At 39.6% G+C, this 72,089-nt stretch overlaps 2 protein-coding genes across 3 annotated transcripts; one reads left to right on the top strand and one right to left on the bottom strand.

The window, feature by feature from the left end:
• The first annotated feature begins 10,306 nt into the window (after positions 1-10,306).
• LOC148852087 (uncharacterized) lies at positions 10,307-10,940 on the top strand. Its single transcript, XM_088946003.1, has one exon. It carries the CDS (start codon positions 10,327-10,329, stop codon positions 10,774-10,776), a length of 450 nt encoding a protein of 149 aa, XP_088802129.1. The 5' UTR covers positions 10,307-10,326; the 3' UTR covers positions 10,777-10,940.
• Positions 10,941-39,858: 28,918 nt separating this feature from the next.
• LOC148852086 (DNA ligase) lies at positions 39,859-64,432 on the bottom strand. Of its 2 annotated transcripts, none has more exons than XM_088946001.1 (9): positions 64,162-64,432; positions 59,364-59,469; positions 43,138-43,445; positions 42,918-43,023; positions 42,468-42,830; positions 42,296-42,375; positions 42,085-42,209; positions 41,088-41,315; positions 39,859-40,168 (listed from the first exon to the last, which is right to left on the bottom strand). In XM_088946001.1, exons 1-9 carry the CDS (start codon positions 64,281-64,283, stop codon positions 40,146-40,148), a joined length of 1,461 nt encoding a protein of 486 aa, XP_088802127.1. In that variant the 5' UTR covers positions 64,284-64,432; the 3' UTR covers positions 39,859-40,145. The 2 variants fall into 2 exon arrangements, with proteins under 2 accessions (XP_088802127.1, XP_088802128.1); XM_088946002.1 differs by having other exon boundaries at positions 42,296-42,372; positions 64,162-64,403.
• Between the last annotated feature and the right edge of the window lie 7,657 nt (positions 64,433-72,089).

The following is a 72,089-nucleotide window of genomic DNA, read 5'->3' as shown; positions in this document are numbered from 1 at the left end:
AACCCACTATATTGGTGTTAGGCTGAGGGAGAACGAGCTGTCACGTCCCATTGTGTAGAAGAGATCTATGTTCCTCCTCCATTGCAAATCACCATTGACGATGAACAAGTGCTTTGGAAGTGCTAGTAGGTTCACATATAAGTTCAGGAAGGGGATAAATGGTAGCTGAAATAAAGTTGCTTATGTTTGAAAATGTCATTTTTGGCACGTGTGATCATGGGGTGGGTGTTGGTGGTTGTGGGTTGAATGTGTTGAATGGGTAAAGGTGAGGAGGGAGCTATAGATGTGGGTGAGATATTAGGTGAGGATGCATCAGATGGTTGCTCAGGTATAGGATGTGAGGTATTGCAAGGAGAAGCGGTGGAGACTGGCAAATGATCTGAAGTAGGCATACCTAGTTCAGGTGGTGGTGGTAGAGATTGCGACAGTGGTGGGAGCCCAAGTGGAGAAGAGGTGGTAGCAAATGTAGCTGTCTGAACAGGCACAATTGACTAATGAGCAAAAGGAAATGTCAATTCATCAAAAACTACATGTCTGGAGATGAATGTGCGCCCAATGGCCAAGTGAAAACATTTGTACCCATGATATCGTAGGCTGTAGCCCATAAAGATGCAAGGCACAGATCTGAAGTTAAATTTGTGTGCATTGTAAGGTCTTATACAAGGATAGCATGCACAATCAAATACTTAGAGAGAGAGAAGTTCTGGATTGCAATGAAATAGTAATTCCCATCGTGATTTGTAGCCCAAAGTAGGGGTGGGTAAACGATTGTAGAGAGACAGCAGTCTCGAAAGCATCCTGGGCATATAAGCATGAGCAAGAAGTGTAAGGCCCATATCCCCAATAGAATGATGACAACGCTCCACCCAGTTTCATTTTGTTCAGAAGTGTTGGGTAGTAGGTACGATGTATAATGCCATGGTGCTTTAAAAATTCTTCAATGGCCACAAATCAAATTCACCACCACCATCGGTCTGGATAGCCTTCCAACATTTTTTTTAGCCATCGGTTTAAACGAAATAAAGGCATTCAACACATCTGATTTGGTAAATAATGGATAAATCTACGTGAATTTATTATACCCGTCCACAAATGCTACATAATATTTAATTATAACTAAGGTTCAAAGTATTGAAAACACAAGGTGTATCGGGAAGGTAATTGTAAGATACGCTTTGGAAATGTATAGATATGGACTAAAAATCAAGATACGCATGGATACACTAAAAAATTTAAAAAATCTTTAAAAAATATGAATAATAAAAATGAGTTTTATGTGATTATAACTAATTTATTTAAACATAAAAATTTATTATTTAATGATTTATATGAAGTATTGGGATAAAATTAGTAACCATTGAAAAATAATAGAAGAACTAAAATGTATGTATATACATACTAATATTTATTAGTTAAATTTTTTTTGAAGTCATTTATTAGTTGATATTTATTATATAGATTTAGATGATATTTATTATGTATACAAGTTAATATATTCCTTAATTTTTAATAAATAAATTTAACCTGTATCCATCTTATTATTATATAAATATTAATAATCAAATTTATAGCATTTGTTGGGAAACATCCACCAAGGCAAGAAAGAGTACTTTAAGTATAAAAAAACATGTTCTAATAATTAATTAAGGTTGGCATAATGGTTAATTAATTAGTGTTGCAAGCAAATGACTCGGGTTCTAAACTTCTTACCTTTGGTTTGTGATTTTTAACAAGTTATTTGATTTAAATAACTTGTTATTTAAGTCATACCTGAAACGGACCAATATAAGGCCGTACCTGTATTGGTTCGATACGAACAAAAAAATATGAAACCATATAATTAGACATATTCCGTATATCGGAACTCTTTCAAAATGATATGTATCAGCCCGATACGTTACAAAATTTAAAACCTTGATTATAACCAATCATAGAAACAAGTGGGGCTGGACCCCAGACATGAGCAAAAACAATAGACAACGGAGCATTAACACTAGTGGTCCTAGTCTAAAATGGCAATTTGTGGCTCTATTCAAACTAGCAGGAAGAGCAGAATGTCAAAGACTTATTGGAGGAAACCGGTAACTTATTAACAGACACAACATGGCATACTATCCTTGGGGAAGGATGACCAAGCCAATGATGCCACGTGTCTATAGAACACCTCTCTCCTACAAAAGCTACTGCCTACCCAACATCTCTTGGATCAAGTTGATAAAGAGTGAATTAGCATAGAACTCAAAATAAACATCATTAGTGATGGTGGGAACATGTAAAACATTTTTAAGAATAAGTGGACGTGAAATAGAAAATAATATAGAATGTCAAGTATGAAGAATTGGCAAACCTGCCCCATTACTAATTTTAACTTAATTTGTGCCGTCGTATTCAGAATGGAGTTTCAGATGATTAAGATCTGCAGTTAGATGATTTATGGCTCCAGAATCTGGGTATCACAAGTTGTCATATCCAGAAGCAGAAGAGGAGTCGGCCATCTATGCTGCTTTAGAGCCGTCTGTTTTCTTGAACCACAGTGTGATTCCTGCATTTGCAAATTTGGCAAGGCCCATATGAGCATTGGTCATTGCTGTTATTGTGCTAAGGTGAAGACCTGTATTCACCTAATCGCCTTTGATAAACCATCCTGTTTGGGTTGGTGATAGCTATCCTTGTAGGGTGTGCCTCTATTGTTCTGAGATCCTTGATTGGGTTGGTTATATTATATCTAGGCCGATTACTAGTTTGTCCTTGACAACCATGTTGGCATTAAAGTTCATGGTTTCAAGCCCTGATCTGATTTATTGAAGTCTCATTTCATGATTGAGAAGCATGGTTTGAAGGTCTTCAAAGTCAAACTCATATGAACGGGTGCATACGGATGTAATAAAGATTTCATAATCTAGGCCCAAGCCCAAAAGAATTCTTAGGCATAAATCATGCATCAGAAGTAGGTGAGCCTATAACAACAAGACTATCAACTAAACTTTTGGCTTTGTTGAGATAACCATGCATAGTCGTTGTACCTTTTTTGAGATTTTGCAATTCCATGTTGACTTGCATTAACCGAACTCGTGATTTTGAGGCAAAAAAGAGGCTCCAATGTCTTCCAGAGAGTTGTTGAAGATGTACATCCAACTACTTGACCGAGGACTCCTTCGGTTACTGTAGATAATAACCAATTAAAGAGTAGGGGTGGATGTGAATTGAGTTTTTCACGAGCTATTCAAGTAAGGCTCGTGAAAAGCTCAGCTTGGCTCGGTCCAGACCGAGCTTCGAATCGAATTCAAGCTGGACTATCAAGCTCGTTTACTAATCGAGCCAAACTCAAATATTATGTAATTCCGTTGGTTAGGCTCGCGAGCCTATTCGAACCCTGTATATATATAATTTTTATATTTATATATAATATTTGTATATAGTTATATAATTTGTATTTAAATTTATTGGTGTACACACTATTGTGGTCCCTATTGTATTTTATATTTTCTTACTTTATCTAATGCCCGTGATGGGAGGGAAAGAAAAAACCCTCAATTGAATCTTGAAGACTTGAACTTCCGAACTCAAACTGGTTTGAGACGAAATTGCCGAACACGAAACTGCAAGTCTGCAACTATGAGAGACGAGTAGAGAGAAAGTACAAGTGTGCAACAAGTGAAGACGCCGCCGCCAAAGAGGACTAATTACCTACTGTCTGTGACTCTACGACTTCAGGTCTTCTTCTTCTTCTTCTTCTTTTTCTTCTTCTTCTTCTTTCAGATTTTCTTATGGCTTCTATAGGGACTTTGTGATTTTGGTTCGTCTTGCAAGTTGCATCCACGCCACTAAAAAAGGTATTTGAAATCTAGAATTTTTAGTTGAAGAATAATAACATTCATTTTGATTTTTTACAGGTCATTTTTTAATTAGAAATGATGATAATTCTGATTTTCTACAAGAATAATAACATTCATTCAGATTTGAGCTCGAATTCGAGCTCAGGTAGGTTCAAATTCGAGCTTGGATAGGCTCGGATTCGAGCTTGAATTCGAGCTCAAGTAGGCTCGGTTCATTTCAAGCTCGAACCGAACCGAGCTCGAATATAAATGTTTTTTTTTAGTCGAATTTGAACTAATATTTCTAATTCGAATCGAGCTTGAGCCCGAATTCGAGCTTGATGTTTTATTGTCGAGCTGATCTCGAATAGTCAAATATTCAACTCGGCTCAGCTCGTATTCACCCCTATTGAAGAGAAGGGCATCCTATTGTTCCCAAGCAATGTAACTAGGATTGATCTCATAATATGCTTCTAATGAATCTTGAGAGGTTGTTGTTGTGTACATTTGTGGGCATGGGTTTGTTCCATTAACGAACTTAAGTAACCCGCTTCCTTTCAGAGTGGAAAACTTGAGAATGCCACACAAGATAGTTGCATTTGTCTAGCTTGATAGTGACTAGATGCGTCAGATTCAAATTTGAAATTCCAAGGAATTGAGGTTGTACATTTAATGTTGAGGTTGAAGACATGTTGCTGCTAGTTGACATTGTAGCATATGAGAGACCGTCGTGGGCTTTGATACCAAGGTTCAAAGTATCTATACGCTCGATATGTCAGTAGGGGCGTATCGGGTGTTTTGATACTTGTTTTTTTACTTGTTTTTTTTTTTCAAAATTAGTTTAGGGGAATCGGTCTAAGACCCCTCCATCCCTTGAACCAGTTGGACATTCGATACATCCAATGTAAGAGCGCATCGGAAGGGCCCCGGAACAATACGTATCAATCAATACAGGCCGATACATAACGATACTTCGAACCTTGTCTGATACCATATAAAATCAACTAGATGCCCCAAAGAACCTTGTCTGATACCATATAAAATCAACTAGATGCCCCAAATTTTGGGATTTCCTCCACACCATTAACCGAGTGTGAGGATCTCTTTATATATAGAGAGAGAGAGAGTTTGAAAGTATTACAACTCTTGTAAGTACAACTAAGTGATAATGATTAGAAGATAATGATAAGACTAGAGAGAAAACATGCAAATTGAAACTAAATTTCTAAAGAGACCCAAATACAGAGAGCCAATACAAAATAGAAAGTGTGACGTGGCCTAATAAAAGGAAGGGAAACGTAGGAAACCTATACGACATTTCCCTGTCTTGCTTTACTTTTTCCTTCAAACAAAACAGTCTTAGAGAAAGTTTCTAAAACAAGCAATAGGTGTGAGAAGGATTCCTTTATTTGTATCTTGTCGAAAACCTATTGATGCTACATAACCCATCGGATTTACCTTTAAAATATAACAACTTTCCAAGTGGAAAGCTTGTAACCATTTGTCCTGCACAGACAAATCATGCTCATCAACACCATTAAACCATGGATGGTACTGCTGTTGTCCATAGCTTTGCAATTTGAATGGTCCACGAGGCCCTGCTTGTTCCCTTTTGTTTGATGTTGGAGAGGAGGATCCGAAGCATAGGTCGAGTATTTTAGTGGAAACTCACACTTAGATACTGTTGATCTGTGAAGAGTTGAACCATATTTTGAATACAAAGTAGCACCTCTGAGACTAGCTGAACAAGTGGAATCCTTTATTTTAGAAACATGGTGGTCAGAATTGGTAGACGGTGCCATGCATTTTGCTAGTGGCGATTTGACAATTGGTCGGGACTATTTCTTGTCTACTACACGCCTATTAGTTGTTCTTTTCTTTCTTTGGTTTCTGTTTTTTTTTTTTTTTTCTTTCCTTGTAAAGGGTTTTGATTTTTAGGGTTGTAGATAAGGCTAAGCTGCTTATTAGTCATATCTTTATTTCTATCGACCATTTAATAAAATTTTATGAAGACCATATACCCAATGAAACACAATTTTTAATGGTTTACTACCCTTTCAATTCTGTTTGGTAAGAGTTGATTTTAGAAGAATTATAATACGAATTGGGAAGGCAAAATACTTTCAAGTGCCAAAATACTTTCAATTCTGTTTGGGGCTCAAATCTATTATCTATGGGACACTACAGCTGCTTATTAAGAATACCTACCATGTTATTCATGGGCAGATGTTCCTAATACATGATGATGGTACTCTATGGATAGGGATGTGGGAACAACTTGTGAATAGTAGATCCCGAGTGATTTGTTTGCAAGTGAAGTAGGATAAAAGATGATGAGGTATCTAATTTTTACAAGAGAAAATTGAGGTAAGAGGAAGGTGCAAATTTTGCACCCATTTTTGAGATACGAAATTTATATTACTAACAAATGCAATTCTAACAAAAGTACAAATCTTATATCAGATAGGAGTGTAAATCATAGTTACAAACAAACAGAGGCAAAAATGAACAAGATGCAAAATTTATATCTGGTTTACATTTGCATTGCGACCAAACGCAATCCAAGTGTATCTAGCTTGGTGTTGTTGTCCCAGTACATTTGGCCCATACCCTTCTAATTTGATTCTTCCTTCTACTTGTGTGACTTATCTATCGCTCATAAATCTCCATCTCATACTGACCGATGAGAATACATCTTAATTCAAACCAAAACTAAACTTTAGTCAGATTTAAACATGTTTTAAAAATTTCTTATTTACCTTATGTACATGAAGTTGGCTTTTTGGTACTTCAATACTATCAAATCACATTTCTTATTTAAATCATTTTTATTTTTATGCTTGTCAATTTAGATTTTCAGCAATATAATCCTAAGAAGCGGTCTTCCTGGCTCCATCACAATAACACAAGAGAAAGAAATATAAATTCTTTTTCTTATTTGATAAAATATTAAGTAATCTAAAATTGGGTTTTTGCTAAAGATAAGAACAATTTTGCTATGAACTCACTGCACTATCCTTGGCCTGGGAGATTGAATTAACAACTTTTTTTTTTTCTTTTATAGTTTTCTGAATTTTCATGCCCAAACATGGCCCAGTCTTAAGAAGTCAGCTTAACCCAATCCAAACCTCAAGATTTGTATATTGAAATCAGGTTAAACCTGAACCAATCCAACCAAACCACACTAACACATAGGATACCCAACAGAATTTATAAATAAATAAATAAATAAATGGTTGCAGAAAGGGGGTTGGTAAGATGATTAGATGACAGAGCAGGTCTACAAGAGAGGATGGTGGTGAAGTTGACGGCTCAATGATGACCGACTGGGAGAGAAAACGATACTAGAGATCAGGGAGGGTGGCCTGGTGTAGCAGGGATTCGAGTTAATGAAGGCTAGAAGGAGGAGGAGAGAGAGAGGGAGATAGCTTCGACAATGACCAGAGATGAAGAAGATGGCGAAGATGATGACTACTGTGGGATGACAGAGAAACGAAAGCAGAAATTTTAGGGGTTCCCATCACAGATATTCAATCCATGGAGGAAGATCTTCAATGGAATGATATTTGGGAAGGGGGAGAGAGAGAGAGAGAGAGAGAGAGAGAGAGCAGGGCGTTCACACTTTTATCTGATTTGTTCATTACAGTCCAATTAACAATAGACAATTAACAAGAGAAAGTGATAAAATAAAGTCATCTCCTTCTCACTCAACCTATAGTGAACTCTCCTAGAAAAACAAAGAATACAAAGGAGGTTTGGAATGCTTGGTTCAGATTATCATTTTGCTTTCTCCTATTAATTCTTTCTTGCTGCAAAAGAATTTCTAGATGAAAACAGAACAGCCAGGAATGGTGGAGAGTAGCCAAAGAGCAGGTCCAATGAGAAAGTCACCAAATTTTCTCTAAAAACTAAAGCAGGAAGCACCAAATTTTCTCACATGGGTCTTCAGACTCTATGCACATGTATGGTGAAGCATAGGGCAAGAAAAAGAATGCAGGATACCTAGGTTTGCTGCTAAGACTACTTTGGACTATCCAAAGACCCTCTAACTGAGAAACACACATCACACCACCTCACACATACATAGACTAGATGTCTAGATGCTGGGACTCACTATCTCTGTTTCAGTCATCATTGTCTTCCCTCCATTTGTTAACATTTGGAGAAGTTTTGGAGCAATCAGTTGGAGAAGCATTCCATCATGAACACCTCACCCCACAATGTATATTCTATGGGCATGAATATCTGGTGTGGTTTGCCCATCAACCATCCTTTCATCCTTTCTCATGGAGCTTCCACTTCTCCTACCTGATACAACAGCCAGTCTCATCACCTTTATTCTTTTGAAGCATTTTCTCAAAACCCTAACCTTGGTGAGAGACACTGAGGGGGACCAACGGGCAACCTGTTCAACAACAGTCATTGTCACTTGACTGCTAATGTCTGGCACCAGCATAGAAACCCCTTTCCACGCTGTTACCTCTCAACCCTTTACACGTGTCATGCTTTCGAATTTCCGAGAAGCCCAGACCAGCAGGGTCAATTGGTATAAGACATCTGCCCTGGCTCTTTGACACGTGTAATAAGAAAGCAGAAAAATTAATAAAATGACATCTCAGAAAATAAAAGAACAGTTGCTTTTTCAGATGTGGCATTAGTTTTGCGAAAATCGATCTGCTCCTCAAACGGACCTCACATGCACACCCAATCATGTATTGGGAATATCGTCACAATTTTGTGAGATTACATCAGCGCCCCACATACACATGTCAGTATGCATTGGAGAGATCTCCCGTATTTATCATTGAGAAATATTCCCAATACACGATTGGAATATGATGTAGAGTGTGGGGTGCAGATGTAAACTCTAATTTTATTTCAAAAAACAATCCCAGTCTTATTTTGCTGTTCACCTTTGACAACCTATGTCCAGGAGCTCTCCACATGACATATCTTGTGCACAGGATGTTGCCAGCGTTTTATAGGCAAAAGGTCCAAACTCTGTTTTTGTCCCTTATACTGTATCACGAGGTTTATATAGACTAATGTGTCACACAAGGAGAGACCTGTGGGAAGCAAGGCTCTGCAAACAAGGTCAATTCTTTCAAATTGAAAAACCCCCTCCCCTCTCAGCCTTGTGAGCATCATCTCAAATTAGGGTTTTTCTTATGTACTTTTATCCCAGGGAAACTCTTTCTTTGGACACATCAAACAGCTAGGTCTGGTACTAGAAATTTGCCGCAATGGCAAAACTCAATACAAAAGAATTGAGTGAAAAAATAAAGGCCATGTGGTTGCCAATGACTAAAAGTCATGGCCCTAAGCTAGTCCCCACTGGTTCAGATTCTCCAGCACTAGCCGATAATAAAGGCCATCTCCATGTCCCCTTTTATTCTCCTTTTAGAGGAAAAAAACGATTCTTCTCATTCGTTTTCAAATTCAACTTAAAAGAGGAAAAAGAAAACCTTGTAAATCATGGAGATTGGAGACGTTATGACTATGTTTTCGGTGGAAATCTGAATCAGATATGAATTTTATATGCACTTCAGTTTTGTATCATTTCTTTATAATTATAATTTGCACTCCTTAGTAAAATGTGTACATTGTGAATCATTTTTACTTACTGATAATGCAAATTTTGCATCTTAAAAACTGTTGCAAAATTTGCACCACCTTCCTAGTTCCTCTTATATTAATTCTCTCTTATTTAATGCCATGACCACATCCACATGGTGGAGGCCACATTTTACCTCTTAGGCCCAAGTCATTTTTCAGTAATTAAATGCATTTGGGTAAGTAAATTTTAAAAATTTCTTTTATTTCCTAGACAAATAAGATTATGATCATTTTAGTCTTAAATAGTCATAATTAAAATAAATAATTATGTCTATTGACAATTTTTCCTCCAAGTAAGAAAGTGATATACAGGGAACATAAAATTTTTTTAAATACTACTGAAAAAGGAATATGAAAACCAAACTTTCCTCGAAATCCGTAAAACAACTGACCCTTAGGCTTTTCTTCCCGTTTTCCTTTTTTTTTTATTATTATTATTGTTTTGTAATACACAATAGGGGAGGCACTCCCCAAACCCTTAGACTCACCCCCAACTTACCTGCGTGAAGACTGGACTTAATCCCACGTCTCTGACCAACCAGAAGCAAAGTTAAATCAGAATTTACAGTACTCAATCTATTCATTTATATGAAATTTGCACCGCAAACAAATGGAAACTACTGAACTCAATTTTTCTCCATCCAGTTAAAAAACCAAGAAAAACAGGACCATTATTGGGATGCTTGACGATGAATCAGTGGGTTCAGTTGTGGGCCGAGCTGTCTACAGGCTCCAGGCTCCAGCAAGTTCAGTTGTTTGTACTCAAAATTTCTCTTCCTTCCATCTTCCAGGAAATGACCCAACTACCCAAACACTTCAGTACGAGCCCCACCACCGCATTCATTAATACTAGCAAAGCAGCAGAGAGCTTACACATGACCCTCCAGAGACAAACATGGAAGCTCTCCTTTCCCAATTCACCCTCCTAACAAACCAGGCGTTGCAGGACAAGAACTTCGACCCTGCAACAATCGACGAGCTTATGAAATTCTTCGAAATCGAGGCCTACAACTCATGGGCTGCACTGGAAATCGAACAGAATAAAGCCGTCGAAGAAGCCGAGGCCTCCTTGAGAGACGTCGAGGACTACCTCGACTCCATCCTGGACGGCGCCATGGATGACTTCCGACGCTTCGAAGAGGAAATGGACAAGGCGGCAAAGGCTGAACTGGAGAGCCTGGTTCAAGAGGCGAAGACTGCAAAGAAGATGGGAAAATTGATCGAGAGTGCAGCCACAATCGCTTCCAAGAAGTACATAGAAGCTGCACTCTCTTCCGCCACTGCTTCAATGAAATCAGCATTCAAAGGGGTCTCCTTTGCTCCTTCTAAGGTTCATCCCTCTTAAGAGCCCCTTCTCTGTGTCATGACTCATGAAAAGAGCACCAGCTCTAAATAAATCTGTCTGCAGTTTTAATTGTTTTTGTTGCTGGTGCTATTAATGCCAGTTTGGGTATTCTGGAATTATTGTAAGTATTTAGTTTTCAATTCTAGATAAGCAGATTTCATGAATTTCTGGGTCGATTGAGTTAGAGATGTTGTTAATCTGATAAGGGCGGTTCTCTGTTTTTGTGGTTCGTATTTTCTGTGTTCTCTTTGGTTGGCAAGCAAGGACAAAACCCTTCTGGTTTAGATGTTTCTAGCCGTCCGATCCCATTGACTATGCGTTAGATTTTTAATACATGAACAGCGAATAATCAATTTGCATAACGTTGAAACTTTTTCTACATAAATTTCTGAAAATATGCATTTGAAACCACACAGCATCAATTCTCTTTATGTCTAGACTCTCTGCAACTCTTTGAAGCTCGATTCATAGACACCCTTTTGTAGCTCTCCACCAGCCATCTCTGTACTCTATTTTGCTTATATCCCCAAGACACCCTGTATTGGCACACGAGTGCCCTGTCTAAACCATTCAATAAAAGGGATTGAAACTTGAAACAGTTTTTTTTTTTTTTTCTCTGGGTTTTGTTTCTCCAAAGGTTTCAACTGGCTGCAGAGTGAAGATAAGCAAGTTAAAAAAAAAAAAAAAAAAAAGAAAAGCTTCATTTCTTAGTGGCATTTCTGAACATCTCCTGAAGTTTTGTAAATGTAATCAGTTCCCTTGAACTTTTTACATAGTTGCAAGTGACCTGTCTACTACAATTTTCTAAAAAATGACATTAAAATGTCTAAATATCCATGCAAATTACTTTTAACAAAAATGTTTACATTTCAAGTTTTCTGTTCTTATGAATTACTATCCCAAACCCTTTTAATATCTTTTCTGAAATTGATTTATTTTTCAAATTTGCCCTTCATATCAATCATTCAAAAGTAAAGTTTCAACTTTAAATTTGTTTTTTATGAAGGTTGTATTATTCTTTTTCTCATAAAAACCATTTTCAATAATAATTATCTATTTTGAATATTTTTATGCCCATTTTTAAAAAATTTTAATAGAGATGGTCTACTTACAACTGTATTAGAAAATCCGGGGAGATGATTGCCATTATTTAACTTTAGGGGAAATTTCAGCAATAATTAAAAACTTCGGGGAAGTTTCAGAAATTTATCCTAAAATAAAAATAAAAATTAGTGACCACATCCACCCATTTAATGGTTTCACATTCAATTTTCTTGTATTTTGTAGATAGTTTTACAAGGAAGAAAACCTAAAAACCAATTACCCTAGAAAAACTTTACTCCCCTGTCACTTCCTAAACAGCCAAGCGTGACAAATTAGTCAATAGAGAACTGGTTTTGCTGATCCATGCCTAATATAAAAGCGACGTCGTATCCTGTCTGTGAATTTAGTATCAATCCACAGTCGGATTCAGCCGACCTATACGGTGGTGGGGCTTAAATTTCTGGGATGGACTGAACTATAAAAACCCCTAAATATTTCGAGTGTACAACATTATGACCTGTGTTCAATTATTGAGTTCCATGTACCCCTGTTTATTAAAGAATTATTTTAATTCAATGAGCCAGGTCATGAGGTGTCCGGCTGCCCCCATTTGATTTGGACTACTCAAATATACATATGGAATTCCTGACTAACAAATATTATCTTTTCCTTTTCCTTTTGCTGGCTATGTTGGGATCCAGCTTTTAATTAGGACATCAACAAGAGAGAGAGGTAAAGGTCAAGAATAATGACGAAATAGATGGTAAACAAGCTATCTAAAAGTCTTATTGACACCATTATATATTTGTTCATCTTCTTTCTTTGTTTACTCAGCCAAAGTCAATTAGGGGCTCTCATCTTAGGGGGCGCTTTTAACAGTTGGATTGGTCTCATCTAGCTGTGCCAATACATGATGGACATATGTTTGCTTTAAGTAAAACCCAACATCATGATAAACCAGACCCGGCATGAGACTCCCAGTCTGAATTAACATTTTGCACTGATTTTTTTTTTCAGGAAGGATAACAACATGTTATATTAAAACATAGAAAAATACAAAAAGGCCCTTCAAAGATCATAGATAAGCTTTGTTATATAAGCGAGGTTGTTGGGCAAGTCTTTTTTGAAATATCTTTTAGACTCTGATAGTTAGAAAGACATAATAGGCTTTTGCATCAAGATCTTATCAGTCTGAAGACTGTTTGGTTAAGGAGTGTTTTTTCACACGAAGATAACTTGAAAAAACCAAAAATCTCCATTTTGATCTTCCCAAAAATAGCCCAGAATGAGCACAATGTCTGTTTTGATCATGAGTGTTTGCAATCTCTCGAAGACTGTTTGCAATTTCTCGAAGCTTATAACTTTGCCAAAGAATCGGCCACTGAACTAAGCTCCTTATGAACCCAAGTAGGGATAGCTGACATAGCAAAAGCCAGGTCCCTAGCCTTGCCAAGGTACTAGTCCAGCCACCATGGACACTCCTCCCAAGAGGTCAACCATTTGATCATGAGTGCTGAATGACCTTCAATGACAAAGGAACTTAAGCCAAGGTTCATGGCAATTCAAAGCCTAGTGAGGAGAACCAAAACCTCTGCCTTTGTTGAGTTAGTTGAATCGATTCATCCCATTGAATGCTCAAAAACTATCACCTTATTATAGAGTAAAAGATGCCCTCCACTCCAACTAGACCAAGATTGCCCAAAGAGATCCCATCGAATCTTAAAACAACCCGGTGGACAGCGCTAGTAGGTTGTTTGAATACTAAATAAGGAGGGGAAGTAGGGGATTTAAATATTACACTTCTTTGGGCTCAAGCCTCAAATCGGGCACATTTAAATTTTTACAAACATCCAATCTGAGCTGCCCTTTACCAATGACCTACTAGCTGAGATAACCACTTCGTAGTTTTCTAAAAATCAGAGGAATAGGATCAAACATATGTAACTATGGGCGTAGGTATAAAGGTAGAGAGAAAGATAGTGCCCTTGGTATAGGAGTGGAGCTTTTTTCTCTTGTTTTTGTTCTTTGGGTTAAGAGGGGAAAAGTATAACAGGCGTACAAGAGTTAAGGGTTGGTTTGGGTTGCAACTCACAAGGTACTTGCACTATTTTTTATTTTCTATCAAGAATAGTTATCATCTCTCACATGAACGTAAATGGTAAGGTTGAATCATGTAAATACTTTGTCTTCTTAATGGTGCTTGTTTATATTTGTCATTGCTTGGATTTTGTTATTTTTATTGCTATTGGATTTTTATTGGTTTCTATTTCAAATACTCTATGATTTTATCTTGTGGGTGATTGTTGTGAGGCCCCAACAAAATGGTATCAAAGCTCCCGGTTGGTATTTACAAGGTGTTGTGAAATTGTCTAAGATATAATGACAACAAAAGGTATAAGTTCTCAGTTCCAGATTAAGAGGTTTGATGGCAAAAGCAACTTTATCTTTATGGAAAAGAAGGGTGAAGGACATCCTATTTCAACAAAGCTTGGCTGAAGTGTTGAAAGGAAATGGATGAAAAGCCAGAAGACATAAAGGATGTTGATTGGGAGGACATCAAGTCAAGATATATTACTACAATTCAATTGCTCCTAGCTGATAATGTTATATTGAATGTTATCGATGATGATTATGCACTAAAGTTGTACAACAAGTTGGAGAAACTCTATTAAGGAAAAACTTTACCACAAAGTTATAGCTGAAGTGTTAGTTGTACGGGTTGAAGATGGTAGAAGGTGGGAATAGTGTCTTGGATCAATTAAGGAAAGTTGATGTGAATGTGGAGGAAGAAAACAAGGCCCTATCGCTTTTTACCTTACTTCTTGATTCATTTGAAAACTTGGTGACAATGTTATTATGCAAGAAAAATACAATGAAGTTTGAAGAAGTCACCATATCCAATGAGGTTAAGAGGAAGCTCAAGTATAAAAGTGGGCAGGATTTTGCATTGGATATGTAAGGAACGGATCGAAAAGGAAGGTCATCTGACAAGGAATCTAACAGTGACAGGTCTAAATCCAAGGTCATGAAAAAGGGCAATGTACAGTGTTACAAATACAAGGAATTTATTCACATAAAAAGAGATGGTTCTACATGAAAGAAGGGTGGGGATGAATTTGAAAGCGTTGTAATTGCATTAGATCATGATCGAGATATTCTCACAGTCTCCAAAGGTATGCGCAAATTTTCTGTAAATGAGTGGGTTTTAAATTCCAGATGATATGCATATTTGTTGCAAAGAATAATATTTTGATACGTCCCAAGAGAGGAAAATAGGTATTGTCTCCTTGGATGATGGATCTACATATAACATCATGGGCATTGGAACAATGAAAATCAAAATGTTTGATGGAATGGCTTACACTTTGGGTGGTGTGGAATGTTGGTTAGATTCCAAGGGTTGCAAGGTCTTTACTATAGGTGGAGTCATGAAAATTACCCGCGGAGGTATGGTTTTAATAAAGGGAGAAAAATGCAAGGGTTTGCATTATCTAGTTAGGAGAGTAGTTCCCACGACTTCGATGGGATGTTGGAAACATAGTGCACAAGGTATAGATGACGATCATAGTGTGGAGACAAGTGCTATAAGTTTCGCAAAGTCCTTTTCACAAATAGTGTGGAGACAAGTGCTAGAAATATCCAAGGTATAGATGATAATGATAGGAATATTCCTATTAGGACAAAAGAATGATCGAAGTTCCTCTTTAAAATGACTAGGATTGTTAACTTGGGTGTAGTTACACAGATACATTAGTTGTTTTGTTTGAATCAGGTGGAATCAGGACAAAGTGATTTAAGTTATGTTTAGTTAGTAATGTTTTACAAGGCCAATAGAGGTTTGCAGTATTTTCAAACAAGTGAAGGCACAAAAGATAGATCTCTAAGGTGGTTAAAAAATAACTCAAAGTGGAGATTGTTGGGGTTGTATCTTATTTTTCAACCATTTGATTATTTTTAATCTAAAGGTTGGTGTAATCACTCTTTAGATTAAAAAGAGTTTTACATATTAAAGGTTTCTTTTGTATGTAGGGTTAGGGTTTTTTGAAACAAGTGCGAAAGACGTTTACTCTTTTTCTTGTTGGAGAGAGAAAAAAGTAGTAGAGAGAAAGAGGGTGCTCTTAGTGCAAGAGTGGAGTTTTTTCTCTTGTTTTTTGTTTTTGAGTTGAAGGAGGAAAGGGAGAACGAGTGTACAAGGGTTAAGAATTTGTTTGAATTGCAAGCCACAATGTACCTATATTGTTTCTCATTTTCTTTCATAGTGAAGAATAGTTTTGTCTCTCCTGTGGATGTAAGTGGCAAGACCAAACTGCATAGTTTCTCCATCTTCTTGGTAGTAGTTATTTTTATTTTTCGTTTCTTGGATTTCGTTATTTTTGTTACTATTAGATTTTTCTTGGTTACTATTTCAAATACTTTGTGATTTTATCTTGTGGGTGATTGTTATGAAGCCCCAACAGTCCCTACAGCTTGGTCTTCCTATGATAAGTTGTGATATCAAAACAAAGGGTTTTTTCTATTTTACAAGCCACTTGTACAACATGGAGTTTTGAAAGACATCGATAGGATTTCTTAGATAATATCCATGAAAATCTTACATTTTTTTTTGTACAAGAGATTTGAGGTTGGTACAAAGCAGGGTGAATGAGAGGCCCACTAACCATACCATGGAGAGCTTGCATGTTCACAAGTTCACAAGTTTAATTTAGTGGGCCATCAGCACGGAAATCTTACAAACATTAATAATACAAATTCTATAATTCAATAGGCTATAAATAAAGCCTAAACACACAAATAATGCAAACCGTAACAATGTATGTAAAATAAAACATTGCAATCAACAAACCAGATATTTCATGTGCATGATACAAATGATCGCATGGAAGAAATTGGATTATGTATTTCACATAATCAATACATTGTGAAAAAGAATATCTTAAAAGAACAAGTGCAAAAAATATACATGGGAGATTCTTGGATCTTGTTGACAAAGCAAACAAACATTATTATTAACAAGCCCCAACAACTCTTTCAGTTCAGACTAAGTAATCAAAGATTCCTACTCAAACACCATAAAAACAGTCCAAATTTAGGATGAATATTCAGCTTCCATGTTTTCTTTAGGAAAACTAATAACTTTCCATCCAATTGACCATTAAGATTCTTTTGTGTAGAAAGATAAAAGGACTTAACTAAAAATACATGCATTTAACATATTTCAAAAAATAAATGAACAAGTTTGTCTTGCCCCTTAGGGAGGGTTGTTTTATGCTAAAAGAATAGGCATCATACTTTCATAGAGTAGGCATTGACAAAATCAACATTTTGGAGAACTGTCATTTTAAAACCCAGTCTTGGGACTAGTTGAGAAATAGGCAATCTAGCCATCTAATCCAAATCGGATCTTAGGCACTAATGTGTAGGTCATTACATAACCAATCACAATTCATAAGCGAATACCACTATGTTTGCATCATGCACTAAATTCCAACCCTTTTTCTATTGAGTAAAAACCCATAAGGGAAAATTCCATTAAGTTCCGCCATGGATGGAAGGGCTTAGTCTATCAACCTAATCCATATTCAACTCCCAGATCTAGCCCAATATTTTTATACTCCTAAAGGTTTTTTTTCCCACATCCATAAATATCCACTTATATCTTGAGCCCAAGTCATCAAAAGCATGAAGAAAATATTAGAAGAGAGTACGGGAGGATTCGAGCTAAGCTGAATCAAATATTTGATTTAATTTTGGTTTACTAAAAAATATGAGGCTTGAGCTCGATTCGAGATAAAGACTTGAACTCACATCAACTCAAAAGCTCATATAGCTTGCCTTAAGCTAGATTGTGAACTAAATTTATATATATATATTATAATTTGGCATGGATCAACTCTCAAGTCTCACAAGTTGAGCTTTATTGGGGTCGATTTATCTTGGCTTCAAGCTCAATTTAGACCAAGTCGAATCACTTTTTTCGCAAACCAAGCTCGGTTAGATTGTAAGAAATTTGATTCATGTCCAAAAATTTCCTAAACCTAATCCCAACCACAACTAAACCTAGACCAACTTGTTTAAACTTAAGCAAACCTAGTTAGGACCAAAACCTGCCTGAACCTAATCCCAACTACAATTGAACCTAAACCAACATGTTTAAACTTAAGTGAACCTAGTTGGGACCAATACCTGCTTGAACCTAGTACCAACCGCAATTGAACCTAACCCAACTTGTTTAAACTTAGTTGAACTTAATTAGGACCATAACATGCTTGAACCTAATCCCATCCATGGTTGACCTTGACACAATTCATTCAAACCTAGTTAAAACTAGTTAGGACCAAAGATTGCTAGAACCCAATCCTATCCAATCAAAACCTAACCCAACCTAACTTAACTTATTAAGATCAGACCCAACTTACTTAACCAACAATATTAAGCCCGAACTTGTTCTATTTAAATCAATCCAAAGAAACATTCAACTCACATAAATCTGTAATAACTAAACCAACTCATCTAGATCTGCTCAAACTAAATCCCACCATCTAAACCAAACCAACAGACTTTTGACTCACAATAACCAAAGAAACCTATCCAAGCTAACCCAAACCCAACTAAAACAATCCAAACTACGCTCATTCAACCCACCTAAACCAACTTAAACCAAACCAACTCACTTAGACATACAAGAACCAAACAAACCTATCCAAACCAACCCAAAGGCACCTAAAACTATACTAATCTAGTTTAGACCACATTCATTCAACCCACCTAGACTTATTGGGGCCAAACTACAGACTATCAATCCCACCCTTAGGAATGGAATGCACCTTATTAGTTGCAAACTACAATTTATACCAACCTTGAATCACCCCTTTGGTTTTGCCATCAATAATGATAAGAAAGTCAAGGAATGATCTAAGCTCTTCAAGATCATGCATCCCATTTAAATTGTAATTCTTTGTGCTTGAACTTATTGACTAAAATTAGGATTACACCCCCAATTAGGAAGTGTACAATAGTTCTAGGGTTTGAAACTTCAAACCTGTGGTCATGCTATACACAATTTGTTTACAAAACTTACTTGCTTTTTCATTATTAGTCACAATGTCAAACACTCATTTGCATTAGATCTAGCAACCGATCATCCAATTAGGTGAAGGCTAGTAGATGCACAACCATTAGGACACTTGGGAAACCTTGGTCGTTTTGGTCCATTCGAAACCTTTAAACCGATCACCAACTTGAGAAGCTCATTAGTCTATGAGTGGAGGTTTGAAGGTCAACAACCACATTGTGTTCATGTGTAAATTAAGAGCTTTTTAATGAGAAAGCCTAGATCATAGGGGTAGAACACGAGTGTTGGTTGCTTACATTTATTTTTCTTCTTTTCCTAAATCTATTTTTTAGTTTTCAATTTTTTTCAATTAGTCATAGTTTTCAAAAATGCTTTTGTTTTTAGGCGGTAGTCCACTAGCATCACATTTTGCATAAACCTAGCATTAGCTTACAACCTAACCCAGCCCAAGGATAATTAGAACTTTAACATAATAGGCTATTGACACCCAAACTAAGCACTGCTACGAACTGTGCTATCCCATCTATCCCAAACCTAAAACAAAACATGTCAGCCTTAGTTAGGATATAACCACATGAACCCTTACATAGAAAAATTGACATAACAGACCCAAATTAAAAATAGTCCCCTTTACTACAACAAAGCCACCCTTCAGTAAAACAAGTCCTTCCTTAATGAAAAGACTAGACCAAACTAAACTTGATTCTAGGATCCCATTCTAATCAAATACAAGATTTGGATTGTATTAGAAAAGGCTTAAATCTTTGCCTAAACCAAACCAAGACCCCTCGATATTTGGAAAAACCTAAGAACCTAAGCCTAAAACAATATTGATGAGGGTAGATTTGGCTCTCCACTAACATCATGACACATGGCATCTCAAAACAACCAGATGACACCCCTACATCACCTAGGCAATGATTTTCCTTAGCCAAAATGATGGAGTCCCACCTGGCGACCTATCTGCCTATGCCACCGACCTAGAGACCTACCTCCGCTGACCTAGCGACTTGCCTTTGCCGTAGACCTGGCGACCTGCCACCACTGCCGACCTGGCAACCTACCTTTGCCGCCTACCTGGCAACCTGCCTCTACTACTGACCTGATGGCCTACCTCTACCAACCGGGCAACTTGCCTTTGTTGCCGACCTGTGGTACCTCATCTATACCAATCGAAGTGACCTCAACGTGAGGAGCGACCTCCCTCGAGGACTTGCCGGCCTGATTGAGGTCCAAGTGGCGACTTGCGGGACGTGCTTGCCAACCAACTCTGCATGCATCCCGTCACTCCTAGGTCTCTCGAAAGTTAGCTCTCACACCAAATGTTTCAGAGGGAATCAGTAACACGTAAATGTTGGCCTACGTGCACGACTACCTCCGAGGACTTCAGACCAATTAGGCACATCTTCCTAGAGATCCCAGACATAATGCATGATGCCCACGCCAAACAATGCCTATATAAAGGCCTTACCTCCAACCTTGGAAGGTAGGTGCGCAATTTAGCTCTCACAACTCTCTATCTCGCTTTTAGCTCTCTCAAAAATATCTCCAGCTTGCTGACTTATGCATCAGAGTGTCCACATTGGGTAAAGCAACCCGAGCACTTTGACACTATTTCCCTATAGGTCGCCCCAATAAGCTATTCAACGTCATTATTTAGCTAAGCGTCCGAGCCACCTTGCACCTAGGAACCACTCAGCTAAGCATCCGAGCCACATTCCAGGTAGGGACTGTTTAGCTAGGCATCCAAGCTACACTCCGAGTAAGGATTGTTCAGTTAGGCATCCGAGTCACCTGCCAACCGGGAGTTGCTGAAACGCGCATCATCAAATACAAACCAACCCTTGTCAAAGCCTAAAACAAACCAAAGCTAGACCAAGACTTCTTAGTGGCCTTTTCTAAAATCAAAACCAAACCATCAAAGAATAAGGACAAAAAATAGAAAACAAGATATACCCAAACCATAGTATACCTAGATATGAGGCCAAAACTAGACAATACAAAGGTCAAGAAAACTCTCCATGATCAAACCGAATCCTTTCCCACTAGGGCCTACTCTAATAAAGAAACCTTACTTGCCAAAAATAAATCAACTTAAGACACAGATGAATTAAGAAACAAGTAGAACTGAAGAACTACCAACCAAACTTAGAACCCAATCTAGAATCACTAGCACACCCAGAGCTAAAGGTAACCAATGCATCAGACTTTTACTACAATTTTCTGATGATTTACTAGACACTTGCATAATTTTCTGATTGCATTCCATTTTAGGAATTCATAGGATCAAGGCCACTAAATGTGTTCCTTACCTTAGAAAACACTAGTTTTTATCAAAAATGTTCTCTCTATCCATGCATGTGGTCCACATCTAGAAATATCCTTTCATGATAAGGGAATCAAATTCAAGAAACCCAGAATGACAGTATCCCCATCTTCCTTAAGGAGAAATAGCATCATTGGCCATGGTACCTGTTGAATCATGGCATGAAGAGTTTGCCTAGATTAAGAAAAAAATAAAGGAGCTAAGGAGAACATGCTCAGACTTGGCACATGACTTCAAAACACAATGCCTACACCCAAGATTGAGACTTTCTAAGAGAGTCAAGTCTCCAAGTTTTCACAAATTCAATGGGATAAGTTGCCCAAAGGCCCACCTCCAACTTTACTGCAATGACATGCTTCAACTTAGATCCGATGAGCATTTCTTGGTCTAGTATTTTTATAAAAGCCCAAAGGGAATTGCACTCACCTGGGACACCCGCCTTGACTTGGAAGTTAGAAGGAGCTAGGATAGGCTAATAAAGAAATTTCTCAAGAACTTTTGGTATTATCAGCCCCTAACACTAAGAGACATAGCAACAATGACTCAAGGCCCTAATGAGAGTTTTTCATAATACTTATGTCAAAGGATATCACTCTCTTTTGAAATGCAAGACCCAATAACTAAAGAGGAGCTTATCAGAATCTTTGTCCACACCTTGGGGAAACCATTTTTCACTCGTCTAATATCCCAAGCACTACAAGATTTTAATCAACTCCTAGATGTTGGAGTGAATCTTGAATGGACACTCAAACATGGAAGATTTTCATTTAAGAAGATCCAACTCAAGAGGAAACTGTTACACTAGTATTCTTAAAAATGTCTAGCCTCTATCACACAACTTCCTCAATCAATCCAGCAAGGGGTGTTAAACTCCTACTACGGTGCCAAATCAACCATCACAAAGATTCAATCCTAGAGAATATTGTGCATTCCATTAGGGACCCATGCAATAGACAGACAGACTATTCACCACTAAAAGTCAAAGTCCAAGGACCTATTGACACAGGAATATATTAATTGTGATCAATAACATAATCAAAATGTAAACCAAAACTAAGACCGATTTGAACCCCTCATGAAGGGTAGGGGTGAGAAAATGGATAGGTTCTACCCATAATCGAATGGAACCAACCTTGAATCAGCCTTGAACCGACCCTACCTTAATTATCTATTACAAGCTAGGGTCTAGTTACAAATTCTTGGAACCAACCCCCACCTAGGTCGGTTCCAGGGTCTAGGGGTTTACCCTACCCGAACCAACCCAATGAACCAGCCTTGGTTGGCCTTGGTGAAACCAGCCTTGGAATTGAATTTGCCTTCAAATAAACCCCAAAAATTTTTTAAGGATGTAAAGATTTGAGCCCAAGCACTCATGATTACAAAAGTCATGGTCTCACTTGACCATCGAGTTACTTAAGTGATTTGATCATTTGTTTTCATTTTAATATTTGTATGTGTAATAAATAATGTAAAATTTAATATGTACAAATTTTAAATTATAATGAAAATTTTTCAACCATATATTAATATATTATGATGATCTACAGATTAAATTACTCAATTTAATCAATAAAGACAATATAAGTTTTAAACTATATATTATCATTATTGAAAATCAAGTTTTTGAAGGACATGTTTCATTTTTTTCTTGAAGGGTGAGAGTAAAGAAAGAATAGTTTCCATAGGTAGACCCTATATCCAACCCTGGAACCACCAAGGTCAAAACCAATCATGGAACTAGACTTGTTCATGGGTCGGGCCAGGTCGAGCTCGGCCCGAGCTTTCACTCTGTATTAACAGATTTTTCTAAAGCCCGAGCTTGAGCCCGGCCCGACCAACGGGCCTACAACTTGGGCCCGAACTCGACCCTCATAAAAAGCCCGAAGCCCAGGCCTGGGCCCGAGCCCAAAATTTATCCCATGTTGTTACTACTACTGAAGTGGCTGAATAGAGAGAGAGAGAGAGAGAGAGAGAAATTTTAAAGAAAAAAATAAAAAATGTATATATTAAATTATAAATATATATATATTTCAATAAATATTATATTATTTATATATTTTATATATAACCCGAGCTCTCCCTTCGAGGTCCTGAGCCTTACAAGGAGCACAAAAGACAAAAAATCCGAATTGCCCACCCAGGGGCAGTTCGAGCCATACTTCTATCCGAACTCAAGACTTCACCTCGCACACTACTTCGGCTCCAAGTCGCCTGAATGAACAGTCGTACCTGACACCCAGGAAGCCCTTACACGAAGGCGGCGCACCTGGCTGATTAGGGGTCCGACACATGACAGCCGCCCTCCAACGGCCACTTGCCACCACCATCTCAGATGTGGCAAAGATGGCCCTGACAAGGAACAGTGGAGGTTATGACACCCGAACTGGCAACTGGCAGTGGAGGTTATGACACCCGTTCTGGTAGAGAAAATGACACCCGATCTGGCGGAGGTAATGATACCCGAACAGGGTGATTATAAAAGGCCCCCATCTCTCAAAGAAGGAGGTATGTGATTCTTGCGCTTTTTGGTCTTAGAATTCCTCATTTCCCTTGCCTTCTGAAGAACACTAACTTGAGCTTCGGAGTGCTCCAACCGGGTTCCTCCCCGGAAGTCTTCATTTTCTTCCTTGTTTCAGGCACCTCCAATCTCGTCAGAAGCGAGGTAACCGGCAACTAGGACCGACCGGATTGTCCACCATCATTTGGCGTTGTCTGTGGGAAACTTTCAAAAAAGACTCCCCTATCCTTTAATTCTCTCTCTCAAAGAAATCTTAGCTTCCATGGCTTCCTCCAGCAGCAACAGGCACAACGCCAACTTGAATGCTGTAGGGGAACACCCTCAGCCTGCCACCATATGCATCGGACAATTCACCATCACCCTCTCAACGGACGGAATCCCTAGCCTCAATGCACCAAGCATGGTGACACCTGTGATTGTTCCCCTTCCCCTCCCTATCGAGACAACTTCTGCTAAACCTACTATTGTCCCTCTGGCGACTAGCCAAAACTAGTTCGATGACTTGATGCGGTGCATGCGGGCGATGCAAGCCCAAATGCAGCAGTTCCAGCAACATCAGCTCCATCAGTAGCAAGTACTGCACCACATCTCTCAGCATCACTATCAACAGCAGTTCCCCCAGCTACCCCCGAACCAACCACAGTTTCCACCTTGGCACCCTATTTCGAAGCTAGCCAATCCCTCCCCTCAGGGCGGGCGCCCTCACCGAGGAGGAGCCTCCCAACTCTAGGACCCCTCCAAGAGCCAGGCCTCATCCCCGAGCAGGAAGGAAAGACTAATCACCCTCGCTTCGTAGCTCGCCGGCGGATCGGGAACCTCCTTGCCAGTCAAGTCAGCACCTCGGCACTCTAAGTTCGAGCTCCCGCTCATAGAGAACCAATCTGGCGTCCTGGCAGCAAACTACCAGCAGTCCAGGCCGACCAACCTCGGCAACACCGAGGCAAGTAGCGCCAACACCAGGCCCTCTAAGCAGCAGCGAAGACACTGGCGAAGTCGCCAAACTACCACCCGCATCCCCCCTGTCATCAGAACTCCTTGCAGTCCCCATGCCCAAGGATTTCAAACTCCCTCCTCTAGACAAGTATGATGGGTCGTTTGACCCCAGTGACCATGTCAATGCTTTCCAGTCCCAAATGCACCTGGCGAGGGCCAGTTAGTCTTGTATGTGTGTGGCATTCACTACGACCTTCAAGGGAGTAGCCCGCACCTAGTACAGGAACTTGGCCCTTGGGTCGTTAAGAAGCTGGACCCAGTTCGTGCAGGTCTTCACCGTGCACTTTGTTACCAGCAAGCGGTTCCCCTACACCGAGGAGAGCCTCCTCGAAATAGTCCAGAAAGAAGGAGAGTCCATTTGGGGTTATATCAAGTAGTTCAATGATGCATGCTTGCAGATACTGCGCCTAGACCCCGCGGTACAGCTCGTGGCAGCCAAGAGGGGCTGACACACAAGGAGCTCAGGTGGCACATGGTAGTCAACTAGCCCGCGACCGTAGCCGAGTTCCTCAAGCTTGCGGACAAATTCATAAGAACAGAGGAGGAGATCAACCAAAGGACTGAAGGCGGGATCGAAAAGAGGAAGAGGGAAGGTGAGCCCTCCAACTTAGATGATAGGAGAAAGAGAGACCCAGCTCGGGGGCAGAAGCCAAACCAGTCGTTCTGAGCTCCCTTAGCAGGTCGGGCGGACTACACGCCCTTAAAAGCGAAGCGGGCGAAGATCTTAATGACGATCGAAGACACCCCATATGTGAAGTGGCCACCTCGTCTGAAGGGAAACTCGAACGAGAGGAATAAAAACTTGTATTGCAGCTTCCATAGGGACCACGGTCATAGCACCGAGCATTGTAATAATCTTCGCGACGAGATAGAGGAGTTTATCCATCGCAGGTACCTACGAAATTTTGTACAGCATAACAATAATAATAATAGTAATAAGACAGGTCAGCAGGGAGAGCACAGCAGAGATGCTCCCGAGTCTAGGAGCCGACCATCCGAACCACAGAAGCAGCCCCTAGAGGAAAGACCAGTTCGGGGGGCAATCCACGTGATCGTTGGAGGATCGATCGTAGTAGGATGCACCTCGGCAGCAGCTTGGGCATCAACCCGGGAGGCCGCCAGAGAAGGACGAAATCCCCCAAAGCGGCCTAGGATGGAAGACCCCATATTCTTCAGCAAAGACGATGCGCACGGGGTCCACTACCCCCATTACGACGCACTTGTCATAAAGATGAAGATCAACAACTTCGAAGTCCGACGGGTACTCGTTGACTCCGGTAGTTCGGCAGACATCCTCTTTAAAGTAGCCTTCGATAAGCTCCAGTTCCGAGAGAGTAACTTGAAGCCCACGAACACCCCACTGGTTGGTTTCAACGGAGAAGAGGTCAGACCCCTGGGAAAGCTCACAGTACCTGTGGAAGTCGGCATGTGGCCTAACACAGTAAGACTCAGTCACGATTTCTTGGTGGTCACGACCCCCTCCCCCTATAATGCCATAGTAGGTCAGCCGATCACCCATGCTTTAAAAGTAGTGGTGTCCACTTACTATTTGGCCATAAAGTTCCCAACAGACTTCGGCATCAGGGTAATGCGGAGCGACCAGCTCAAGTCCCGCAAGTGCTACGTTGCCGCCCTCAAGGGAAAGGCCAAAGTAACCAGCGACCTCGAACTAGAGTGACCTATGGAACAGAACGAGGAGCGAGCTGCACCAATAGAGGAAATTGTTCCCATCTCTGTCTCGGCAGAGCACCCCACTAGATTACTTCAGGTCGGGGCATCCCTTAAAGAACCCCTACGATCCAAACTGGTACGCTTCTTACTCAGTAACTTAGAAGTTTTCGCTTGGTCCATGGTAGAAATGCCTGGCATAGACCCTATGCTCATAACTCACAAGCTCAATACTGACCCTGTAGTCAGACCCATTAGACAGAAGAAGCGCAACTTAGCCCCAGAACGCTGGAGGGCGATCGATGAGGAGGTCCAGAAGCTCCTCGCAGCAGACTTCATAAGGGAAGTTTATTACCCAAGCTGGGTAGCCAACCCAGTTCTGGTAAAGAAGGCAAACGGCAAGTGGCGCATGTGTGTCAACTACACCGACCTGAACCGAGCTTGCCCAAAAGATTGCTTCCCCCTCCCTAGGATCGACTGCCTAGTGGACGCAACCTCGGGACACGAGTTGCTAAGCTTCCTGGATGCCTACTCGGGCTACAACCAAATCATGATGGACCCGTCCGATGAGGAAAAAACCACCTTCATAACCGAGTTCGGCCTATACTGCTACAAGGTTATGCCCTTTGGACTAAAAAATGCTGGGGCGACCTTTCAAAGGCTCGTGAATAAGCTGTTTCAGCCCTTAATTGGCACAAAGATAGAATGTTATGTAGACGACATGGTCGTCAAGACACAGTTTTCGCACGTATTAATACAAGACTTTCATTCTGTGTTTCAAATTCTGCATCAATTTAGCATGAAGCTAAACCCAAACAAGTGTGTCTTCGGTGTCACCTCGGGTAAGTTCCTAGGGCACATCATCAACCGGCGCAGTATTGAGGCCAACTCAGACAAAATAAAGGTCATCCTAGATATGAGACCTCCCTAAAAAGTAAAAGAGGTTCAAAGGCAAAACGGCAGGATAGCCGCTCTGAGTCGTTTCATGTCTAAGTCAGCAGACAGTTACCTGCCCTTCTTCAAGGCAATAAAAGGCAAAGGGTTCGAGTGGGACCCGAATTGCCAGCTCGCATTTGACGAGTTCAAGAAATACCTCGCCAGCATCCCGGTGTTGACCTGGCCTGAAGAGGGCGATGTTTTAGAATTGTACCTCTCGGCAAGTAACAAAGTGGTCAGTTCGGTACTGATAAAGGAAGCGGATTGGGTCCAACGGCCCATCTACTATGTTAGTAAGATATTGCAGGGAGCAGAAACAAGATACCCAGATATAGAAAAGCTAGCCTATGCGCTGGTAATTGCGGCCCGCAAACTCCGCCCGTATTTCCAAGCTCATACAATCATCGTCCTCACCGACAAACCCTTGAGGCACGTATTAATCAGGCCCGAGGTCTCTGGACGATTGACGAAGTGAGCCATCGAACTCAGTGAGTATGATCTCCAGTACAAGCCCCAAACCGCTATCAAAGCTCAAGCCTTGGTAGATTTTGTTGCAGAATGCACGTTTAGCTTCGAGGTCCTCATCTCGGTTGAGCACGAGGCTCCCAGCTCGGGTGAGCTCGGTGCTCCCAGGCCGGTTGAGTCTGAGCCCTGTGAGATCGCACCCAGTTCGGTATCTCTCCTGGTTAGACCGAGCGCGAACTGGAATGAAGAGTCATGGATCCTTCACGTAGATGGCTCTTCAAATCAGTAGGGCAACGGAGCCGGTGTAGTTCTTCGCGGACCGAGTGGCACAAAACTGGAGTACGCACTACGCTTCAAGTTCGCAGCATCCAACAATGAGATGGAATACGAGGTGTTGATAGTAGGGCTAGCTCTGACGCAAGAGGTAAAGGCAAAACACATCGTTATCTGCAGCGATTCCCAACTCGTGGTCAACCAAGTTACAAGGGAATACGAAGTCCGCGAGCCAGCTATGATCGCCTACTTGGCAAAGGTAAAAGAGGCACTGCTTAGCTTCCAGTCACACTTCATCAAGCAAGTCTCGAGGTCAGAGAACACTGAGGTCGATGCCCTGTCCCGGCTAGCCAGCACCAGTGACAACACCATGAAAACTGTGTACATAGAGGAATTACCTCGGCCTAGCATTCTCCGGGGGGCAGAGGAGGTCGCTCCTGTCACGCAAGTATAACCGAGCTGGATTGATCCACTCACAAGCTTCCTGCTACATGGAACCCTCCCCGCATAACGGAATGCTGCCAGGAGGGTAGAGTGCTAGGCAGCCAAGTACGTCATGATAGACGGATGGCTATACCGAAAATCCTACATGCTCCCCTACCTGCGCTGCTTGCGACCTCCCGAAACCGAGCTCGTACTCTGCGACATTCATGAAGGCCTATGTGGCGGACACCTAGGGGGTAGGGTCGCCGCTCAGAAGGCACTACGACAGGGGTACTATTGGCCAACAATGAAAGCAGACGCCGTCGGGCTATTCAGGAAGTGCGAGAAGTGCCAAAAGCACGCCAATATTCACCATCAGCCCATCGCCGACCTCAAGTACCTCACCAGCCCATGGCTCTTCGCACAATGGGGTATCGACCAACTCGGGACATTCTTGCCAGCAACAAGAGGAAGGAAGTTCGTAGTAGTGGCAGTAGACTACTTCACCAAGTGGGTTGAAGCTGAAACTCTCGTAACCATCACAGCTCAAAACGTCCAGAACTTCTTCTAGAAGAAGATAGTGTGCCGCTTCGGGCTACCTCGGGTGCTGATCTCCGACAACGGCAAGCAATTCGAAGACATCAAATTCCAAGAGTGGTGTCAAGGCATGGGCATCCGGAAAAACTTCACGTCGGTTGTGCACCCACAAGCAAACGGTCAGGCAGAAGTCATCAACAGAGCTATCCTCCATGGACTAAAAGCCAGGCTAGACCGAGCTAAAGGATTATGGGCAGACGAGCTGCCTAGCGTCCTTTGGTCATACCGAACTACTGAGAAGAACACCACTAGAGAAACTCCCTTCAACCTCACCTATGGTACAAAGGCGGTCATCTCAGCCGAAATCGAAATCCCATCACTTCGGTTGGAAGCGTACAGCGACAATACTAATAACAACGAGCTACGTACCAACCTCGACCTACTCGACGAGGTGAGGAACCTTGCATACATCAGAACCGTAGTGTACCAGCAAAGGGTAGCTCGGTACTACAACGCCAGAGTTAAGAAACGAAACTTTCGCGTCGGTGACCTGGTCCTCCGCAAAATCATGGTACCTGAGCCCGACGTTGGCAAACTCGGGCCGAAGTGGGAAGGACCCTACCGAGTAAAGAGAGTACTCAGGGGAGCATACGAGCTTGATACCCTAGAAGGCAAACAGATACCCCGGGCATGGAACATCGTCAACTTAAGACAATCTTACCTATAAATTATCAAACTAAGTAGGCCATGTAGCCACTACTAGAGCCAAAGGGCCAGAATGCCGAGCTAACAAAGACCACAGCACCCTAAGGCCCAGAATGCCGAGCTAACAAAGACCTTGGCACCCTAAGGCCCAGAGTGCCGAGCTAACAAAGACCTCGGCACCCTAAGGCCCAGAATGCCAAGCTAACAAAGACCTCAACACCCTAAGGCCCAGAATGCCAAGATAACAAGGACCCCGGCACCCTAAGGCCCAGAATGCCAAGCTAAAGGTGACCTCGGCACCATAAGCTCAGGGCATAGCCCAGGGCCCAATTCAGCCTATGTTAACTAACCCGGGCAAAGAACAGATCGGGCACATAGCCTTACTATGCTAACTCGCCTCGGGGCTTAAGTCTAAGCAGTTCAGGCATATAGACACTTCAGCAAAAGAATATTTGCACAACACTTGAACAGAAAAAGTACTTAATTGCTAAATGTTCACTTTACACTTTACAAAAAACAAACAAAAAAAAAAACACAAACGAGCTCACAAGCCTAGAGGTCAGTCTTCCTCGCCTTCAAAAGGGACTTCGACAACACCCGAAGGTCCCGCTTCGTCTTCGGAATTCGCATCATCATCAGTTGCAGCAGCCATTTCCAAGGTGATGTACAAGCCCACCATCATGTCGTCAAAGCGCGGCGAAGCGATGTAATCCTCGACGGCTTTCACCTTTGCCTCCTCAATGGCCTGAGAGAATATCTGAGTCTTCTCCCTAATATCTTCCTGGAGGTACTCAACCTGATGCTCCAGGTCCAACTTCAGGTCCGCCATGTGCCTCACCACCATTCCTAAGGCCTCTTTGTCCCTCCAAGACCTTGACAGCTCAGCTCGCGCAGCACGGGAAGCTGCTTCAGAAGTTTGTGCTCGCTTCAAGCCCCTCTTCGCCTGGATTGCCAAAGTGTGGATAGAAGAGTTCACCTACCAAAACGAAGACAAATCAGCTTAGTAAAAAAAAAAAAGAGAAGAGAAACTACAACTTACCACCATGGCGTGAGAGGTAGCCCAAGCGCCTATGAGATTTGTAGGAAGATCGGCCCATGCTACGACCTCCTCGGGGCAAGTAGCCTTCTTGCTTTTTCGGAGAGCATAGCTCGACGTTAGCACGCTCCCAACCTCATCATGACTTCCCGAGCCCGAAGGCACAGCCTGGGTATAAGTGGTGTCGACACAAGTTCGCACCTTGAGTCTTCTCTGCCTCCATAACACCTGCAAAAAGGAGCTCGGCGTCAGAAGACTGGAATAAAAGCAAAAACAAGAGTATCTTCGTCTGAGCAAGAAACCTACCCGAACTCAGACCGGCTTGAATAAGCTTGTCCTCCCTCAGGTAGACTTCAAATTTGAGCCCTTACCGGGCCCAGTCCTGGAGGCCCTTCACCATATCTTCATCTAATGCGACATCGGGGTCAAGAGCGGCCAAACCTCACTCAGTAGGAAACGGCCACCCCGTAGCACTCCGAACCACAAAGTAGTCCCGCTTCCATGTCGGGACCTTATTTGGGAGATCGTGTAAGAGCTTGAAGCTCGGGCGAGGTGACAAGTAGTATGCCCTCCTACGCCCAAGCAGGGGACCCGTTTGTTTCTTAAGCATGAGAATAACGAAAAAAAAAATTCCAAGTCTAAAGGAAGGCAATGCTCACAACAAAGGGAGATGGTCCCGACAAGGTTGCAGATAGAGTTCGGGTGAAGCTGACTTACAATGACGCCGAAGTGGTTCATGACCTCGACGATTAGGGGATGGAAGGGAAGGCGCAGCCCAGCAACAAGCTGCTCCTGAAATATCACGATCTCATCCGGACCGTGTTCCCAAGGAAAGTCGCCTGAGGATACAAAGTAAGTATACTCCCCGGGTAGGTTGTACTAGATGATAAGGGACCAAAGCCTTTCAGACGTCATAGTGGAAGGTTCGAACTTATCTGGCACCCGACCTCAGCGGGAGGTGGATGCCAAACTACCTGAGGTGACTCAGCCTACGGGCTCGAACTCGAGCTCTTCCTTGAGCTCTACCTCAGGCCCTGCCTCAGACTCACTAAGGCTGTTGGCGGAGGCAATAGCTCAGTTCATAGAACCAGCATCGAACCCCCCCAGGAGACTACCTAAGCTACCCAAACTAGACATCGAAACAAAGTGTTGAGGACTCACCAAGAAAAGCTACCGGGCTACGAACTAGTGACACAAGCTGACAGGCTTGGACGCGAGCTCAAGGAACAAATGCTAAAGGATGACAGAGGAAAGTGATAAGGGGCCCCCCACTATTTATAGCCATTGTACCCGCACATCAACGACCAAGATCAAAACCATCTAACGGCACCCCGCGAAATCAGCTATGCACTCCCCGAGGAAAAGACACTTTGGCACGCGTTGTTTACGTTCAAAATTTTGAAATTGTTTACGCGCGTGAGCTACATGCAGACCGGGACCAACCCCTGGTTAGACCAAGCCAACCCCGATTGAGCCAAGAGCACAAGCAGGTTAGACCAAAGAAGTCCCAGACCGAGGCCAAAGTGTCCCGAGGAAAATCCACCTATCTTCCCGTGAACTCTCCACGTCGGGTCAAGACCCCGAGCATGGGGAGTGGGGAGCAATTGACGGAGGAAGATTTGACCCGACCCTTTGGTTATACGACACGTGGAAGCAACCGAGAGTAACCTGGTAGAGGCGCCAGCTCGGCACGACAGCGGGCCCACAACCTAAGCTCCGAGAAAAGGAGTCTCGAGCTCCCCCAAAGGAAGAACCTACAACCCGAGCTCCGAGCTAAAGAGTCCCAAGCTCCCCAAGGAGGAACCCGAGCTCTCCCTTCGAGGTCCTAAGCCTTACAAGGAGCACAAAAGACAAAAAATCCGAACTGCCCACCCAAGGGCAATTCGGTCCATTCTTCTATCCGAACTCAAGACTTCACCTCGCACACCACTTCGGCTCCAAGTCGCCTGACTGAACAACCATACCTGATGCCCAGGAAGTCCTTACACGGAGGTGGCGCACCTGATTGATTAGGGGTCTGACACATGACATCCGCCCACCAACGGCCACCTACCACCACCATCTCAGACGTGGAAGAGACAGCCCTAAAAAGGAACAATGGAGGTTATGACACCCGAACTGGCAACTGGCAGTGGAGGATATGACACCCGATCAGGTAGAGGAAATGACACCCAATCTGGTGGAGGTAATGATACCCTAATTGGCAAAGGTATGGAAGTAAGTGTACAGGGTGATTGTAGAAGGCCCCCATCTCTCAAAGAAGGAGGTATGTGATTCTTGCACTTTCTTGTCTTAGAATTCCTCATTTCCCTTGCCTTCTGAAGAACACTAACTTGAGCTTCGGAGTGCTCCAACCGGGTTCCTCCCTGGAAGTCTCCATTTTCTTTCTTGTTTCAGGCACCTCCAATTTCGTCAGAAGCGAAGTAACCGACAGTTAGGACCGACCGGATTGTGCACCATCAACTATAATTCTTAATTTTTAAATATCAAATAAAAAAATATTTTTATATATAATTTTTTTATTTTTATAAAACATTTTTTCTCAAAATCAAGCTCGAGCATATGAATTTTTTACTCGAACCGAGCTCAAACTCAAGGTTCTGGCTCAAACCGAGCTCGAGCTCGAGCTCGAACCTTATAGAACAGTCTCGAGCTGAACTCGAGCCTCATACTATTCGGCTCAGCTCGGCTCGAATCCACCCCTAACTGTAAACAAATTAGATCTCATTACATCTGCATCCAATCCGATTATTAAACCTTTGGATCAAAATCGACTTTTGAAATCTATTTGTGTGACTGGGATTGGATTCAGATGAATCTACATCCAACTTATTGCACTTAGAATGACAAAAAAATTAAAAGAACCAATTTTATTAATTTATACATGTATATGAAGTTATAAGCTTGTATATACATATACAAAAAATTATACTACATGTATATATAAAATAATAATTTTTAATTGAATTCTAATTTTAATTCGATCGGAATTAAATCTGATATTGAACTAATCAGGTGTAAATTTTAATCAAATTTGATATTGAATCAGGTTATGAACTTGCACTACCACTCTTGCTACGACAATGTTGTAGCGCCATGCTAAAACAATAATATCAAAGCTTTTGATGTATTACTAAGTCTCCACCTGTGAATTAAATGGAGTTACCCTTTAGGTTTTCTTTTTTTTTTTTTTTTTTTTGAATACAGAGTGACCTCTTAATGGGGCCAAAGCAATACAGGTCATGATTCTTGGTTTTGGTCCCGACATGAATGTCGTAGCAAAAATGAACTCAATCGACTAAGGTATCACCTTCAACCAATCCGCATCCATTGTGGCACCTATGCCCTTTTCAATTAGAAGTTGATTTCACTCATTCTATGGGGTTAAAACCAAAACTCATAGCCTTGGATGAGAAAACATTACCTACGACTAGATATGGCAAAAAGTTAATCCAATCCGTGAATCTGACCCAACCCAACCTAAAAAAAAAAAAAAAAGGCTTAAGGTCTCATATTTAACTAAAAACTGGGTTGGGTTGGGCCATGGGTCAACTCGATGATCCGATTGTTAAGCCTAATTGGGATTTTTTATACATTGTTAGAAGTTTCTACTCTTTAATTTTTTCTATTTAATCTTTACTCTTTATTGTTTACTCTTTAAATTGTTAAATGTTCAAATTTTTTATTTTATATTTGAAAATTTAAAGTTAATTCTTTTAATTTTAGCATTTTTTATGTAATTTTTCTTTATTTTTTTATTTCAGTTATTTTTTGGGATGTCCTGGACTTTGTAAGCCACTTGTAACCAGTATGAATGAAAGATTTGATGAGCTCTGTGGCATCGCAGGAGCAATCCTGAACCTTATTGATGCTGTTCATAAGCCACCCAACAGCTAACTGCAGATGATCGAGGGAAGCAATTAATTAACCAAAACACAAATGGTTATTGTCTGTATTTGAAATATCTATCATTCTAATGAATGACCCAGTTTCCATTTACAGTTGAAGTTATTAAATTGGGTTCATAAAAGAAATGGTTCTGTCTTATGGGAAGTGGAAGCATGCCTGAAGCCAATACCCAAATTGACCTCGAAACCGCAACAAATTTGTAAGAAAAAGCTAAGGAATGCCCATCCAATTTGCACAGTGGTTCATGTATTTATGAATATAAATCCCTTCAGGAAATCCATGCATGTCCCAATTGGCCTCTCTTCCTTGGAAAATTAATTACTTCCTTTATCAAACTTTCATATTGCTTTCGAGGTTGAGTTTTAAAGGAAAAGATGTACAGGATTAATTTGATTCGTCTCAATTTCTAGGCCCCAAGTGGAACCCTTCTATATGCATCAAAATTATAAATAGAACCCTTCTCCTATGATGAAGTTGCTAATTAAAAAAAAATGCAAGGAATGTAGATGAATAGAAATTTGGGTAGGTTAAATTTGGAGTTTGACAACGGGTCCATGTGTAAGGTTAGTTCTGAATTGGTTCTTATCTCAAACTCAATCCATCTAATTTATATCTGGCTTTTTTATGAAGAGAGTCAAAAGGGGTCAAAGAGATGTCAAGGGAACATGTCACATGACTCACATCTGTGCCCCACAGCATATCTCAACTGTGTATTGGGAACATCTTCCACTGACATCTTTGAAAAATGTTCCCAATACACGCTAAGATGTGCATGTGGGGCACATATGTGATCTCCAATCTCATAGGGAAGGGTGATGATGTTACAAACATTTACCATTGAGAGAGAGAGAGAGAGAGTTTTAAGAGTGATTATTAATAAAGATTAATTTTAATAGAGAAAATTAAGACATAAGAGAGTTTTATTATAAATTTTTATATTTTTTAAAATTCATAATTTAATTTAAATAGATTACCATGCATGAGAAATGAAAGAAGAAAGAAGTCCATGTAAGCTCTACGGTGAAAAGACCCTTCAATTCTCTTCCCATTTACCAACTGCAAATGGTCTCTTCTTCAATCAACTAACAGAAAATCAATATCGATCCTAAAAAATAATTTCATGAAAATTTATTTTATAAAACCATTTCTTTTCTTAACTCTGTATTCCATCCGATCACATAATGAATCCAGACGTACAAAAAGAAATTAAACGAGATGGCCATGATCACTCATTCATCTTAGTTCTTACCTCACCACCAAACAAATAACCAAGTCCTACCTCTATTCTTTTTCATATATAATTTGCCTCCCCATCTGCTACACATTACTTGTTCAAACGTCTATATCCATGAAACACCGCCGTGTATTGGGAACATCTTCCTCTGAATGAAAAAGGAGATATTCCCAATGCACAACTGTTAGTTCTCGTGGGTAGGGATTTGAGAACAAGTAGTAGTGGGTAGCAGATCTGAGCCCATATAAGTTGGGAATCATAAATATCATTTTATTACCTTGAATTAAATTTAGCAATTTAGGCTGCGTTTGATTGCAATGCAAACGTAAATATGTACATTGCATATTTACCCTTTTTTCGGTTCATGAATATAAACACAGTTCAGATTTTGATCCGTTTTTGCATTCATCTTGTTTGTTTGAAATCCGTGCTAAGTGTGGAGCCCATCATTAAATGTTCCAACTACTTTATGCTCCAATACCTTAACTTTGGTTAAAAAGTTGATTATCAAAATAATACAAAATTGTATATAAAAAATAGGTACAGTAATGCTCTTTTTTAAGAGTACAAAAATGTCAAACAAACACTCTCAAATGTGAATCGCAATACATAAATACCCCGATTCAGTATTTGTATTGCAGACAAACAGAACCTTAGGCTCAGTTGGAAGAAGTACAAATACAAATTTATAGTGCAAAACCTTATATTTTGTATGTATTTGTATCGTTCATATTTGCATTTCCATCTCAACTTTCATGTTTGCATTATAACATTACTTTACACAGGCAGAGGCTCACCATCATAAGCCTCCCAATCGGGTAAATCTTGGAGGGCAAGTGAGCCATTACAACTTATGCATGCAGGTTTGTGTGGTCCCATGCGTGCCACTTCTCTTGGTGGAAGCTGATATTTTTTCATACTTGCTGATGACTTTACTAGGATAACTTGGGTGTATCTTCTTCTTTCACAAAAATTTGACACCTTGCATGTTTTCTTTCGATTCAAAGCTCTTGTTGAAAAGCAAAGTGGGTATCCTCTTAAAACATTACGTACTAATAGGGGTGGTGAATTCACTACCAAAGAATTTATTAATTCTTGCAACAATGCAGGCATCCATAGAAAGCTCACAGCAAAGTCCACTCTGCAACAAAATAGAGTTGCAGAGAGAAAAATATGACTGTAGTTGAAGGTGCAAGGTGTATGCTAAAAGAAAAAGGTCTTCCAAAGACATTTTGGGTTGAAGCAGTAGCTACAATGGTGTACCTTCTGAATTGGTTTCCTACAAAAGCAGCTAAAAGGAAAAACTCCGGTATGGTAGGAAGCCTAATATGAGCCATTTGAAAGTATTTGGTTTGATAGCCTATGCCATTTTCATTAGAAATGAGAGGAAAATTAGAAGACAAAAGCATAAAGTGCATTTTCATTGGGTACAGCCATGAAACAAAATGCTATAGACTATATAATCCCGAAAACAAGAAAACATATTATGAGTCACGATGTAATTTTCAATGAAGATGAGGCTTGGAGTTGGGTTGAAAGCAAAAAGAAATTCCTCTTATTGAAGAGGAAAATTATGTTTCTGAACCTCAAGAAAGTACCATCACATCAAGCCCACAAACATCCTCACAAATTGAATTTCCGGAATCATCTCCAAGAAGGGTATGAAGCCTAGCTGAAATTTACCAATCTTGTGATTTTGCATACTTTGCTTCAGAGCCTAGTTGGCCTCTTCTAAACCATAAGGCCCGGCTGGTTGTAAAAGGATACTCAACTTCCAAGTGTTGATTTTTTAGAAACATTCTCCCCAGTCGCAAGATTTGATACCATCAGAACTGTGCTGGCCTTGGCAGCTGAAAAAGGATGGAAAGTCTTCCAACTTGATGTGGAATCAGCCTTGGAGTTTCATGAAGATGTCCATGTGGAGCAGTCCCCTAGATTTGAAGTGAAAGGGATGGAAGACAAGGCTTACAAGTTGGATAAAGCCTTGTATGGTCTTAAACAAGCTCCAAGAGCTTGGTACAGTAAAATTGACAAATACTTTCTTGACAACAACTTTCAGAGTGAGAGTGAACCAATTCTCTATGTGAAAGCCCAAGGTATGGATGAAATACTCATAGTGTGCTTTTTATGTTGATAATATGATATTCACAAGTAATTCACAATTCACTTTCCATGATTAAAGAATTTAAAAGAAAAAAGATGATGACAGATTTGGAGCTTTTACACTCTTTCTTGGAAATGCAAATAACCCAAGATGCCAAAGGGATTTTTGTGTGTCAAGAAAACTATAGCCGTGACTTGGTGAAAAATTTTCACATGTCTGAATGCAAGGCTGCAAAAACTCCCATGAACTCAAGTGAAAAGCTCACCTTGGAAGATGGAAGTGAAAAGGCAAATGCTAAAGAATTTAGAAGCATGGTTGGTGGGTTGATTTATATCACTCAAACAAGGTCTGACATTATGTTTGCAGTCATCTTAATTTCCAGGTTCATGCAAAACCCAAGTAAACATCACTTTGGTGCTGCAAATTTAGAGAGTTATTCTAAGATATGTTCGTGGAACACTAAACCTTGGCATCAGGTACCATTGTGTAGAAAGTTTCAAGCTTGTTGCTTATACTAACAGTGATTGGGCTGGTTGTGCAAAGGACAAGAAGACACATTAGGTTATGCAATCAGTCTTGGATCTGGATTAATCTCTTAGGCAATAAAGAAGAAACAATCAGTAGCTCTTTCAAGTTCAGAAGCAGAGTACATTACTGCCACCAATGCTGCTTGTCAAGTAGTGTGCTTGAGAAGAATTTTGTCTGACTTGAAGCAAAACCAAGAAGGTGCTACTGAATTGTACTATGACAACAAGTCGACTATTGCCATGACAAAAAATCATGTATTTCACGGGAGAACTAAGCATAAGCATATTGAAATCCGTCATCATTTTATTAGAGAGATCGTGACAAAGGAAGAAATCAAGCTTGAATATTGCAGTACCAGGGACCAAATTGCAGATTTGTTCACCAAAGTGCTTCCAAAAGAAAGCTTCTGCAATTAAGAAATTTACTTGGTGTTGAGAGAGTTTCAATTATGGAGGAGTGTGAAAAAATTCAAACTTGTCTCACCCTTTTCTGCATTACACCTGGGCCCACAGATTTTCTTGTTTTATTTATGTATGTAACTTATTAAAAGTTTCTTTCTGTTGGGTATTTTAGATGTAAGCCACATGCCCTGTTCTGTTTCATTTGATGCTCTGTTTTGTTTTGTCCCTGCAATATATATGCATCTTTGTATCACTTTTTGGAAGAAAGAAAAACTATCTCGTAAAGCTTCTCTTGTCTCCTCTTGTCAAAAAAAAAAAAAGCACTTTTATAAGAGGATCCAAACTGGAACCTAATCAAAACACCGGGAACTCCCTAAAAAACCAAGCATCAAAGAGCCCAACAAAAAAAAAAACAAGCATCCAATTGTCTGACTCGCTCAGAAGTACCCCCATCAGGCCTCGCAATCACTTCCATCATTAATAGAGTAAAATTATACTTGGACCAACTAAACCCAAAAAATAATGCTTGAGTTGGACTTGAACCGACTTAATTCGATTGGGAATGTCAGGAGCTCCTTCAATTTCACATAACAAAGCCCATGTATCGCATGGGTCCCGACTAGTATATGCTAAATTCAAGGAGAAATGTTCCCAATATATGCAGCTGAATGCCCATGATTTTAAAGAGCTATTGCTTTCAAGAGATCCCGTCTCATCTCTCTCATTAACTTCATTCTTTTTCGACCCTAAGGTCAAAACCATTTAACTCAAACTCAGTGGATACAAATCCCTATGAGGGACCCATGCACTGGAACTTGACTTAAGACTAAGAATAAGCCAAAAGCAACAGATTAAGAAAACAGTTCTCCAAAATAACGGATTAAAAAACAAAAAAAAAGGACAGGAATAATTAACTAACAGATCATTTGGTACCATTTTCACTATCTCGTTTATAGCCTAATAACATAGAGAATATTATACACATGTAAGGATGGATCTCTAATAGGTCTTTACATACAACCCAGAAAAATAACAAAAAAGGAAAAATAAAAGGCTCAAACTCAGCAAATGCCGTTCAAAAACCAGCTGTTCCTGCAAAAACGGAAAGAAAAAGAAAACGAAAAATAAAAACCGTATTCTTTATCAACAGGACATCTGGCATTCCATGTCCCGGTTTGCAATTCTTTTACTTCAGGACTAATCACTCTCATCCTCAGCATCTGAGAAAAGAAAGAAAAATAGCTGCCAATCAGGAACATGTAGTGAAGGACTACTAACAAAAATATACAAAAGAAAAGCATATAACAAAGGGAAAGACTACGCAAAGATTGAGACATGCCCATAAAGGAAGAATGGCAAGAAAACCATATGGGGGAGTGCTAGAAGAGCTCAAGTATACCCTGATGGGGCAGTTTGGTCAATAATTCTGGATAAAAGACCGCAGAGGTTTTCAATGACCAAGGCAGCCCTTTTGTGTAAGTTGTGAACGTACATTGACCAAAAGAGCCTCTCATGGAGTCCAATTGAGTTTTACTAGTGACCTAAAGGATATACCAAGTACCAACCCCAACCCTCAAAATCCTGAACAGAAAGAAAAAAAAAAAGTATGCCTAAACTGCGTAAGGATCCAGAGAGAAGTACTTGGCTGACCAATTCTGAATCCAGTGGGGATGTTTCACAAAATGGTTAGTTTCTTTTGAAAACAAAAACAGCTGCCATATCAGCCAAAAAACAATATAATTTCTCTGATGTGGTAGTTGTTTTCGTTTTCTAAAACAAAACTAACCAAACTGTCTGATGTAACAGTTTGTTTATATTTTCAGAAAGAAAACCAACCATGTTATCGGATATGGCAGTTGTTTTTGTTTTCAAAAACAAAACCAACCATGTTGTTCAACACCCCCTAGATTTACCTACCAATCCAAGGATGACAAGTCTGTCGCAAAGTAGTAAAAAGAATGTAATATGAAAGATCAATAGCACTTATGTCAAACAGTTCATGCAACAATGGCTGGATGAGCATGTTATGGTACTCCCAAGAGGGGCATGGTAAAATACGAGCCACCAAAGTCCCTGTTATAATAAAGCAGTACGTACGAAGAAAAAGGGGCATTAACCAACATATTTATATTCACTTACCTTCACTCATGCCTTCACTATTACTAGCATCATCCTCATCATCTTCATCATCATCATCACCATCAGCATCATCTTCCTCTTCAGTGCTATCAATCTCTGCTTTTTGTGGCTTTGGAGGGATTACATAACTAGCAGTGGACCTCCTGCGGGAACTTGACACGATATTGCTCATGTCAATTCCCTCAAGCTCCTTTGCTCTTTCCTTCTTCTTCCTAACCGTCTTGATTTCTTAAGATAAAGATCACACAAAGTTAATTGGCAAAAATTAGAAATCAAGATCAACATTTGGTGGATGGTCTGTTGTAGCGTAAATCCAGTCATATTCACCCAGACCTGAGGGGATTGTGGATTTGAAGTATGGATTGTGTAGTGTAGCCCCATGAACCCAAAACATAATAATAATAATAACCCATGCCTTCATATTTATGTGCATGGATTGACCAAAGCATGTTATTATGTTACCCCAGTCAATGGTCTTGAGTATCTACTTTTCAGTCACCATAACTAATCAGAATGGCACAAATGCAGTAATATTAAAGGAAAAAGTCAAGATGCATATCACAAAATACTGAACAAGTTTAAGAGTATAAAAATAGCAAAAGCTTAGAATATTTTATTTCACCGAAAAGATCCATAGTGAAAGAGATGAAATAACATAGCAAATAATCTAGTAGGCATGCAAGCTCAAAACCTAAAATCTGAAAATATCCAGTAGTTTGCAGCAGTGAACACAATGACAGCTTTAGCCTCCAGGAAAAGGTGAGAGGCAGTATGCAAGAAATATACTAGAATAACAAAGTCAACACACCTATGACCCAATCAAGGTTGAACATGAACACCTAATAAAATAGAAAAGCAAAAATAATTGATTAAATAAACAAAAGAAATCCATCAAGGTGAAAAGAAGGAAATTTCCCAAATTGGCAATAGAGATGTCTTACATTTCCTTCCGGGAACTAGGGTTAAACAAGGGTTCTAGAAGTTGGTCAAGGCTCACCTTTTTCAGAAGGATTTGTAGAGAGTCCTTCCTTTGCAAGAATCTCTTCCAACTCCTTTATAAGGTATGACTCACGTTTATTCTCAGGAGCCTGCTTAGCTCTCTTGTAAACTGAAGGAGGGATGCTGTAATTCAAGAAAAATAACAAACCAAAGAACTTGTGACTATTAAAACAAAAGAAGATGGCAATGATAACAGTGAGTCAGAGTACCTCATCCCACACGATTTGATTATTGATTTTAGATTCTCCACCCGTTTACCATATACATTATTGGAAACTTCTCTTTTCTTCTGCATTTCAATAAGATGATTTACATACAGAAGTTCAATTAATTTGAAGTTTATAAGAAATTCCTTAGAAATAACAAACAATCATAAATCACCTTGACTGGCTCATCAGCAGAAGACTCAGACTGACCGTCTTCAGAAAAGTCTTGACCATCTTTAATGTCACTACTTTCCCCTGACTCTGATGTTGGTTCTACGGGTCTCTTCCTCTTGTTGCTCGATGCTTTAGTTTCTTCTGCAGAACTTTTGCGGCTTTTTGATACTTCAGAGCTTCTTGATCTTCCTTTTGGAGCAGTTCCCCTTTTAGGTTTCACCTCATCTTCATCAACCTCGCCACCTCCACTGTCTAAAGACTCAGAGCTTTGACCTTTGGTATCTCTTTTAGATACCTTCCCACGAGAAGCTTTCTTTTTTTTGACCCCATTTGCAGATTTGGCAATTTCAGGAGATTGAATTACCTGGCATATAGCAAATAAGTGACACTAAATTTGGACTCTATGCTACAATCAGTTGCAATGCATTTACTTCAAAAAAAAAACGTGTACCTCATCTAGCAGCTGACTTATGAATTTTTTATAGGGGTCAAGAGAATTTTTTGCAAGTCCAAGATCTTCTTCCAATAACCGACGAGCTCCTACCATGGTGAGTGTCCTGAAATAGTATGACAAGTACTTGGATAATTACCTAAACAGCAACAAGTGTAAAAATAATAATAATAATAATAATAATTGGCTGACAAGCCATTCAATAAATGAAGTGGCATACTCAGAATTTTCTCTGAAATGAGCAGCTCTTTTTTTGACAGCCTTCTTTATCATTTCCTCACTAGGAACATCAGACTCGACAACTTCAGATCCCTCAGTTTCATGAGGTGTTTTTCCTTCTGTCAAAAGACCTAAAACTGGTGATCCTTCCATTTTGTCCCCATCTTCAGAATTATGATCTTTTACTTCTTTCTTGGGCTCAAGTTCTTCAGGTGACCTTTTGGTTTCTTCTTTTTCTGAATTAGTAGCTTCTTCCATATTGTCTGTTGATCCCTTGGAAACATTCTCGTTATCATGACTTCCAAAACACTGTAGACATTCATCAACATAATGTTTAGTCAGACTACATTCCATGTCAATAAAATTAATTTAGTAATGTAGCACTACTTTTTATCAGTAACAATTACTGAGCTTTCTCAAAGTATCTAAATAGAATGTATTAAGTACATTGAAATGTGACACCTTAAACAATCTATGAACTTGCAAGGCACTAAAGTCAGGCTAAAGGAATAAAAAATGTCATCAAGGAACAATAAACAGGAGAAAAATATCAAGATCCCTAGCAATGAAATCTTTGTTATTTGTGGCAAATCTCAAATGGCCTTGAAAAGTAAGCATTTTTTCCCTTTTAACTTAGATTAGAAGAAAGGAAGAAAGATGAAATTTCACTAGTTATCAGGCTTTATTCTCGATTGGAACAGCAAAAAAATGATTAATTCCCAAACCAAATGAGCCAAACATTATAACAAATGTAATTAAAACCATAACATATAAATGTTTATTTATAATTAAAGAAAAATAATTGGAGAAGGTCAAAACCCACAAAGAAACAAAGAATACGAATCTCTCCAACTGAAAGGACACTACAACCCCCTGCATGATTGATATAAACAAGGTTCAAAGTATTGATACACCTTTATGTATCGGCAGAGGTGTATTGGTACTTTGACCAATACACATTGTATTTTTTTTTTGTTTTTTGTTTTCAAATTTTAGTTATGAATAATTACACACACACCCCTCCCATAATATATACACATGGTTTTGTAAAAACACCTGTAAACAGGTGTATCGGGGTTCAAAGGTACGATACACCCCATATTGGGCGTATCACGTCGATATTTTGAACCTTGGATATAAGTGACTCTGAAAAGACTACTGGAACAGACCAACAAAAATCAGTTAATCAGTTTTACAAGAGGAAGCCACGTCAGCAGAACTAATCGTCCACTTACAACAGTTGTAACAGAAAGAAATCAAATATTGTAAACAGTATAAGTAGTGAAGCACAAAGAGAAATAAGACAGGAATTCTTTTGGCATTAATCTCTCTCTCTCTCTCCTTCCAACAAATTCAGGAGGTTGGCTCCCTCAAAGAGCCCTGAGTTAGGCAGGTTCCTAACAAGTTGGTATCAGAGCCAACATGACCAACACAAGAAACACGTCAGTAGACACCTGAGTGGATCAGATGGAGGTAGAGATCCATCGAATGTCTTCAAATCTCAAAGAAATGAAGGAAGGTTTCACTGCTCTCCTCAATCGGATGGAGCAAGTGGCAACGAACAACGACAAAGGAAGCCAAGAAGAGCGCAGAAATGAAAACAACCGCAAAACAGGGCCGGCGGCAACAAGAGCAGCCAAAATCGATTCCCTCATCTTCTCAGACGGCGACCCAACTCTCTAGATTCTCATAGCCGAACGGTACTTCAATTACCATGAGACACCTTGGCAAGACAGGGTAGCTCTGGCTTCTGCGCATCTTTAAGGGGAAGCTATCCTCTGGTTTCAATGGTACCGACGGGGGCATCCTCGTCAAACTTGGGCAAACTTCACTGATGCCATGACTATCCGTTTTGGATCGTCTAGGTTCAAAGATCATGATGAAAGTTTGGCAAAGCTATGGCAGGTGGGATCAGTTAAAGATTACTAGATGGAGTTTGAAAAGCTGGTTGTGAGAGTCCAAGGGTGGACGGAGAAGGCGCTGGTGGGAAGCTTTGTCGGCAGCCTAAAAGAAGAATTGCGACTGGAAGTGAAGGCGATGCAGCCCACTTCAGTCATAAATGCGGCAACGCTAGCAAGATTGTACGAGGATAAGTTCGCTCGAGCAAGAAAGGTACGGCCATGGGGTCTAGGAACCAGGACGACAGCACCAGACAAGGAGGAAGAAATATTGGGCCTAGGCCCATTGGTTCCTTTCAAACGGCTGACCTAGGCAGAGATGCAAGCCCATAGAGACAAAGGACTCTGTTACAACTGTGAAGAGAAATTCGGGTCGGGCCATCGATGCAAGAAACAACAAGCATTTCTCCTCCAAACAGATGCTGAAGCGGAAGACAACCTCACCGGTTTACAGAGAATCTAACCCAGGGTGGGAAATACAACCCAATGGCACACCTGAAATATCTCTACAAGCCCTTATGGGACTTGCGTCCCCTCAAACAATGAGAGTTGCAGGGCTAATCCAGGGACGCCAAGTGTCAATCCTCATAGACAGTGGCAGTTCCCTTAACTTCATAACTCAAGTCTTGGTGGATAAAATGGGACTCTCGGTTCAACCAACAACGGCTTTCACGGTTCATGTGGGTAATAGCCTGTCCTGCAATAGCATTTGCATGGGCTTTCCACTAAAAGTTCAGGGTCACCAGTTTGCAGTGGAGCGGATGTGGTGCTAGGCATTCAATGGTTAAGACAACTAGGGCCCATGACCTGTGACTGGGCCCGTCTCACCATGGACTTCACATCAGGGAACTCTACAGTCCATCTACAAGGTCAAACATGCAAGGGTCCAAGGCCCATAAATCTTGAAACATTAACAAAGCAAATGGGAGATCTGGATCAACCCATATTCATGCACATGGACTCAAATTGGACCAGCCCATCTTTAGCTAACAACAGCCCAAATGGGCCTAGAGACTTCCAAAGCCGCCTACAACTCCTTCAGCAATATGGCAGCGTGTTCGAAGAACCCCAAGAATGACCACCGCATCCCCCTCATGCCAGGAGCTGCCCAACCAATGTAAGACCTTACCGATACCCTTACTTTCAAAAATTTGAAATCGAAAAGCAAGTTCAAGATATGCTTAAGCAAGGGATAATACAGCCCAGTCACAGCCCATTCTCTTCACTGGTATTATTAGTCAAAAAGAAGGATGGGACGCGGCGATTTTGTATTGATTACAGAGCCCTTAAAAATATCACCATTAAAGACCAATTTCCAATACCGGTCATTGATGAGCTGCTTGATGAACTCAGTCAGGCCACCATATTCTCAAAATTAGATTTACGAGCTGGATATCATCAAATAAGGGTACATAGGGAGGATGTTCACAAAATGGCTTTCAGGACACATGATGGCCACCAAGAGTTCCTGGCCATGCCATTTGGGCTGACCAATGCTCCAACCACATTTCAAGCATTAATGAACGACATATTCCGGCCATATTTACGTAAGTTCATCCTTGTTTTCTTTGATGACATATTGGTCTGTAGCCCCAATTGGGAGGAACATCTGAATCATCTATAGGTCACCCTTGAAACACTTGAGGCCCACCAATTGTTAGCTAAAGAGTCCAAGTGCTCCTTTGGACAAAACCAAGTTCACTACTTGGGACATGTTGTAGAGAACGGAATTGTAGCGGCCGACCCAGATAAAATCTTCAGTATAATGGGCTGACCGCAAACCAAAAGTGTGAAAGAGTTGAGGGCCTTCTTGGGCCGGACTGGGTACTACCGCCGCTTCATCAAAAACTACAGCCTAAAAGCTACCCCGTTGACCCAATTGCTGAAACAATATGCTTTTCACTGGTCAACCTAGGCCTAACAAGCTTTTGAGCAGTTAAGACAGGTAGTTGCGAGCCCTCCAACATTAGCATTGCCCGATTTCACAAAAGACTTCATCATTGAATGTGATGCCTCCGGTCAAGGTGTTGGAGTTGTTCTCATGCAAGAGGGGCGACCACTAGCCTTTTTCAACAAGGCCTTACATCACAAAAGTGGGCCAAATCAGTTTATGAACGAGAATTAATAGCAGTGGTCTTAGTAGTCCAACGTTAGCGATCCTACTTGCTCGGTAGACGGTTCATAATTCGGACCGACCATCAAAGTTTGAAGTTCTTATTGGATCAACCAGTCCTATCCCCGGAAAAACAACAATGGATATCCAAGCTACTGGGGTACGACTACATAATTGAGTACAAAGCAGGGGCTGCTAACCGGGTAGTTGACACCCTCAAATGGCACCCGCAACCATTTTAGTTACTAGTATCTTCCCCAACTTCTCCACTCCTGGATCTAGTTCGAAAAGAAGTCCAATCCCATAGGAAGTTACAGTAATTGAAGGTCCAAGTATTGGCAAATCCCTCACTGCACCCCAGGTACACCATTAAGAATGAGCTACTCTTCTTCAAAGGACACCTGGAAATTCTGGCAGATTCTACTCATCTTAGGAAGCTCCTGGAATTATTCCATGCCCCACCCACAGGTGGCCACTCCGGCATCCTACGAACACAAAAACGCATCACCACACATTTCCATTGGAAAGGCATGCGTACATCTATCCAAAACTTCATAGTCAGGTGTGTAGTATGCCAACAAAACAAGTCGGCCACTACAACACCAGCAAGCCTCTTGCAACCACTCCCATACCAACCCAAGTCTGGGATGATATATCAATGGATTTCATCACAGGATTGCATGTTTCTACCGGCAAAACAGTTATCCTTGTGGTAGTGGATAAATTGACGAAATACAGTTATTTCCTACCTTTATCACACCCATTTACAGCAGTCACAGTTGCTGAATTGTTCCTCCGGGAAATTGTGCGCCTACACGGGCTCCCCAGCTCAATTGTATCAGACCAGGACCCTATTTTTTGAGTCGTTTCTAGGCTGAGCTTTTTCCCCTGCCCGGGGTTAAACTCTTCAAGTCAACTAGCTACCACCCCCAATCTGATGGACAGACAGAGGCGGTTAACAAGAGTCTCGAAACATATCTGAGATGCTTCGCGGGAGATCGACCAAGACAATGGGTGAAGTGGATCCACTGGGCTGAATGGTGGTACAACACCACTTTCCATAGCGTCATTGGGATGACACCCTTCAAAGCTCTATATGGTTGGGACCCTCCCCCTCTACTTCCTTATGAAAAAGGGACCACCATAGTAGCAGCCTTAAAAGAACAGTTGATGCAACAAGATGAGGTGTTAAAGGAACTAAGACATCATCTCTTACAGGCACAGGAATGGATGAAGCACTCCTATGATAAACATCACAAGAATGTCCAATATGAAGTCGATGATTGGGTGTTTCTCAAATTACAACCTTTCAGACAGATTTCAATTGCAAGACGACAGTGGAACAAACTCAACCCGCACTATTTTGGACCATTTAAAATCCTTGAGAGAATAGGGTCAGTGGCCTACAAGTTGGACCTTCCGGCAACATCAAAACTGCACCCTGTATTCCATATCTCCTCACTGAAGAAAGGGTCGAAGCCAGGAGTCATTACAAGTGCAACCCTTCCCACATTTTCAGATGAAGGACAAGTACAGACTGAGCCAGTCCGCATCATTGATTTCAGATGGGTACGCCGGGGTGGAAGAGTCATACAAGAAGCATTAGTTGCTTGATCTAAACTCACAAAAGAGGATGCAACTTGGGAATCCTACTTAGATTTGCAACCAAATTTTCCCACATTACACCTCGAGGGCAAGGTCGCTCTAAAGGAGGGGGGGGATTGTAAAGACTACTGGAACAGACCAACAGAAAGTAGTTAATAAGTTTTACAAGAGGAGGCCACGTCAGCACAATTAATCGTCCACTTGCAACAGCTGTAACAGAAAGAAATCAAAGATTGTAAACAGTATTAGTGAAGCACAAAGAGAAATAAGACAAGAATTCTTTCGGCATTAATCTCTCTCTCTCTCTCCTTCCAACGAATTCAGGAGGTTAGCTCCCTCGAAGAACCCTGAGTTAGGCAGGTTCCTAACAGACTCCTGCTCATTACAAAAGTTAGGAAAATGAAGCCCTTCAAATTCCTTTAAAATAGACACCCAAATAACCAAGGGTTGTTCAAATTTCCTACATATCTCAAAGGCATCCCAATTGTTTCCTTCAAAGATTCCAAAATTTCTCTCTCCAAATCAACCAGCAAATTGCAAATGGGATGAGGTTCCACAAAATGTACCTTCTTTTACTAAAGTCTCTATACGGCCAACAAACAATCAGACAAGCCAAATCACCAGGAGTGATCCACAAATGCCCAAACATTTATCAAAAAAAAAATCCAAGAATGCCCAAATAGCTTAATGATTTTATTATATGCTTTATTAGAATAATATAACATTTTACATATATTGTTAGTGTCAATACGATTGATTTATGTGTGCATGCTTCTCCACCAAGCATTTGTGTGTGCATATGTATTTTTCAAAAAAAAAAATGAGGACACTTCAGTTGTGTTTGGTATCATTGCTGTTTCTACCCAAAACATTTTGGGTTGATCAACATAAATCGACAAACAATTGTTATTTGAGGATATTTATGGTTGAAATGGAATATCTTAAAATGCATGTGTTAGAGGCTGTTTTTAGAAACATAAAATTGGTGTTTCTTGCTCCAAGGGGTGAAGTCTAATCATTCTAGCTGAAATAATTCTCACATGTGATGTGACAACACATCTCTCACCAATTTGTAGTGATCAATCCAAAACATTTCAGGTAGAAACAGCAATTGTACCAAACACAACCTTTTTTTTTTTTTTGAAAGATCAAAGGGAAAAATCATTAAAACTGAAAAAAAAAAAAAAGGTTGTATATCTCAAAAATAAGGTTGTCTAGTTGACAAACCATCTACAGAACAGAAATTGCGCTGAAAAATAACCAAATTACATGGACTCAGCTCCAAAGAGCTCCAGAATCTCAAACAGATGAGACACATTCAATTGACCAAACACAGGAAAATGTCGCCCAAGCTGCCATCAAAATGCCCAATTCTGCTACCAAATCCAATGCTACACCCATTCTCCTCCCTCCTTCCTTCTCTCAAACCCATCATAATCCAGATAAGTACCTCATTTTCCTCTTCCTCCCCCTCTTCTTGACTAACCATCAACTCCCAAGATCACTCAATCTCGTTCAATCCCTCCTCTTCTCCCCCCCCCCCTCTTCATCCCACCCCTTTATCTTTTCTAGATATTCTTCCCTTTTCTTTTTCTCCTCTTTTCTCTTTTTCATACTTCTCAAATGCCATTTTCGCAAATCCTTCCCCTCCCCAAAAGACTAAACCAAGAGACTTTCCTATCTCTACCTCCCTCTCCACCAGTTTATTAATATCCACCTTCCCATTTTGAACTATTTCCTTGACTTCTTGGTCCCCATTCTTTGAAGCTTCTCCTTCTTCTCCTTGTTTACCTTTTATTCCTTCTTGCCTCTGTTGTATTCCTTGAATGTTACTGTCAGCATCAATTTCCAAACCATTTGCAACATTGCTTTTGATCGGACATTTTTGAGAACTAGAGTTTTCCTTAGCTCCTTTCATTTTGTAAACTCTCTTAAATCTGCAACATGGACCATTCCCGACCAATCCTTCCTTGAGATGATGAAACACCTTGGTAAGGCAAACAAGTTGACCGTTACTAGAACCTCTCATTTTCCTTAATTCCTCTGCCTTTTGGTTCTCAGAATTAGATTGTCCTATGTTAGTTACAACTCTTCTCCTGCCTATCTCCATCCCCAACTTTCCAATAACAATTGAAGACCACAACCCTTCTTCTTCAACGTCCATCCCTTTATTTATTTCGTCACTTGTTATCTTGCATGTTACCTGAGCCACCCCCCTACTATTGACTCTACATGCAAGTATCCTTCTCTCCAATGCATTTCCTTAACATAGTTTTCTTCAGTTTCATCCCTTTCCGCCACTTCATCACCCTCCTTAGTCGCATCTGAACATTTAAATCCTTCCTTCTCAAAGTTAATGGTTGAATCTTTAGTACCATCATTTCTTGTGACCCTCCTTCATTAATCCATGGAAGGGCATGAGAGTCCTTCTCTTCTGAACTTTCTTACCCCTATGGGCATTTCGCAACCCTCGAAACTTCCGACCCCACATATTTCGTTATCACTCAATCCTAGATTTCCTTCCTCTTCCAATAACTATCGGAAGCTCTCAAAAAAATTTGCTTGAAATTTCTTCATTTTTTTGCCCTTAAGTACATAACAGAATCCCTCCTCAACCTTCTTCCCCACTTGAACAGCCCACCGTGAGAAGAGAACCTCTCTGGTCTCCTGCATTTCTGTCAGACAACCAGGGTAGCCTTCGAAGGAGACGACACATGCAAAGCTTTTGACGTCACATGCTTACCATTTAGGGTATCTGCAATAGTAGAGATTAACTTCCCATCTCTCGGTCCATCTGACCCAATATGCCCGACCTAACAGTCCGAAGGGCAAGACCCACCCCGACCAACTTCTCGACACTTCTCCACTTTGGGCTCCTTAATTTTGTTTTTATTATTTTGAACCTGCCTTAATACGTCCGAATATTCCCAACGCTTGGGGGCATTTCCTCTTCCCTGTTCTCGAGCTTCTCTCGCATCCTTTTCACTCCTTCCAACTGAGCATCTGCGTTACACATCATCTTCTTCACACGGTTTGCTAGTTTTCAATAGCGACGCTTCAACTTCAGACATGATCCAGACTCTATGCCAGCAGCCATCCACCTGCACCTCCACCGATCTCAGGATGGCTTCAGGATCCACCCCTGCTATTTCCATTCTTGAAGCACACAAATCATAAGTATCCCGCTCAACTAGTATTCCTCAAATGGCATTTGCAACCCAGAAGCTTCAACAAAATCATATCGACTGCAAAACACTTACTGTTGCAATTTAACGACCACTGCTCCACTGAGAGCAAACCGGCGCAAGTTACTAATTCCTGTAAATCAGCTATCTCTTCTTCCACTTCAAGGAGAGCCTTATTGTTATCGAATGGTCTGATAGCCATATGAACCTGATTGTCTAATCTCGTCCTCAGCACCTTCAAAATCAGCTTCCAGTCATCAACTTTCTTATCAGATGTTAAAACCAGATTTTTCCCCCAGCATTATTTCTCGTCAGCTAGAACCACCCGTGGAGCCAGCTTCGGACCAGCCACTGTCGTAACATTGTATCTCTCTTCTTCAATCTCACACCCTTTTAAATCCACTTTTTTTTATCTATTCCTTTTTGTCTTTGTTTTAACCTTCCAACCTTGATAATCCTGAAACGCCTCGGTTAACATGGACCAACCCCTACTCTAATAGCCACTTGGGACACAAATCCTCTTTATTTTTCTACTTGCCACCTTTTCTGTGAAGGCAATGAACCAACCTCGTTTCTTTTCATCACTGCATCATAAGTCCTTCCTTCCTTCTCAAGCCTATTCCTCCATTCTGGTAACCTAGTAGCATTTACAGCCACATCCAAGAATCCTTTAAACCAGGTTACCACCTCTTCCAACATGAACAAAGAGATCCAGTTTTCCTCGTGAAGTTCCAAAAAGCCTGTTCCTTCACATCTTGACTCTACCAACCTGAATCTCTTTGCTTCTATTGAGATTTCCTTTGACCAGGGTCCCTCATGTTCAATCATTAATCAGCTAAGATACATTGCCTTCCTGTTCTATACTTGCCTCTCCTCCATACAAGGAGAGGTGTGAACTTTTCCATCAACAAGGAAATATACAATCATGTGAAACAACTTTGTTCAGGGTAGGACAATATGACCAGAATTTATCGGCCATACCAGGATTAATTTCTTACCCAGCAGGTGTATGGAGTTACATGCAAGCATTGAAGGAAATAAGATGCATTACAAAAGAGAGATTAAGGTTCCATTCGGTTGGGCTAAGCAACCCCCATAATAATCAGAATTACAATTGAGCCACAAATAATTCAGATTTACGCACCCCTTGTTTTGCAAAATAATCAGCTAAACCATTTGCAGACATCCATTCCCATTGGATGATAATTGACATAACTTTACTTAACCACTTAAATCTTTTCATTGATTCCCTGTATTTCCAAGTCACTGTTTCCAGTTCTTTCAGCCATCCGACTATCAATTTAGAATCACATTCAATTTGCAGTCTATCATAATTTAGATCTCTAGCAAATCATAATCCTCGCAGAAAATCTTGGAACTTTTTCCTGATAAAAGAAAATATTTTATTAGAATATGGAGAAACACAGCCACTAGTATCCCATGGAGAGGCACAAGCTGCAACCTCTCCAAGAAATCAAGACCAAAAACAAACTACAACGGTGCCCAATGTTTGTATTCAGATTCTTGAAGAAAAGAGAAAGAAAGAAAGAAAGAAAGAAGAAGAAGAAGAAGAAGAAGAGAGAGAGAGAGAGAGAGAGAGAGAAAGAGAGAGAGAATAGGGTGGCACACACACTCTACCCAGCCCATCAAACTGATATTTATATTAGGGCAACAATAAAACATGAATGACAAGTGTCTTAAAATAAAAGAAGGTCCAGGCCCATTAACACTTAATAACAGTACAGGCTGTACAGCCAACAAGAAATAGACAAGTTATAACAAAATGGGCCAAAGCCCATACTGTTAAGTCTCATAACGCCCAACACAATTGTTCCTGTTTCCTTGTTGCTTGACTTAACTATCAGTCACAGCATTTGCTGATCTCCCCACCCATTGTATTCTGACACAGACTTCTTTTCAGCCACTTCAATTTCTTAAGTTCATTCCTAAAAGCAAAATACCAAGACTCTGGGTTCTGTAGCCACCCCAAAACCAAACCTTGGAATTTCCTTCTATTAGTAGTTGTTCCACTCTTAGCTGTACTGCAAACTGTACCCAAGGGCAGCTAGTAATTCCATCTTAGTGGAGTCCCCCACACCTAAAGGGTGTATAAGAGAACCACATTTCCACTTTCATTCCTTAGAACCCCTCCCAGTCAAGGTAAACCAGCCCAAAAGGACCTGGATTACCTTGACTGCTGCCATCAAAATTTAGTTTCACAAAACCTTCAGGAGGGAGTGTCCAACGCATACACACCCTCTTCTTCAAAGAGGAGCACCTTTCCATTGCTTCCCAATTCCTCTAAAGATCATTAAAAGAGAACTGATGAAATAATTTCAAGGATTTCAGACAAAAAAAAGCCCTATACAAGATACGCTCCTTCAGTTCTTGTTGCTTCTCTCCTTCTCTTTGAAGATCCTAGCATTTCTTTCTTCCCACACTGTCCAAATCATCTTGCACACCTCCACATTTCTTCCTCTTCGTTGGCACCAAGCAAAGGTAAAAAGATCAAAAAGCATGATTACTTCTGCTGGCCCATCCAACCAGCACCCAAAGATCAAGAAGAAACAATCCCACAACTCTGTAGTAAATGAACAAGAAATTAGAAAATGGTAACAATCCTCACCATGAGACCTGCAAAGAGTACAACAAATGGGAGAGATACAAAGATAAGGTCTTCTCTTTTGTAGATTATCCAAGGTGCTTACTTTCCCATATAACACTTCCCAACATTAGGGGGAATAGGCATGCACCAAACTTCCTTAAAAGGAAAAGCCCATTGAGATGAAGAATGACAAAGGGACTTAAAGAAGGAAGCATAGGAGAAAAGACTAGAGAACTGAGGTGTCAAAATCCTTTTGTCTAGTTCAGAGGGGTCCAAACAAACTTTATCAAGAAGCCTCAATAAATTGGTTAGACTCCCAATCTCCTCATCCCTTAACCCCTTACATAACCCAAAATCCCAAATTGGTGCCTAAGGAGTTTCCAAAGGGGAAAAATTTTTGACACAAGCTCTTTTTTATACCGATAGACAATGAATAAGGATGAAAAGAGGTCCTTCAAAGGAGCATATCCAACCCAAGTATCCACCCAAAAAAAATACCAAGTTGGCATCACACACATCATGCCTAATAAAGTTACGAAATTGAGGAAGAATACTATGAATTGCCTTCTAAGTTGTTGCCAAAGATGCAGCCGAAATGGCTCCAACATCCCACTCGTTCTCCAAGTGACCATGAATATTCCTACCACCTCATGCCACAATCTCTCTCTAGGGACCATCTCTACAACTACTTCCCCAATGATGTTGTGTTCTTTTGCAATAGATTCCCTATTCCCAAACCTCCCTTCTCTTTACTTCTACACACCAACTCCCACTTATAGATGATCCTTTCTACTTTGCCCTAGTTCCCAAAGGAAGTCTCTCGTCAATTTCTCCAGTTTATTGGCTTCCCTAGAAGGAATCCTAAAGACTGATAGGAAATAGGTTCCTAAGTTAGCAAGAGTGGCTCAAATCAAGGTGATTCTACCCCGTAAAGAGATGAAATTCTTCTTCCGCGATGCCAATCTCCTTTCAAACTTCTCTACAACCGAGCACCAAAAACTACTCTCCATAGGGTTTTCCCCTATTGGAAGTCCCAAGTAGGTCATAGGCCAAGTAGATAATAGAACAATCTAAACATCCTACAATAGCCTCCACCTCTCTACTTTCCAAATTTATACTTGCTACACTACTCTTTTCAAGATTGACTCTTAGATTGGAGATCCTTTCAAAGCTTTCAACGAATATCTTTATATTCCTCACCTTCTCAAGATCTCCTTCACAAAGAATTAGTATATCATCTACAAATTGAAGCTTGGTAATTGGAACTCCATCCCTACGTATTCTCCAACCATTAACTATAATCCCCCTATTAGCCTTTGAGATCATTCTTCTGAGCACATTTCAAATATTAAAGTAAATAGGAAGGGTAAGAGAGGATCCCCTTGGCCCTTGCCTTACACCCAACAAGTTGGAAAGAAGTCCTTTACCACTCCATTAACCGAAATAGAGAAATGACAAGAGTTGACACAACCATGAATCCACTTACACCACCTTTTTCCAAACCCACAGTTTCTCAAGACTTGTGATAGGAACTACCAATCCACCAAATCATAGGCCTTTTCCAGATCCAGCTTACATACAAAACCTTTATTTTTAGATCTTCTCGTTTCCTCCAAACACCAATTAGTTATCAAGATGTAGCCTGTAATTTGTCCCCCTTATACAAAGGCCCATTGGGCTTGGCTGATTAAGGAGGGAATGACTTCTTTAACCCTCAAGGATGGAACCTTAGCTAAAATTTTTAGATACTAGTCACCAGGCTAATTGGCCTAAAGTCCTTGGGGTGAATAGCAGCAATCTTCTTAAAGGACTAAGGCCAAAAAAGTGGAACTGACTCATGGGCTCACTATGTGATTATCTGCAAATTCTCTAAACACCTCACATAAAACATCTTTCAAAATATCCCAACAATCTTGATAGAAGAAGGCCATTGTAAACCCATTTAGGCCCAACGCCTTAAACCTATCCATCAAAAACATTGTCCTTTTAATCTCTTCTTCTTCAAACAAACAAAGAGGTGGATTAATGGTTACAAGAAGATATGCATAAATAAAAAGTCATGGGTTCAACTCTCACCATTAGCATTATTAGGTATTGATAGACTAATTATTGAGGGTGATTCGAGAACAATTGAGATGTGACTAATCTTACTAGTTAATGGGCAAGGCCCATAACTTAAGCGGTTACTCAATTACATTAGTTGCAAGTCAATTAGGCCTGAATAGTGTATGGTGAGGGACCCACAAAGCTCTCATATTAGTCTACAAGGGTTTGGGCCATGCATAGAAACACATGAGCCAAATTCACTAGGTGAACCTAATGAACCGTTAAGCTAATCAAATTGGGCTTAGTATGGCCCCAACACTTAAAGTGTAAGTGATCTTTGGTCTCACCCATCCTATGAAGCTCAAAGATAATGGATTAATATAAGATATAAGACCATAAGGTTTCAGTCCTAAATGGTATTTTGCTCTCAACCTCTCAGCCCAAAACATTTAAACACTTCTCACACCTCTTCCCTAACTATTAAATGTAGTGTCACTCTCTGCTTAGATGGACCCTAGGATTAAAACCTTTGCAAACCTTTGATAAAATAACTTATTATAAATACAAATACATTTTGCAATATGATTTCAAAAATAGTTGAAATCCATTGCCAACAATTTTAGGTTTCCATCATAGTGTAAACCCAAATATTCTCTTTATCTTATAGAGTGGTAAATCATATCACAATGATCACCCACTCGAGTAATGTTCCAAACTGCTCCAATATACCCAAGTATTTGACCCTTAGAGGATCTCACCGGTTGGCATATCAAAAGTAATCTAGTTCAAAACATAATGCAGCATCATTGTCCATTTTGGTGTTAAGTGCAACTTTCTTGTTTTGCCCATATGTCTCTAAGGTCCAAGGCACTCCCAAGACCTCGCACATTCCAACTGATAATTTTCATCATTACATCTCTTCTAAAGACCCTTCTTTCACCTGTCTCCACTCCTTAGCTTGAGATCTTCCTCCTCTCTCCCCTTCCACTAAACTCTAGGTTTCCCTCAATTTCAAAAATTAATCTTTCCACCTCAATTCTTTTTTTTCTCATTTCTCCCTTCCCCTCATCAAGATCAGCCTTTTTAATGCTCCTATCAATTATCGGAGTCGACTCTACCCCTTTACCCTCATTTTCTACAGCAGCCTCTACCTCCTTCCTCGCCAACCCCTCCTCCCTCCCAATATTCTCTTCCATGTAACCTTCCTTCTGCCTAAGCTCCTCAAAGTCCATCCAAATCAACCTCCAAATTCTCTCTACCCTCCCAGTGCCTTACTAAATTCAGACCCAACCTTTTCTTTTAACTCCTTATTGACACCTTCAGCTCCACCCTTAGATTTATCACTCCTTCAAGATGAGATGCTGGAGTATCTGCAACAGGCTCAGCACACAAGTCAGTACCAACAAAACAAATGGGCATTCATACCTGGGCACAAAGAAGGCAAAAGAGGATTATTTGGAACTTGGAGTTGAGATTTTACATCTTAGGCCATGTTCTCCCCTCTAACCGGACATTTGCAGTGGGATGGTTTGGGTTAGATTAACATCCCCATCTAATCTCATCGTGAGAGGACCCTGTCTCTATATCTCCCTTTCTGGCCTACCTTCACAAACCACATGAGTATCCTGCCTCTCTGTACTAACCCCCATATGGCACTGCGATATTGGGACAGCTTCCTCAACAGAGGGGTGTAACTTGCACAGCATCAGAAACAGCTAATTCAACCCTCCAACGCTCCATGACTCTACCGACATCAATCTCTTTCTCTTCTAAAAACAGGATTTCTGTATTAAAGCCAACAGCTCCTCATTTTCTACACCAATAGGACCTGAAAAAACATCAAGAATGTGCCCTTCAGTATTCCTGAACATGCCTCCTATACAAGCCAGTCCTGGGTTTCCAAGACTACTGCCATCAGAATTCAAATTGATAAAACCTTGTTCTAGGGGACTTCAATCTACAACCAGTTTGTCCCTAACAGCGGAACTTCTAGCTACAGTTTCCCAGTTTCTCCATAAATCATCTAAGGAGAAGTCTGAAAAAAGGTCTGAAGATTTAGCCCAATATATAGCCCTGTTAACTACACATTCCCACACAGCCTCCTCAATTTAGCCAAACGAGGGTTACCGGGGCATAATTATTTTAGGCATCATTTAGGTATCAGTTAAATCTATATCTAATACTTTAGTTGTTAGATCAACACTTTGAAATTTGGAAGCTCTTTCTTTAATCCTGCTTCTTATAATAGACTTGATTTAAAAATATACAAAGCTTTTTTTTGTGAAATCACAATTTGTTCTCCTCTCCAAGGATCCTTAACAGCCATATTATCTGACAGATTCCCCACCTATTTCACCCCTAAGTATTTCACTTTAAAATGCCTACAGCTAAATAACACCAAATTTTGGCAAACCTTAAAAGCTAGGAGACCATGCCATCCCTGATTCATACTTACCATCATCTGTTTTCTTAATTATTAAGAGAAAAAAACTTTCTTACTCTATTATTAACAATAATCCTTTAATGCCAATAATTGTTAGAACAACACCTGTCCCACACTGAAGTGCATTGTGGTTCATTATTTTAATTAATTTAATGTTAAGACCATGCAGTATGTGATGCCCATGTGAAAACAGTAAAAACTATAACCAAGGAAATAAGGTCAGAGTGTTCTCTTGAAAACGTAGTAGTAGTAGTAGTATTGATCATTATCTTTTATGTGATAAACTACAATGAAATTTATGGAAAAGGAATTTCTCAAATAGAAAGAGGTACCTCTTCCAAACATTGCTTAATGAATCTTTTATGAACATCCAACGCAAACTTTTCAAAACCCAAGTCCTTCTCTAACAATCTTCTCACGCCTTCTAAAGTTAAAGAACTGTCAAAAAGATAAATAAATAATAAGAGAAAAAAAAATAGTTCCTAGACAGTCATGAAATATCACATAACTATAATATCGTTACCTATAACAGAAACACAACAGGAACTTGCAAAAGAGAAAGAACAGAAGAATCCCTACCAAGGCCAAAATGAACAGCCCCCAAAAAAGGAAAAAAAAAAAAAAAAAAGAACTCGGGCAGAATCCACTCCTAACAGATTTCTGAATATTCACAAAGACGGTCACCGAGTGCCCTACATAGTGTCCACTCTAAATAAAATAAAAGTAATTTCTATGATACCTGAAAAACTTTAAACAATCAGAAACCCATGCGAATTTGAATAAAAGCAGTTGATTGGTTACCAATTGGATGAGACCAGTTGATTGGTTATTAGTTTTTAGGCATCATACCTTTTCGGTTATAATAGTCAGACTCTAAAGTAAATACGTGTTACATTGTAGACTCCATATGAAAGATAGATGATTACGTACACAAATTAATGGGCCCTTTATATGCATGTATGCCTGTGTTGGTGCACATGTGTGGGCATAGCTTTGATAATAGTAATTTGTCAAATACTTCGAGGACAAAGACCCAGCCATTTGATGGATTCCACCCTAAGAGAACGCATACAAAGTTAAGCATGATAATATGAATCTTAATCTGATTTATGAACTGTCCTTGGTGCTCTTCAGTATTTGCAGTCAGACTTTTTCTGGTAATTAGTATTTGCAGTAAGACTTGTCTACCATACATATTTAATCTCATGGTGTTAATACATTTCAAGCCAATTTTTCAACTTTTGGCACTAGTAATGTCCATTTTCAACCCATTTGTTGTGTCCTAATCATCTCAATATTGAACATGGGGCAAGTTTGGGCCTCATATAATCATAGTTGTCAAAGCATCACCTGGGTGGAAAGGCACCCTTTGATGGGAGCCTACTGGATGCCATTGAGCCATATTAAGAAGAGGCCATCTAGGCAACAAGGTAACCACCTAGGGTACAAAACTAACAAGATGGATAGCTTACTGCAATTTTATATCTAGGCTTGCATCAAATTAGCATGTGGGTTGATATATTTTACCAGATACTACATAAATTGCTTATGGTTTATATTAGGATTTTACTATTAAAGTATTAATATATAGACAATCCAATGCTTTTGAGTAGAGAAAAATAAACAAGACAGAAGTGGATGACTGACCCCCCTTCAGTTCCTATCAAAAAAAAAGGGAAATCTCCCAGAAGCCCCTTGCTTTGCCAATGTATCGCTAGTCCATTTTCTGATCTTCTAACCCACCTATAAAAACACCAATCTCCCTTGCTAAATAGTTGATTTCCCTCACAAACTGTCTATAAGTCCAGACCCCCAAGCTGTTTGTTTGTATCCATCCGATTGCCAGCTTAAAATCTCCCTCCACCTCAATTTGATGGAAGCCCAAATGCTTAGCCAACCTTAGGCCTTGAAGTAGAGCCATCATATCCATGTTTTAAACATACCTCATATTTGATATGTGTGTGTGCCATGTGGAAAACTAGCACTCCCATGTTTTATTTAAAATATTTTTTTTATTTTTGGATTCAAATGATGGGCAATTATTTATAGTATCTTTTTTACTATCCTCATGTAAATATCAATTATCAAACCCTTTTCGACCAACACTTTGCCAACACTGATGGAGATTTGACTGATTAAAAGGAAAAAAAAAAAAACCAATGGAGATTGGAGAACTAACACTTTATGGTTAAAAACCTTATTATCCTGTTACAGTAAGCTTGGAGGGACCATTGAAGGATAACTACAGATTCAAGTATTTTATTTATTTTTTTATCAGTAACTGATTTATTGATCATATGGAAAATATACTATGTATGTTATGTGAGACTTTCCAATTCACATTTTACAACAGAGTCAGCCCATCAATGCTCTCCAAACTCCAATAGCTCCTATTAGAGCTAAAGTACGTGAAACCCAAACATGGTTTTATTTTAGGTTAAAAGGCACCTTAGGTAAATGTCTGCCTGTTTACTCCTTGAGCTAATGAATCTGCAAGGGCATTTGCATAGTGGGATAACCAAAAAGCCTCTGCTCTGGAGTTAGCCAACTTTCTTTCTTAAATGGTTTGATGTCCTAGGTTCCATAGCCCTTCCACTAGTGGTCCAAGCATCAATCCAAAGAAATTTAACAGCTTGCAACCTCAAAATAGGGTACAAGATTCAACCAAAGGAGCACATGCATATACAAAAGGATTTCTTGCCTTCTTAATTGAGTCAAATAGGGAACTACCCTACACAACCTGCCAAATTTCTGCCTTGTCAAGGGATGATGTGGCCAATCTGAGCCATTCACAAAATATGGGATCTTCTGGATTGGTCAACTTCTTGATGCTTCAGTCCACCTCAGCCCAATATCTCAACATTTTCTAGTATTTTCTACAAGTAACATTCTCCGGTCAAATTTCCAATAACTTTCATATTAAACTTGCCCAAAAATCAAGGTTTGTTCTGACCACATGGCAAGAGTTTTGGGGCTCAAATCTATATAGACTGCACCCTACACTTCAAGCAAGTGGAAGGCCTAATTTCATGCCTCCGTGTTAAAACATTTCTTGCAAGTTTTGACAATATCGTCTCTTGCTGCATGGGCAATGGAAAAGCAAAGCACCTTTTCTTCAGCATTTTTTAATTAGGAATTAGCAAATTCAATAGCCAGCATTAGTGTTGAATGGATACCCCACCTTTAGAGGGTTGAGGGGACTTGTGATTCAACAAATGTCTGACTCTCCCAAAATACATGTTAGACCCAGCTACAGTGAGAATTAGATGGATTTACTAAAATGCCTACCACGTCAACTCTCCAAAATTACGAATACTAACTTTAAATGCCTTTATGTAACAATGATCCAATCACTAAACTGTCCAATAGGATTCATTTGTATTTTACCAATTTACACATAACTTATAATCCTTTCTTTATTAATTTATTTGGTCTTTTCCAACAAAACATCAGAATTAGGAAAACAATGAAAAAAACCTACAAGTTGTTATGCTTTTGGAGCTCTATGAATTTCAAAAAAATGATATTAAAAATTCATAATATTTAATATATAAATTAAATAAATAATAAAATATTGTTTATGTAAGATTTCTCCGCCAAATCCTACTTTTTTGAGTTCACTGAATCAGACTGCCAGGCACATGTCAGATTCCAAAATACTGGATAACATTAATTGGGACAGGTCCAAAATGTGGTTAAGAAAGAGTTGGTATGTCCTAGGCAATGATATGTGATTAATCCAGTGATTCCACTTTCAGGTGTGTTAAACTTTGATTTCAAAGCATGTTTCAACCCTATCAAAACTAGAACGTTTCGGGATTCCACACAAAATCAGAGGAAATTTTATAGTTCTGATTTTCATTTTGATAATTAACTCATAAATATCGTTAAGAAAGAAAAGATCATGCTGCATACTCAACTAGGCAGCAATCCAACAGAAACAAAGCAACGCCCCTAACTAGATGCCCGGCCTAGTACAACTATAGTACAACTATAAAGAAAAAACAAAAATGCCAGCATCAAAGAAAAAACAATTACAAATAGATGCCCGGCCCTGGATAACCCCAACCCAACTGTGTTTCCAATCTAATACCTGTCTGACTCTGACCTTTGTATTTCTTTCCAAGTCTCTCTTTCTTCTCAATATCTTTAAAAACCATTTCTATTTCATGTAGATTTCTCTTCTATTGAATGCCTTGCATATTTCATTATATTTACTTCTGAAACCAGAACAAATGCAAAAGTCCAAGACTTCTGATGGAATTTGAAACCTTGCCTTTGATAGGAAACCTAGACTGCCAACATCATCTACCACATTGAAAAATTGTTAGGTTTATTTGGTGGGGGGAGCAGAAAAAAGAATCCAACTGATCAATTCAGAATACTTTGTTCCATATGCCTTAGTTTGCTAGACAAATCATGTAGCAAAAAGTGTAGCTGATCCAAGAATATTCTACATGCCCATTCTGGATTGTGGTACTGGTTTTAAAAGAGCTCTGCTTTTTTCGCAGAGACATCATCTCTGCCCATGAGAGAAATTTCGACCTAAACAGCCTTCCACATGGCAAAAAGAAGCCACAATTTTTTAATAGAAATTTCTTTCCTTAACAACCCCCCCCCCAAAAAAAAAGGTGAATTTCTGGCTCCACCCCATATTCGTACATATATCGAATTTAAAGAATAACTACAGAACGAATCTTCGTCAAAAAAAAAGAAAACCTTACTCACCAGCCTAGTTTTATGCTCTACTTGACTTTCCTTTCCAGTTTTACTATTTACCAGCTAAGTTTCACTGTTGTTAAGCCCGCCCTCACTATCAACTAGTCGAATACACTGAAAAGACTGCAACTTATCTCACAAATTTTGAACTTTTAACGAGCAAGAAACTCCATTTGTACCCAAAATTAAGATTTCAAGGAACACCTAGGACAACAAGACGAAAAATCCCAAACAATATCAAAACAAAATCAAATGTCATACAAAAACCAGAAAGAGATCACATCCAGAGAGAGAAAAAATGTAAAAGAAAAATAGATAATTAACTTCAAAAAACTAATTAAATTCAAGTATGAATTCATGATAGTTCGTTTAGTTGAAGAAAAATCAAAAATTCGAAGATGAAAGTCTTACTCGGCCTGTTCCTTGAAATGCCCTACTCGTGCGCGCATAGCGGAAGTAATCGATCCCTCGATATCATCTTTCGTCTTCTCCGTCTTCTGGTCAGCGTTCTCGCTCTCTTGCGCCTCCCCCATCTCTCTCTCTCTCTCTCTCCACTAATCTCCTGCACAGAACGTCAGAACCTTTTAAGACGAGCGGGGGAACGAAGAACTTGTTCTAGTATTTCTTCACTCACCCTAGAGAGTAGATGAAGGCGTATGAGACTTCTTTAGTTCTTTTATTCAAAATTGATTCCGATCGAACAACAAAAGTAGTCTTACGAGTAGATCTCAGACGAAAAAATGGCACCAAATTAGATTGAACGGTTGGGATGTAGCTTCGTGTAACATAGGAAGAGTGGCTAGCTGCAGAGAAGGAATAATACAAAAGTTATTAATCCCCGGTCCAAACAACTGGGAGTTATTGGTCCAACCATATCTTCTTTTATTTAAATACACGTGGAAAGAACAAGTCTTGACTTTACAATATTTTAGCCACACAGATATGTTAAATGGAAATTTTATATATATAGCCATATTTCTTTTATGATTTCAGCTACTGTTCAATGCTGTAAACGGGTCGGATCTGGTCGGTACAAGGTGGTATTAATTGGTCTTATTGATTGAACAGATCCGTAATCAAACCAATTATTAATCGGGCTGACCCGATTGGTCCCGATTATACTTGACATTATTATAATTCTTAATGGCTAATTACTTGCAACTTCATTTTTATAATATAACCTTACTAATTGATAAAATAAATGGTTTTAATCAAAACTATCTTATATATTAACTATAAAATTTATCCTTCTAAACATAAAATATAATAAAATTTGTAAAAAAAGGAGTTGACCTTTATATTATTAACTATGGTGTTGTTTGGCACATTTTGTGTATTTTGGTTTATTGAAAGCTTAAAAAACCAAAAAATAGTTTTTTTTTCATTTTGTATCGCATAGATCGAAAGACCAAGACAAGTGCATGGAAAGTATGGTTGTCAATTAGACTAGATTTAGTCCAATCTGATCCAGTCCAATACTGGTCCAAATTCATACAAACCAAGTCCAATCCAATCCAAATAAAATGCAAATGGACTGGATTGGGTTCAATCCAATCCAAAATGAATCAAACATCCAAATAACATGAGGAGTCTAGAAAATATATAAAAAACTACAACACCTACTGCAATCCAATCCAATCCAATCCAATCTAAAGTGAATGAATAAAAGCAATTTTGAAAAAGTGTTTGTAAAATTGCTTTCATAAAAGTGCTTTTGTAAAAGAGCTTTCATAAAAGTATGTTTTATAAAAGCATTTTTATAAAAGTGTTTTTGTAAAAGTGCTCTCGTAAGTGCTTTCATGTAAAAGTACTTTTATAAAAGTGTTTTTTTATAAAAGTACTTTAGTAAAAGAAGAGAAAGTACTTTTCTTTCATAAAAGTACTTTTATGAAAGTGCTTTTGTAAAAGTGTTTTTCACAAAAGTGCTTTCATAGAAGTGTCTTTATGGCGACTTCAGATTTGATCGATTTCGAATTGGACAAGGGTTTGGCCTCATGATCGGGTTATTGAAAATTTGGTTTAAGTCCAATTCAGATCGATAAGAATATGGACCAATTTATTTTGGATTAGCCCAATCCAATAATTATAATGGACCATCCAAATCCAATTTGATAAGCTTTGAATCAGATTGGATCCAATCCAAAACTGGTCCCTTGACACCCCTAATTGAAAATAACCTTGCAACTATTTTTAATAGCTCGATAGACAACAACACAAATTATGGGCTTGAAAAATCTACTAGGTTGTTGAAAGATTTACCTAAAAAGACTTGCCAAACAGCCCCTATATGATAAATTAGGATCTTAATTGATTTGGAGCAATAACGACCAATCTCAACCCAATTATAAATCAAGAGACACATACCAAGGAACAAGCTCAATTGGTTTGGTTTTATCGAATAGACCAGATCCATATTTTATGATTCATTATCAAACCATTTTGCGAAATCATGTTTATGAAATTAGAAATTCAAGAATGCATTTCTCGCTTCACCTTGGTAAAAAAAAAAAGAAAGAAACATAAAAAACATTGTACGATATCTTGTGTATCTTAGGGGTTGTTTAATAACAACTGAAAACCTGAAAATGCTACACTAAAAAATCTATCATTTTGTCTCTTAGTGAATAAGATTTTAAGGAGGTTGTGAAGTCCTTTATGGCTGAAACTGAAGTTGGGTAGACCACTATAGCCTTGAAAAATTTGTCATTTGATTATTATAACAAGTAAAAGACAAAGTAATAAGTTGGGCCTATTAGGCATACTTTAGAAGGAGTATAAATACAAATATGTACAATATAAATACATACAAAATTATACAAAATACAAGATTTTGCATTCTACATATTTGTATTTATACTCTTTCCAAACTGAGCCTAATGTTTGGAAGGAATACAAATACAAAAACAAATATGTACTATGAAAATACATACAAAATATAAGGTTTTGCACTCTACAAATTTGTATTTGTACTCATTCCAAATTGAGCCTAGGCTTAATTTGGGAAGAGTGCAAATAAAAATATGTACAATGCAAATTAAACATAAAATATTATTTTTGAAAACCATTTTTGAGTCTCAATTCTCTAGAAATCTTAAAAATGAAAAGGACTGTGCTGAAGAAAACGCCTTAGTTAAGGATGGCAATTTCCACCCTACGAGTGCATGGATGGATTTTAGGAATTCACAACTAATATGGGCACGGTAGGATGTGGGTTTTGGCTAAACTCAACCCTTCCCAACTTACACATTTTATTAAAATACTCCTATGATTCTATTTGGTCTCCTCATTTTCTTCCTAAATTCTTAGCTTCAATTATTGGAAATTTTTATGGTTTATTCATGTTGTTTGGTTGTTTATTTCTTCCATGTAACATGAATTATTTCAATTATTGGAAATCATGTTTGTTCATGTTATTGTGATTGTTTATTACTTGTATATAATAGGAAATAACCTTGAAAAATAGGAAATAACAAGGAATTAGGTGCAGGTTTTGGACCTACTCCAACCCAACCCATGCCCACCCTCAAATGTAGGGAGGTAGGATCAAGGAAGGGTTTTACATTTTCATGTGCAGGGCTAAGGGTTTGTACACACCCCATTTTTGTGCCCTTTAATCTATCTACACCATTTTATTCTTCAAGATATGCTCCCACCGACATCTTAGTTGACCTGGGGTGTTTTTGGGACTTTTGCTTTAAACAACCAAATTAACTCAATCAAACCAGATAATCAACCTGAAACTTTGAATCCAACTATACCAAGATTGCCCAAACCCAACACCATTCACCCTCTATTTTATAATTCGGAGCCAAAACTGATCTTGACCCTTTGTTTGGAATATTTCTGATTCCATGCTAAACGTTATAAATCCGACCTAATAGATATGTAGAGCCTAAATTTCCAAATCCAACTAGCTAAATGGGGTCTAAGGATTAAAAGCTGCTTAGTTAAATGGCCAGTCAACTAGTTAAATGGGGTCTAAGGATTAAGGGAGTGTTCTTTTTTTGGATTTTGAGAGGGGGAGAAGTTGGTAAATGGGATTTTGGTTCCCATTGACGAAAAATCTCATGTTCTTTTTTCAGATTTATGTGGGGGCCAGGGAAAGTTTATTTTCCTGAGTATCACTTGCCTAGGTAAGTAGGCAAGTGATAACCATCTCCTAACTTTCCCACCTAAGAGGAAGTTGCCAACACTTGAATGGGACCAAAATGCCCTTTTAATAATATTTTTTTTTATGGCTAAAATGGTCATTACCTTATTTACATGAGAAATTAAAGAACATTGCTAATGCATTTGCCTGGTAAGTGTTTCCTAGGAAAGACTTACCCAAGTAACTGTATTTACCCGGATAAATAATTTACCGAAAAACGAACAAAGCCTAAGAATTACCTAATTAAAAAACCAATAATTAAACATGCTAAAGATGGACATGTTAGAGATCTACCTTCCTAAAACTAGACTTACAACTATGCTATGCACGTGCAAAGTGTATTGATTGAATGTCTAAATGACCGGTAAATGACGAGGTCCAAAGCGAGAATCTAGAAATGACTAAGAAGTTTTTGAATAAGACATTATGCATTATGCAAGGAACACTTTGTTTCTAATGCAGGACTGATGAAGCAAGTGCCATTAGAATTGGATTAAGTGAACCATGGGGAAGATACTAACTAATACCAGAACTAACGCTAACCTGAACTAGGTGTCTTTCTTAACTAGAGAAATTAAAGAAAAACAAGACAAAGGTAGCTTTGGCTAATAAGGGCTGACCTAATTAAATGAATGTGATGGGACTTGCTATAACGCCAAAATGGCTAAGTGAGTGGAGTCATGCACATGATGTAAGTAAATGATTGTTAATTGTAGGCTCAGGTTGTTTGAACACACCTTTAAATGACACTAAAAAGGGATGCTAGAAACTAATTAAAATGGGTAAAAAACAAGAAAAGAGAGAAATCAGTTATAGATTACTTGAAAATTTTTAACTATCAATAAACTTTCTATCGACTAATTAAGATGTTCAAGAAATAAACAAAAAGGAAAAGGAAACGAATAAATTCGCCTTAAAACAAATTAAATGGTTGACATATGCTTAAAAAAGGAACGTAATCATACATTAATGATCAAAATGTGCAAGAAAAAATAAAAAATAGAATGATGCAACTAGTATTAATTCAAAATAATATAAGAGTTCTACTCAACTACTTAGAATGAAATGGATATTTATAAATATATTGTGAGTCAAATTACCAATAAGGGACCATAAAGGCAAAATTAAGTAAATAAGAAAGAAGAAAAATAATGTCATACCTCAGAGAATGAATGGAAGTATTCTCAACCAATCCTTACTTTAGTGTTAACTTTGGTCCTTAAAAATTCTTCATGTAGTTGATGCTATGGTGGCATCAATCTCTTGCAGGTATTCACATGGTTGGAAATTTGGCCCAATTGATATAGAAACGATGCTAGGTCTTCAACAATTCTGCAATAACTTTAGACTTCAAGAATGTTTCAGATTTCTTCTTCAATGTAGCTTGACCTAGGAGGTTCTTGGACTTCAAACACGTATGGGGGAATCTAGGGATTTTGGAAAGTGAGTGAGTAAGGTCTTGGGATGTGAAGTGGGGTATTCTCTAGGTTAATGGGGCTAGAGTTCTCTCCTTAAGCAAGATTGTGTGTCATTGAGCGTGAGAAAGGGGGGTGTCAATACCCAATTTTTGCTCGGCCCCTTCACCCTACCTCATTGTACCCTCTTCTTATACTCCAAAAACTTGGAAATACAATTAAATCAACTTGAGACTTTCCAAAACCCAAAATACCCTCCTCTAACACAATCCACAAGACCAATAAGAACCTTGAGATCAATATCAACGTCTGATTAGATATCATCCTCCGACCCGAAAACTACAACTTAGTTACACATCAGTTTTTTACTAACTACAAAAATCCACTATTCATCACATCAACTTCCTTTCTAATGGCCCCAATCTATGTGATATTCAAATTCCAATTCTTCAAAATCAAATCCAATACACCCATCATCCTAAGATCACTAGGAAACAAATCAACTAGCAAATTCCACCATAAATCTACGATGATCAATCGTAAAAATACTAACATCCCATTTTGGTGGCCCTAAACGATTGTCAAGATTGACCATATCTTTCTTAGATTAGAATCATTCACTTGACTACTCACCCTAATTCATGCCTACCTACCAAGTTGTAGCTCAAAATTCCCTCATTTGATCACCTCATCAAGCTTAAATCTTATTTCAGAAAATCTCATTAACTAGAGCTTGTCGTCTGTCATCCCAACTTCATATAACCAATTAGACATTACCACTGTGTTCGATGACCCAAAAAACCCCAGCATATCAAATTTCATGACCAAATACCTCCATTCTACCGTTGAAAAAATAAAATTCCATTTTAGGCCCTCTTGTTGATTGGAAAACTATAAAAAGATCATGATTTGAACTAAATCAGTCAATCTCCACCTCTAATAAGAGATCTATCACTTCGATTAGATTTATGATGATAAAAAGTGCCAACCCACCAAATTTCATCCAAAAATTCCCCCATTTAGCCTTTCATCAAACAAATATTATATTTTAACAAATTTCGTTGATCCAAACTTCTCAACCATAGATCTCAATGATCATCACCCCATTTGACCAATCAAACATAACCATTGTGTTCAAAGACCCAAAAAAAAAAACCCTAGCATGCAAAATTTCATGATCAAATTCATCCGTTTAACCGCCAACTTAAAAATATACCATTTTGATGTATCATATTAAATCGTCATGTCATCTGTCCCAATTTGAAGCCTCAAAAGGGTGATGGCTGATGTTAGACCCATTCTTGACTCATTAGAACTATTGAACCAATGAAACAGAACCTAATAGACTCAAAATGCCACAAAACCCCAAGATATCCTTACTTAAAACCAAGAAAAGACAAAATAACATTTAAAAGTTCATTGAATTTTACATTTTTTACCACCGATAGCCCCAAATACGAAACTGCCATGCGAAAGCTTGATTAGGCATGAAAACCATTAATAACCCCAAACGAAGAAACATGCATGCCCTAAACTCCCATTGGATGCATAAGAATCATGAAAACCACCCCCAAATCAAAGAAAATGTTTCATCAAATAAAAAAACTTGACTGAACATATATTTCTTTGAAGAATCTTTGCGTATTTGTAAAAAAAAGTTGTTGAATCTCAAACATTGTAATTGAACGAATTCAGACCTGATTCCCTCCCTTTCTCTGCAAATATTGATCTAATTCAAGTTCAAAGGGAGATAAAGGGGAAAACTAGAGAAGAAAAAGGGATAAAGAGAGAAAACTTGAGGACCCAAGAGAGAATGAGAGAGAAAGAAATAAGAGAACTTTCTTCCGGTATGAGTCCTATTTTATTTCATCCTAGTTGTTGGAATACCTTTATTTTTATTATTATTATTTTTTTGTCAAAACCCCAATACACCTCGGTATGCGCGAATGGTGCCTTGGATTGGGTTTCCCAAGTAAATCCTTACGATTGGTGCTCGCTCTGTTTTCTTGCATATTTCTCCGAGTTCGGCTTCAGTCCAGGCACCTTGGTCAAGGCACCATTCGCGCATTCGGAGGACGCGCCACGCGTCTCCGCCCGGCGAGCGTTTACAATCATCCGCCCTCCTCCCTTCTCCTTTCCTCTCGCAGATGAGGCATCTCTCCTCCCTCTCTCTCTCTCTCCCCATCCGCCCGGCGGCGATTATAAAACTATCACCGCCGGCGATGAACAATCATCACCGGCAGCGGGATCAACCTTAAGTATTATTTTCTATGCATCTCTTCTTCTTTTTATGGGCTGGAGTCTTTGTCCATCAAGAACACCGGTAATCTCATCGACTCTGGTTTGGTTTGCTGGCCATCTCCCGTGGCTGCCCAAAACTGGCCAAATTCGAGGTTCAAGACTGTTCTAACATCACACAGACGGGAATGAGGAACTTGGCTGGCATGCTCCAGAAATCGCTGGTTGATGTGAACATCTCCTGCTGCAAAAACCTCGATGCTGCATCCTAACTGCGAGCTCTGGTGCCAATCCGGGAGAGGATCCAGCGGTTGCACATAGATTGTATGTGGGACAGCCTACAGTAGTCCGAAATTCCTAGCGATAAGTCCGCCCCTCTACATGCTTTCGACCTCAATGAATCTGCGGAGGAAGCCAACACATCCAATTTCTCTGCTGCTGGGTTCATGAATGATAGTCTCAAGAAGAAGACTGCTACTCCCCCAGAGGGCAGAGGAGGAACTGCTCTATTTCACTCCACCCCTTCATCTCATCAT

The sequence above is a fragment of the Nelumbo lutea genome, chromosome 5, assembly GCF_056320005.1.
Source record: "Nelumbo lutea isolate HS-2025 chromosome 5, American lotus-T2T, whole genome shotgun sequence".
NCBI lineage: Eukaryota > Viridiplantae > Streptophyta > Magnoliopsida > Proteales > Nelumbonaceae > Nelumbo > Nelumbo lutea.
Note: the sequence above shows the minus strand (reverse complement) of the source record. Positions and strands in the feature narration are given on the sequence as shown.

Excerpts from the sequence above, each read along its gene's own strand:
- LOC148852087 (XM_088946003.1), top strand. The coding sequence starts at position 10,327 with ATGGAAGCTCTCCTTTCCCAATTCACCCTCCTAACAAACCAGGCGTTG.
- LOC148852086 (XM_088946001.1), bottom strand. The coding sequence starts at position 64,283 with ATGGGGGAGGCGCAAGAGAGCGAGAACGCTGACCAGAAGACGGAGAAG. Across the intron at positions 59,470-64,161 it reads CATTTCAAGGAACAGGCCGA|TTCTTTAACTTTAGAAGGCG; the intron begins GTAAGACTTTCA and ends TCTTTTTGACAG. Across the intron at positions 40,169-41,087 it reads TAGTGAAGGCATGAGTGAAG|ATGCTGAGGATGAGAGTGAT; the intron begins GTAAGTGAATAT and ends TTCTTTTCTCAG.